Source organism: Zingiber officinale, chromosome 8B (genome assembly GCF_018446385.1).
Source record: "Zingiber officinale cultivar Zhangliang chromosome 8B, Zo_v1.1, whole genome shotgun sequence".
In the NCBI taxonomy this organism is placed as follows: domain Eukaryota; kingdom Viridiplantae; phylum Streptophyta; class Magnoliopsida; order Zingiberales; family Zingiberaceae; genus Zingiber; species Zingiber officinale.
Genome location: NC_056001.1, coordinates 72,923,007 through 72,995,095, shown reverse-complemented (window position 1 = coordinate 72,995,095; position 72,089 = coordinate 72,923,007). Strand labels below are relative to the sequence as shown.

General features: G+C 37.5%; 3 protein-coding genes and 1 pseudogene across 5 annotated transcripts; 2 read left to right on the top strand and 2 right to left on the bottom strand.

Annotated features, from left to right (window-relative positions):
- Positions 1 to 12,945: 12,945 nt before the first annotated feature.
- LOC122015117 (phospho-N-acetylmuramoyl-pentapeptide-transferase homolog) lies at positions 12,946 to 61,862 on the bottom strand. Of its 3 annotated transcripts, none has more exons than XM_042571812.1 (11): positions 61,783 to 61,862; positions 20,794 to 20,895; positions 20,587 to 20,700; positions 19,584 to 19,836; positions 19,424 to 19,504; positions 19,105 to 19,331; positions 17,931 to 18,378; positions 17,745 to 17,809; positions 17,190 to 17,383; positions 15,012 to 15,220; positions 12,946 to 13,648 (listed from the first exon to the last, which is right to left on the bottom strand). In XM_042571812.1, the coding sequence occupies exons 4-11, from the start codon at positions 19,701 to 19,703 to the stop codon at positions 13,460 to 13,462; spliced, it is 1,533 nt and encodes a 510-aa protein (XP_042427746.1). In that variant the 5' UTR covers positions 19,704 to 19,836; positions 20,587 to 20,700; positions 20,794 to 20,895; positions 61,783 to 61,862; the 3' UTR covers positions 12,946 to 13,459. The 3 variants fall into 3 exon arrangements, with proteins under 3 accessions (XP_042427746.1, XP_042427744.1, XP_042427745.1); XM_042571810.1 differs by having other exon boundaries at positions 19,584 to 19,868; positions 61,783 to 61,799; XM_042571811.1 differs by lacking the exon at positions 61,783 to 61,862 and adding an exon at positions 38,804 to 38,971.
- On the top strand, positions 35,387 to 39,948 carry LOC122013965 (annotated as a pseudogene).
- A 285-nt stretch (positions 61,863 to 62,147) lies between the features above and the next one.
- Positions 62,148 to 63,300, top strand: LOC122013964 (gibberellin 2-beta-dioxygenase-like). The gene is made up of 3 exons (XM_042570169.1): positions 62,148 to 62,536; positions 62,610 to 62,958; positions 63,061 to 63,300. Exons 1-3 carry the CDS (start codon positions 62,148 to 62,150, stop codon positions 63,298 to 63,300), a joined length of 978 nt encoding a protein of 325 aa, XP_042426103.1.
- A 2,377-nt stretch (positions 63,301 to 65,677) lies between these two features.
- Positions 65,678 to 70,907, bottom strand: LOC122015675 (ubiquitin-conjugating enzyme E2 36-like). The gene is made up of 8 exons (XM_042572691.1): positions 70,751 to 70,907; positions 70,556 to 70,583; positions 70,307 to 70,393; positions 70,101 to 70,159; positions 66,903 to 66,944; positions 66,757 to 66,830; positions 66,051 to 66,148; positions 65,678 to 65,974 (listed from the first exon to the last, which is right to left on the bottom strand). The coding sequence occupies exons 1-8, from the start codon at positions 70,784 to 70,786 to the stop codon at positions 65,937 to 65,939; spliced, it is 462 nt and encodes a 153-aa protein (XP_042428625.1). The 5' UTR covers positions 70,787 to 70,907; the 3' UTR covers positions 65,678 to 65,936.
- Positions 70,908 to 72,089: the final 1,182 nt, after the last annotated feature.

Here is a 72,089-nt window from a genome sequence, read left to right as displayed (position 1 = left end):
CATACTAATAGCCACATGAGAAAGTATATGACACTCATATAATGATCCATGATACTTTCTCATGGCGGGTCATTCAGTATACATTCTCCAATGTATACCCATGTGTCAGCTTGATATCTCTATATCCATGACTTGTGAGATCAAGTCATCGAGCTGACCTACATGCTAGTCTTATTGCATTAACATTGTTCCTGAATGTTAATACTCGACTAGGAATGATTTAGAGTAGTGTTCCCTATATCATCTCACTATCGATTCAACTAATCGATTGATATAGGTATGAACCTTCTACTCAAGGACGCTATTATACTTAGTCTATTTGGCACTAATACAAACAAGTATAATAACCAAACAAATGTCTTTATTAAAATACAAGAATATGATACAATGAGTCTATACAATCATCAAATGATTGGCTCTAGGGCTCTAACTAACAATCTCCCACTAGCACTAGTGCCAATCAGTATAGGCTCTAAGGCCTAATGATCTAGTGTGACCATCATACTTCCTCTGTGCCAAAGCCTTGGTCAAGGGATCTGCGATGTTAGCCTCTGTGGGTACTCTGTAAATCTTAACATCTCCTCTGTCGATAATCTCTCGAATGAGACGGAAGCGCCGTAGTATGTGCTTGGTCCGCTGGTGTGAGCGAGGTTCCTTCGCATGTGCTATAGCTCCATTGTTGTCACAATAGAGCTCAACTGGATCAGCGATGCTAGGAACCACCCCAAGTTCAGTGATGAACTTGCGGATCCAAACTGCCTCCTTTGCTGCCTCTGATGCAGCAATATACTCGGCCTCTGTTGTAGAATCAACTACTGTGTCCTGCTTCGAACTCTTCCAGCTCACAGCACCACCATTTAAGCAAAACACGAACCCTGACTGCGATCGGTAATCATCCTGATCGGTCTGGAAGCTGGCATCACTGTAACCCTTTACAGTTAGCTCAGCATTGCCTCCATATATCAAGAAATATTCTTTAGTCCTTCGTAAGTACTTAAGAATATTCTTGACCGCTATCCAGTGACTTTCACCTGGATCTGACTGGTATTTGCTCGTCATCAGGACGAGTACATAGCATGGCGTACATGATCGATCCTATGGCCGAGGCATAAGGGATCCGATCCATGTGATCTCTCCTCTCTAGAAGAGGGACCTTGAGTCTTCGAAGACTCACGCCATGTGACATCGGCAAATCCCTTCTTGGAATTCGCATGGCAAACCGAAGGAGTACCTTGTCAATGTATGTACTCCGACTTAGGCCAAGCAATCTCTTAGATCTATCTCTATAGATCTGTATCCCTAGAATGCGGGATGCCTCACTAAGTCCTTCATTGAGAAGCAACTCCCTAGCCAGGTCTTGACAGACTGAAGCATAGGGATGTCCTTCCCAATGAGTAGTATGTCATCCACATACAATATGAGGAAAACAACTATGTCCCCTACAACCTTCTTGTAGACACAAGGCTCATCTTCGTTCTTGATGAAACCAAACTGTTTGATCGCATCATCGAATCGAAGATTCCAGCTCCGAGAAGCTTGCTTTAGTCCATAAATGGACCTATGCAGCTTGCATACTCTACTAGTATGTTGTGGATCTACAAAACCCTCAGGTTGTGTCATGTACACATCCTCGAGTAGGTTTCCATTCAGAAACGCGGTTTTGACATCCATTTGCCATATCTCATAGTCATGGTAGGCTGCAATAGCAAGCATGATCCGAATGGACTTAAACATCGCTACTAGAGAAAAGGTTTCATCATAGTCAATACCATGAATCTGCTTGAAACCTTTAGCTATCAAGCGACCCTTATAGATAAGTCCATCCATGTCAGTCTTTCTCTTAAAGACCCACTTACACCCAATGAGTTTTACCCCTTTAGGTGGATCAACCAAAGTCCATACTTGGTTGGTGTACATGGATTCCATCTCGGATCTCATGGCTTCTAGCCATTTCTCGGAATCTGGTCTCATCACAGCTTCCTGATAGGTGGTAGGCTCATCCTCTATGAGCACAATGTCATCATGGTCAGACAAGAGAAAAGAGTATCTCTCAGGCTGACGACGTACCCTATAAGACCTGCGAAGAGGTATGTCTACTTGAACCGGTTGTTGTTCCTCAACTCCTTGTGGAACAACATCATCCACAACACTTTGTGGTTCCAGTTCAATTTCCATCGTGGCATTAGTGCTATTGTTCGCATCTTGAACTTCTTCAAGATCGAACGCGCTCCGCTCCCACTAGTCTTTCTAGAAACAAAGTCCCTTTCTAGAAAGACCCCAGTCTTTGCCACAACTACCTTGTGCTGACTGAGAATGTAGAAGTAATATCCCTTAGTTTCCTTGGGATATCCGATGAAATAGCACTTGTCAGATTTGGGTCCTAATTTGTCTGAGACTTGACGTTGTACGTAAGCCTCACAGCCCCAAATCCTAATAAAAGACACCTGGGCATCTCTCCCAGTCCATATCCTATATGGTGTCTTTATCACGGCCTTTGATGGAACTCGGTTGAGTATGAAAGCTGCCGTGTCTAGAGCATATCCCCATAGATATGTCGGAAGATCTGTGTGACTCATCATAGATCGTACCATATCTAATAGGGTACGATTCCTCCTTTCGGATACACCATTCCACTGTGGTGTTCCAGGAGGAGTGAGTTGGGATAGAATCCCACACTCAGCTAGGTAGTCACGAAACTCATGGCTAAGGTATTCTCCACCTCGATCTGATCGAAGTATCTTAATACTCTTGCCAAGCTGGTTCTGTACTTCATTCTTGAATTCTTTGAACTTTTCAAAGAATTCAGACTTATGTGTCATCAAGTACACATAACCATATCTACTGAAGTCATCAGTAAATGTGATGAAGTATCTATAACCGCCTCTAGCAGCAACATTGAAAGGGCCACATACATCACTATGTATGAGTCCTAACAAATCAGTTGCTCTCTCGCTATGCCCACTAAAGGGGGTCTTGGTCATCTTGCCTCGTAGGCATGACTCGCATATCTCATATGATTCTAAATCAAATGAGTCCAGCAAACCATCCTTATGGAGCTGGGATAAGCGCTTGTCATTTATATGACCTAAGCGACAGTGCCAGAGGTAGGTTTGGTTCATGTCATTTGACTTGAACCTCTTGGTACTAATGTTATAGATAGGGCTCTCAAGGTCTAGAATATAGAGTCCGTTTATTAGTGGTGCACTACAATAGAACATATCTTTTAAATAAACAGAACAACATTTGTCTTTTATTATAAAAGAGTATCCTTTCTTGTCTAAACAAGAAACTGAAACTATGTTCTTAGTAAGAGCAGACACATAACAACAATCATCTAAATCTAGTACAAGCCCAGAGGGCAGAGATAGCTGATAAGTTCCTACAGCAACAGCAGCAACCCGTGCCGTAGGTCCACCTCGCCCTTTGTCAATGCCCTGCTATTTCTCAGCGCCTGCACATCAGTACAAATGTGAGAAGCACATCCAGTATCTAATACCCATGATGTAGAAATAGATAGATTGACTTCTATAACATATATACCTGAAGTGGAAGTCTCACTTCGCTTCTTCTTAAGATCCTCCAAGTATACCTTGCAGTTCCTCTTCCAGTGCCCGGTCTGACCGCAGTGGAAGCAGGTAGCATCCTTGGCGACCCCTCCTTTAGGCTTCAGTGCCTTGCCTTTGCCCTTGGCTTGGGACTTTCCCTTACCTTTGGGCTTGCCCTTGCCCTTGTGCTTCTGGACCATCAGAATGGGCTTAACCTTCTTAAGGTTAATCTCAGCAGTTCGTAACATACTAAGTAGCTCGGGCAGTGGCTTGTCAATCTCGTTCATGTTATAGTTGAGAACGAATTGACTATAGCTATCCGGCAAGGACTGCAAGATCAAGTCAGTGGCCAGCTCTTGGCCAAGTGGGAACCCCAGTCTTTGTAGGTTCTCTATGTACCCAATCATCTTGAGTACATAAGGACCTACAGGAGCCCCGTCTAACATCTTGCACTGAAACAGTGCCTTAGAGATCTCAAATCTCTCATGCCTCGTTTGTCCCTGGTATAGTTGGCGAAGATGCTCAACCATATCGTAAGCGCCCATCAACTCGTGTTGCTTCTGAAGCTCAGAGTTCATGGTCACAAGCATTAGACAGGACACATCTAATGCGTCGTCTTGATGCTTCTTGTAAGCATCTTTGTCTGCTCGCGGGGCATTGGCAGGAGGAGCCTCCGGAATGGGCTGCTCCAGAACGTACAGTTTACGTTCCTGGGTGAGAACTATTCTCAAGTTCCTGTACCAGTCCAGGAAATTCGCTCTGTTGAGCTTGTCCTTCTCAAGGACAGATCGCAGAGAGAAGGAATTCGTGTTCGACGTCATGGTTATCTACAACAGAAAAAATTGCAGAAATAAATATCATATTCTTTTAAAAATCATTTAATTAGGCCTTTAACTAAATGATGCTCCCACTGAATACTATAATTCATGTGGGACAAGATCCACATCATACTAACCCTTGAGTTAGCTTTGGCTAATACGCCCAAGGCTTAGTATGATCGGTAGGTAACGATTACCAATTACATCTCTATGCAACTCTTGTTTATAGAATCAATATCCGCATTTATATTAAAACTAGAGTTAGCTTTGGCTAATACGCCCGAGAGTTAATATAGATGTGATTTTGACCTATCTTTTCCAACCGTTGGAATAATGCCTATAGTTGACTCGATCCAACCGAGTAACTAGGAATACTCAATCTAATTGAGTTTGAATTCACCCATGCGTTGATAGGCGGGACCAAGATTGTCCCTCCGTACCCTACCAAGATAATATGTATTGCTCTGCTTTGGCAGATTCAACAATACATGTGATCGAGGTAGTGATAGGTATCACGGCACGGTTAGGCATTTAGAGTTGGTTCGATCGAGATCTAATCTAATCGAAAAAGGATGCATCTTGTGCACGACTTAGATCTAATCTAATCGCAAGGGTGCATCATGTGCACGAGTTAGATCTAATCTAATCGTAAGGCACTAATTAATTAACTACTTATTAAATATGCATCACATACACAAGCAATTAATTAATCTATTTGTGATTTAGTCATGGTCCTACTACGATCTTCTCAAGCCAATGAGAAGATCGATTGGTCAACCTAGGGTCAACAGCTTCTCCAAGCTTCTCCCTTTGACCACCTTATGTTGCTCGTGCCCGCCTCGGAACTCCTTCTCGTGTGGACCCTCCACCGCTCCAATTTGTACATTACAATTTGAAACTCGAGTTACATTCGAGTCTAAATCTAATTTACAACCAGAATAAGAGAAAGGCACGACGCGCAGGCCGTGAAAAATAAAAATAAAAATACAGCACACACAATCATATGACTGCACACAGGCCGTATTATAAATTACAACACAAATCCAATCTTATTGGGTATTTTGGGCCATGACTATCACAAATTAATATATAATTCAAAATTATATATTTTTCATAATTTTTCTGTAATTTTAAAATAATTTTTACAATTTTTATGAGTAAAATTTCCCGGCGGTCCCGTTTAGCGGTTTCGGGCGCAATCGCGGAACGGATCCCCTTGCGGGGCCCAGGGGCAGCGCCCCTACCCACGATCTAACCATTGCGAGGGTTCCTTTGCGATCCAACAGCGCCTAAACCCGCTGTTCCAAAACGATTTGGGTCGAGACATTGCCGTTTCGGAAAAATCTTCCCGGCGGGTTCATTTTTAGCGATTTCGGGTGCAATCGCGGAGCAAATTCCCTTGCGGGGTTAGGGGCAATGCCCCTACCCACGAACTAACCATCGTGAGTTGCTCCTTTGCGATCTAATGGCACCCGACCCCACTGTCCCAAACGGATTTGGGGCAAAACGAAGCCGTTTAAAAGAAAACTTTCCGGTAGCCGAAGCCTACAAGTGCCGAGACACTTGTGCTTCGCTTCTACGGAAAAATTACTCATAAAAACTCTAAAAACTCAATTTTTACAGAAAATCACAGAAGGTATATTTTTCATAAAAATACAAACGAACTCGTACAAGTCTTTGCACGTGGCTCTGATACCACTGTTGGGTTCGTCGGGCCGCGAAAACCGCTTTTTCGCGTCGCGGAAACCCCGAGTCACCCAAAGACATGGATCTCGTGCAAAGATTCGTAAACAAAACTTTTTTGAAAAACTTTTTCTTGTACGAATTTGTAAAACTTTAGATCTACACTAAAGTTAAGATCATTACCCTTGTAGCGAAGCCCTTCGCGTTCCCGCTCGTCCAAGAAGTTGCCGGATCTCTAGACCGTCAAGCGTCGGTCCTCTAGAAGTATCCACACGAACAATTCTTGATGGAGAAAACCTAAACAAAGGTGTGCTAGCACCTTGATAGGTCACGGCAAGGAAAAGGAGGGAGAGCAAGGAGAGAACACAAGGAAGAAGAAGGAGTTACACCACTTGAATGAAAAATGAATTCCCACACAAACACAAAGTGGCCGGCCACTCTCAAAAACCTCCCAAATTAATTGCATTAATTGCAATTAATATGAAGTCATTAAAGAGAATGGCTTTATAACTTCCATGAGGTGGCACCCATGATGATGTGGAACATCATTATTGGTCCACCTAATGCCAACTCACCAATGAGGTGGCAAAAGGTCAAGTCAAAATTGACCTTTGGTCTTCCTTCTCAAGTCAAGTCAAACTTGACTCAATCTCTACCATGGTTGATCTAATCTAATCATTTGATTCGAGCCAACTTAATATAATGAATCTAATTCATTAAATTAAATTGATTCAATGACTCAAAATCTAAATTAGACTCATTGAACACATGAATCAACTTGAGTCGAACTCAAGTTAGCCTAATTAGGATTACTCTTAATCCAATTTGATTCATCAAATGAATCTTATCCTCTTGGTTCATCATATGAACCTAATCTCCATCTAATTGTCCTAAGTGTGTGACCCTATAGGTTCTTGTAACGTTGGCAATGCCCTAAACTCATTTAGGAGCATAAGTAATGAGCGGTATCTAGCAACACATCATTACTACCCAAGTTACAAGAATATCGAGATCCGACATCACCTTGTGACTACCAATTGTGACTCCTCACAAAATAATGACAAGTGTCCTTCTATCCTAGACATCTAGATTGATCAATATGAGACATAGACCGTGTCATCCTCTAATCAATCTAAATCTTGAACCCCAAGTAGACTCACTCAATCAAATGAGCTCAACATCTCATGTTGACTCATTTGGGCATGACCATGCACTTAGTGGTCTCACTCTATCAAGAATATTGATGTCGCTCCCGTCATATGGGAGGGATAGATCTCATCTACATCACTCACATCCCTCTGCATAATTTGTTACATACCCGGTAATCGCCTTTATAGTCCACCCAGTTACGGGTGACGTTTGACGAAACCAAAGTACATAACTCCTTATGTAGGGATCCATGGTGACTTCAGGTCTAAGGACTAATAGTCATACTAATAGCCACATGAGAAAGTATATGACACTCATATAACGATCCATGATACTTTCTCATGGCGGGTCATTCAGTATACATTCTCCAATGTATACCCATGTGTCAGCTTGATATCTCTATATCCATGACTTGTGAGATCAAGTCATCGAGCTGACCTACATGCTAGTCTTATTGCATTAACATTGTCCCTGAATGTTAATACTCGACTAGGAATGATTTAGAGTAGTGTTCCCTATATCATCTCACTATCGATTCAACTAATCGATTGATATAGGTATGAACCTTCTACTCAAGGACGCTATTATACTTAGTCTATTTGGCACTAATACAAACAAGTATAATAACCAAACAAATGTCTTTATTAAAATATAAGAATATGATACAATGAGTCCATACAATCATCAAATGATTGGCTCTAGGGCTCTAACTAACAGTCCTTTTGATAAAGAAAATTAATATAGGATGCTCCTTTAACGATTCAACAAAAATTATCAAAAATTAATATAGGATGCTCAATAAAAATTATCAAAAATTAATATAGGATGCTCCTTTGATGATTCAATAAAAAAACAATGATGTCTTCTTTTTTTTTAACTTTTGACCTAAAAAGAAAGACAAAAAGCTTTACTACTTTAGTTCAATAACAAAATTTACTCCATGTGAATGAAAGCCAAGGTATAGCCTTTGTTTCAAAAAATATTTCCTAGACTTTTTTTTTATGCGTAGGTGAAGAAAAGTAAAATATCTTATGTTTAATGCACATGACACTATAAAATTATTTTTGAGAAGAACCTCTCTTTTATGTGTTTTTTAGTCATTCATATTCATAGTCTAACTCACTTAAATTGTATAATCAACTTGGTTCACTAGGTCTATGTGCAGTCCGACTTAAAGACAGATCATTAAAGCCTAAAGCGGTTAGGCCCCAATTCTATTGGAGTTCATGAAATCATACTATATTGTCTATCGTTTTCTAAAAAAAATAAAATAAAATCCTACGTTGCCTATATATAAATTTCTTGAGATAAGATATAAGGTGTCATTTTCAAATATTTTTATTTTAGTCGTAATTCAAGTTAACCTCATTGTGTCATTTTCAAATATTTTTATTTTAGTCGTAATTCAAGTTAACCTCATTGATTAACCTTGAGATGATCAATTTAGTCCAACAAAAGTTTTTTACTGGCCATCAGGATAAATCGGGAAGCACACGCAACGATCAACCCAGAAGTTCAGCATCCTTTGATTACGTCCCTCTCCCCAATTTTGAGGGAAAAATCCTACAAATACGATGTAGCTAGGGTTCAAATTACGGGTGCCTAGGTGATAATCTGGATGTCCTACCGTGGCATCATGGGCCCGGGGACCATTTATAATAAAAGAAAAAAAAATGATAATTTCAGTTAGCCTCATTGACTATATCTGGGGGTGACTGGCTCGGCTCTACGGAAGTTTCCCACCGGTCATCAGGATAAATCGTGAAGCACACGCGGTAGCCAGTCCAGAAACCCAGCATCCTTTGATTATGCTCTCAATTTGGAGAAAAAATTTCTATAAATACATTATACCTGAAATTTGAATCATGGATACCTGGTGATAATTTGAATGTCCATCATGACACCATGAACCCGAGGACCCATTTATAATAAAAGAAGAGTTGACAAGAGGAGGCATAATTAAAGGACTAAATTGAATTTGGGGTCATAATTTTTAACATTTTAAATTTAATTTTATTCATTTTAAAAGAAAACGTTCCGTTTTAATATTAAATGATTTTTATTTCATTTATCATAAATTTTTTGTACTTATTATGTTTAATTAAAAGTGTCGATCATCTTTTTCCACTCTTATCAATATTATGTTCTGTACTGATTATATTGAGTAAATTGGAAAGTGGGTCGATGGATAACTCAGAAGTTAAATATTTTTTAATTATATGTTTCATTTGTAAAAAAGATTTCTACTAATACATCATAATTAGGATTGAATCATAGATACTTAGATGATAATTTGAATATCTTATCATGATATCAAAACTTTGATACCTATCCTTATCAAATCACGAATTGTCTAATAGTTGTAATAACTATGAATTCATATTTATTACATTGTGAATATTAAATCTTAAATTTTGAGAAATTATAATTTTTTACTCAGATTGAATAAAGCGACACATAATATATCAAATTAAAACTCATTCAGATATCTATAACTGGACATGAAATTCATAATGACTCGATTTCAAGCTAAAAATTATCATTTAAATTCTTTTTTAATTCTCCAAATAATTTTAGTCTTTAAAATTTTTTTCTATATTATAACTATAATTTTATTATTGCTACAACTATGTAATGCTACTATAACACATTCTATTTAGGCAAGAGATACAAGTAGATAATAATGAGAACAGTTTGAGAGAGTATAGTCATATTATTTTATCAGAGTGAGACACCCTTTTAATTAAAAAAAAATTAACATAGAGTGTACGTTTGACAATTCGGTAAACAAATAGCATCTTTTGTTTTTTACTTTTAACCTTAAAAAAAAAAGATAAAAGCTTATCTACTGTAATTTCATTAACAAAATTTACTCCATGTGATATGAAAGCCGAGGTATAACCTTTTTTTAGAAAAATATATTCTGGACTCTTTGTTTTTTAAAGTGGTGAAGAAAAGTAAAATATCTTATGTTCAATGCATATGGCACTATAAAATTATTTTTGGAGAAGAGGCTCTCTTTTATGTATTTTTTAGTCATTCATAGTCTAACTCAATAATTTCAACCTACTTAGTTAACTAAGTGCATCTCCATTGGAAGTTGATGGTAGTTTTTCCTAATAATTTTTTTTTTCTTATATCTATAATAATATTCATATATCTCTATAATAATATGATATTATCTATTTTAGACATACGCCCCTCGTAACTTTAAATTTAGGCTCTACCCAAAAGATCACATACTAATAGAGATATCTTATATCTTTTAAACTCATGATCATTTTCAAACCTTTCCAATGTGGGATTTAAATTGAATCCCAATAATCCTCCCCTCAAATGAAGGGTTACTATTACTCTCATGGTTCAGGCCTCCCCTTGAGCATCCGATCATCCTAACATGTTTCGGACCTCCCCGCAAGCATCTGTCCCCGGTTACTCTTGACCTACTTCGAACCTCTTCGTAAACATCCGATCACCCTGACTTGCTCCGAGTCTCCCCATCAACATCCAGTCACCTTGACCTATTCCGAAGTTCTCCGTGAGTATCCAGTCACCCTGACCTACTCTGGGACCTCTCTGTAAGCATCTGGTCAACCTGACTTATTCCGGACCTACTCTTAAATTTATTCAAGATCACTCCATATAACATTTGATTCATTATTCTGATATCATTTATTGTGCCTAAAGGATATTTACATATCTGTACAATGATATGATATTATCCACTTTAATTCTAAATTATTATAACTTTACTTTTAAATTCTATCCAAAATATCTTATACCAATAAAGATAACTTATATCTTTTTAAATATATAATCTTTTCTAAAATGATTTTTTTAATATGGGACTTACCTTACATCCCAACACTAGATTCGATTTTTCGAACCCACTTTCTGGATTATTTTTTTATTTTGATGGGACCCATACGAAAAAACTAAAAGCTCTTTCTAATGCCCTAAGTCTACTTTCCCTTATCAAACGGCAAATTGTCTAACCTAATCAATCTATTTGGCTTAAAATGACCAATTCAACTGGTTAATGTACATGGATCAACCCTATCAATTTAATAAGACACTAGAGACTAAATGAATCCACTTTGCACTATCAATACATATAATATACCATGGCCTCCTCCCTATGGGATATTGGGTTTATATGCCGCACTCCATAAATATTTTTCAATTTATTTTGACAACTAATAAAAGTTTTTATAAAATCAAACTGATAATCTCAAATTTGATGTTACCTGATTATCTTTTTTTTTCATGGAGACATTAATTTGAAAAGGTCACTATAGCCAAACGGACCAAACTAGTCCAATAGGAAAAGAAGACTAAGTGGGTTGGGCAAATGATAGGTTTCGAAGGATATTGATCGAGCCTAATTGGTTGCCAATTGATTTGCAAAACACATTGTTATTAAAACCCAAGTGCATACTTGGGTTTACATAATTTGAAACTCGCAAAATGAAGTCATTTTTTAAGTGAAATAACAAAGACAGAGCTGAATTCCAGAGTAAAACAGAGTATTCAAGCAACAGCATCGTTTCCATTGTTCTTTATATAATCAATCAGTCTTCATTATCTTTTATTGGAAAAAAAATGGATTGATGCTGCCAGCCGGTCACCGGAATCCCTTGAGAAGAGACACACGAGGAGGAGCACTGTTAGTCGGCAGATCAAGCGGCCTTCTCCCTGATGAAACCGCATGGAGGGAGGCGACGGCATTAATCTGAGGCGAGTGGCAGTTTTGGAAGAGGTGAGTGATGTCCTGGAGGGGTCTCCGCTTCCTGGGCAGCCCCCTGCGCTTGCAACCGACCTTGGAGACGGAGAGGCACAAAGCGGAGGGAGTCGCCGGCGAGGGAGGCACGGCGTTCTCCTTGTCGTGGGATCCAAGAGCCATGGTTATCGATTCATGGAGGGGAAGGAGCCGGTATTTGTACGGGAGGAGAATGGAGGGAAAAATTTTAATTTTTTATGAAAATTTTCGACGAGGTCTTGAATTTTGACTCCGAGACGGTGCTGGCGCCCGCGGAATCTGAGGTTGCAAAAGTAAAATTTTTACTGCTTTTGAATTGACGGGGTCAGACGAACTCACTCCCGCCATGACACCAGGCGAGGCGCCAAAAAAGAATTTGGTTTGGCGCAAAGATGAGTAAGAAAGTTTTGATGATTGATTAAGGGATGGATTACAAATAGATACTCGCTAAACTTCTTCCTATTAGTATATGTATATCTGTAGTTATATATTATAAAAAACAAAAGGATAAGGTGATTTCCATTTTATCCATTCATTTTCTTTTGTGTTGTTAAATTTGATAGAGTAATATTAATTTTAGAATTCTAAAAGTAATATACATTGTCTTGCAAAGCTAGCCAAATAAATAACCACCTCCCTTAAATGGAGTATTATACGTGCAGTGGTCTTTAAAGAGTTGTCCAAGTTAAATATGATAAAATAATCTTTAACATGGACAAAAAAAATTTTTTAAAAAAAAACTATGTTATTAGCGCCCCACTAAAAGCCATTTTATCTAAAAAATTTAATATAAAATTTCAAAACATCCATAAATAGTTATCAGAATATTTCTTTGTATTATAATGCAAACAAGGCAAACAGAAGCCAAACAAAACAAGGAGGCCCCTTGCAATGAAACCAAGCACCACTAAACGAAAGCATAAGCAAGCAATTTAAAACTCTTTCGTGAAAATTATTACAAACCTGCAAATGAAAGTATAAAAAAACAGAATTTTATTAAACTGTGGTTTAGTTATACTTTCTCTGGACCCTATAGACAATTTGTATCATGTACTCTTCTCAAAGCATAACGATTGATGTTTTACAATGTTTCTTAACTCTCAAGGATACCGATATACAATTTAGAAGCTGAAACCTCAAAAGCACTGTTGCAAGGCACTTGGCAAAGCAAAGGCAGCAGCAGTTCTCACCAGAAGAATAATGTTTCGGGCATGAATTATATACCCTATGGCTACTTGCAAGAGGTCGCCCTTAATCCATGCATCCGCATCCGGAATAATCTCATTGCAACCGATCTCAATCATTAGCAGATGCCCATCTCATTGTGAAGACAACAGTTACCATTGCCTCCCAAATAACGGTGAGACTTATTGATGCTAGTCAGAGTTTGGTCAGTAAATACAACTTCATGAACTAAATAGCTTTACCCTCAGACCAGCTCAAGGCAAAACAGACTCGGATAAAGGATATTCAGCCACAGGAAGATGCAACAAATGAAGTGCTAGTCAAGCTGAAATTAAACCAACATACCCAGCAACAAGTGCCAAGATGAATGATACTATATAAGCGACACCAACAATTAGAGGTTCTTGCACTCCACACAGTTCAAAGTAATGATAGATTGATGTTGTGCCTACAATACCCCTTCTACTCTTCCTCTTATACAAGAGTTTAGAAGCCCTTTTGTGGAAAACCTGTATTGGACAACCATTCTAGTTAAGGAAGAATTCAGACAACAGATTCAATAGTTTAACTATATATGTGCTTAGAATGATAAGCCAACTAAGATTTGACATAGATATTATTCATAATGTCCAAAGGAAAAAAACAGGCATTTTCCATGATGCAAGCAAGGTATGGTATGTATACATTTTTAAAGATTAGACATCCTATGCTCCAACCATTTTCAAGCTTGTGTTGTGTTAGAGTTTGCAGTTAGCACATGTATCTTAGGGCCAAGCTATGCTCATGAATATGTATGACTAAGTTGTTTCATACATAGACCAGACCTAGAAATACTATATTACTCAAACTCAAGTGTGTGTATTTGATAGTTGTTCTGAATAACTTTTACAAGATGTTTGATTTTCCAAAAAGAAATCAACTTAAAATATGTTAGAAAATAGAAAATCACAAAATGAAAAGGCCTTATTTTCCCAAACTTTGTGCTTCAGATAACAGACTCATGTTATAGCAGCATTAACATGTCCCCTTCAAATGGACATGTTGTATCCTTGTGATAAAGTACAGTAGGGAAAAAAGTATGATGTATCTTTAATTGCAAGCAACACTTGAAACTTGGATGAAAACAAGAATGTCAGGACCAAAAGAAACCATGCCACTATGCTTACCAATACTTCCAATCATAATTCTTAAAAGTATCTAAATACTGCAAATATATGGTCTAGACAAGCCAATATGTGGGTTGAGTATGTAGTTGAGTCCATAAATGAATTTGATTAAATCCACTGAGTCACTCACGATAAAGTAAATGGCAGATCTCTGAAACAAGCATCTAATCCAATATATATAGAAATAATAAGGAAGAATGAGTTGATGATGAGAAGTTTACTAAGAAATGATGATATTTCTGTCAAATAAATTCTCTTCCAGAGATGTACATCCTTTTTCATAAACAATTTATAGTACGACTTGTAAAGAATAATAGTTGCAAAAATTCATGTCTTTTGTTTGATATCATGGAGTAAATATAAAACTTCCTCCTATATGGATGCATGACATTATTAATTAAATATGTTTCATCATTAAAAAAAAATAGTATTTTATATAGATTGCTTATATCAAATAGTTTGATATGCTTTAAGGTAGATGCAAAGTTTTCTTTTATGTGGATATTTAGGTTAATTAATTTGGAGAAGTGATGTTATACATATTAGGTATATTTATTTTATCAATAAAATTAAATTTTAATATTAAGTGCATATGTCCTATAAGAGAGCTCAATCCCAAAAGATTTGCATGCATCTGTTTTTCCGAAACTTTGATTATGGACATGGATAAAAAATCAAAGAAAGTGCAAGACTAACACCACCGTACCTGCATTATGACTGACAAATTTTCCAACATAAAGATACCAGATGATATGAACAATGGGAAGAACATTCCTGACAAAGCGGCCATTGCAGCTAGAGCACCACCCAATGCCAACGCTCCAACATCACCCATAAACACAGAAGCTTTATGTCTATTATGAAAGAGAAACCCGATGCAGGCTCCACACATTGATGATCCAAAAATCGCAAGTTCTAAGTGGTATAAAAACATAGAAAATACATTATTAGAAATAAATGTACATCCATACAAAAAACAACAAATCCTACAAACAAAAATCCAGAAATATGTTCATTACAACATTATAAATCATAGAAACTCTAGACAATCACATTATGCAATCCATCAACTATGTAAGCTATTAAAAAATATTATAACACTTTGTCAAGAAAAGTCTAGCGTATCCATATAGAATCTGGTAGTTACCATGAACTAGAAATCATCATTAGCCAAAGGGAAAAAGAAAGAGGGTGTGCATGCCCATACACAAATGAATTTACTAGCAAATTACAAACTAGAAAGCTGACAAAATGGAAATCATAACAAAACCTATAAACTAGTAAGATGTACATAAGCTACTGAATCCCGATACCTGTTTTCAACAACATATGACTATTATGAAAATAAAAAATAAAAATTCAACAAACAATGGTGCCAAATCTCATAATGAACATCCTACAAAGATTTTCAATTCCAACAGAAATAAAAGAACCTGTTCAGCAAATATTAGGTTAGAGTTCTCATCCTAAGGACGAAACTTTGTCAATTGCTTCAATCAACCAAATTCATCACTATTGTACTAATAATCATCGACAACTTGTTGGGGTTTAATGGATCTTTTCCAACCAAGAAAGCAAACTTAATTTAAAACTCAAATCAGCATTAACTATATTCAGTATCGTTCTTATTGATCTCCCACCTCTTCAACTCTCATCAATCCAATTTGTCAACCTATTGAATCTATCAGTCATCTTTGAAAATATTCATAAAATAATAGAGTATGACTGATTTGTATCATTTCATAACATTTTCATTTTAGTCTAAGGTACACAAGACAATCAGAGAGAATCTAGGAAGTCCTCTTCATTTTAACCACTCCTCAATACCTTGTATAATAGATCCAAGACATGTAGCAATGTTACTTGCAGGGATGTATGTCCATCCCTTTCATGTATTTGTTCATTTCTGTCTTAATGGCTGATACTCAATGTTCTAAATGGCAGCTGAGACGGCCACCTAGGGGGTAGGCGGACATCAACCACACCGCTTTTGTCTAAGGCGGCATTTTAAGCGATCAAAGTCAACATAGATTAAAAAAACCCTTGCGGTGCTCTAGGTGATTTCAAAATAACTCACCTCCTTCCGCATCGAACCGCTACCACTACTTCCATGGCCTGTTGTCGTTATTAGGTTAGGCTTTTATATACTTTGAATTGAAATCTCGTTAAATACAGTCGTTTTGCTCGAACCAACAAGACGCGAGGCGTCAAGGCACCACGATGCATCGCCTAAGCCTGGTGATGAGTCTGGACCCATTCCGCATGCCTGGAGGCGTCGGCGACGAGCCCGGGCGCATCGGCGATTGGCCGGGGCACGTCGGCGATGGGCCCGAATGCTTCGGCGACAGGCCAAGACGGGTCACCCGAGTCCAACGATGCATTCAAACGTGCGACGTGATCCAAAGTCGAAATGGCAAAATAAAAGGTTAGGTTTTTCTTTTTTTAACTTAAGATTTAATCGAATAATAATTTTAATCAACTCCCGGCTATGATTGGAATAATTTAAATAGACTTAATTAATGCCTACTAAAATTATCCTATTATATATATATATATATATATATATATATATAGGCACTTAGATGGCCAAGGCACTGACCGCTTACCGCAATTTACAACACTACTAATACTATATCTTATGCATTCAATTTTACTTTTACTTGAGAGTTATACCATTTATGGTTATTGACCATGATTCCAGCTTTGAGTTCATTACATTTGCACTCTTATCAATTAGCACAATATCAGTTTGCAAATAATTATACCATGAAGATTGTATTGAACATGGCTAATAAGTTCTACTGAATAATAAGGGAAAATGGGTAATGTTCTAAACAAATTCTTAAAGAATATACAGTTATCAATTTCAAAGTAGCATACTTACCAGGATTTATTGGAAGAACAGCTATGGACATTCCCATAAAAGCCAAAGCAGCACACCCACCAGCCAAGCCATCAAGTCCATCAGTCATGTTGACTCCATTACTCATAGAGACAAATAATGATGCTGTCAAGACTAGATAGAATTTCCCCAAATACACAAGTCCCAATGGCGGAGGAAGAGGAACCAAAAATTTCCTTCAATCAAACAGAAGTAAAAAAAAAAAAATCAGGATTTACACTACATTAGAAAAACGAAAAAGAACCAGGATTTACAATCTATCAAGAATTTCAGAATGTGATTCTCATCATTGCAAAGTTACCAAAAAAATATGAATGGAAGAAGGATTGATAGAGAATAAACACAGAAAGACAAGGGGAATTATTTGAACTTCTTGAAAAGGCAAACCTTCATAAGTACAAAAATAATCACTAATCTTATTTCCACTAATCTTATTATCAGTTAATGTTGACTAAAATGATACAGACTAGAAACACAAAAAATTATCAGTTTTTGCCAACTAAACATGATGATCTTACTGGTTATGAGAAACTATACATGTTGTATGGTGTTGATATATGTGCAGAATCCAACCAAAATGAAAACAATGTCCCAGCAACTATCTGCACCAACCACAGAAAAAGAAATAATCAAACAAAAAAGGTGAAGATATCTTTTAGATGGTGCAGGTGATGTGCAAAATTTTGTACATGTCAATATTATGTGTGGAGATAAAAATGCTACCTGCAAACCAAATTTTGCCCAGCCTGGTAAGCCAGAATTCTGACTATTATTACAGCTTAGAAGGTCGTCAAATAACCCAATTGTTGCAAATGAAATGGTTCCTATTACAGCTCCAAATGCAGCACTATTGTTGCCAGCCTTGACAGAAGCAACAGCAATAGCTACAGGGATGAAAAATAGCCCACCCATTATTGGGGTACCCTTTTTAGACCAGTGAGAAGTTGGACCATCCTTCCTAATAATCTGATAAATCCTCATGGTATCAACTATAGGGACAAACAGAAATCCTGCAAATGCTGATATAACTGCTGACAAAGTGAAAGGGTGTGTTAAGAAAAATGGCTCCAAGGGCATCCTGACAATCTGCCATGAACACCAATCAAAGAACAAAAGAAATCCAACAAGGAATGCCACCAAAGTCATGCTGATTAACATGCCCTTGCGCGTTCTGACATAAAGGATCAATACCAAGTCAATGATCAAGGAGAAAAGGTATTCACATATATTTCACAATAAAATGACCAACAATTTAAGTTGAATAAATGGATTTTTTTTCACTGTATTATTTTCTGTGATGCCATATTTCCAATTATTGCAAGATCACTAAAATCTTCAATCTTGTTTGATAGAGGTCACATGACAACTCCCTCCTCCTTTGTATAACTAATCCTAATTAATTCAATTAACCTAACTGCAAGATATAAGGAATTCTGTTTACAATGTCAATCATCTTAGCCTATTTTCTTTTGGTTTAACCACTGTCAGAGCTACATTTACTGAATTACTGCATTTAAACTATATTTACAAAGTAGCTTCTCATCTTATACTCTTATTATTGTTGCATTAACTTCTTGTGCATGTTATTTCTTATGATCAGAAACAAAGAATAAATTGATAGTTGATGCTTTATGAAATTGGAAAAAAAAAATACTTGAAGAAAATACTTGAAGATACAAACTATACATAACAAAAAAAGGAAGATGGTGTGATGAAGAGCGTCTAGAAAGGCCAGCCAAATAAGTAATGTGTTAGAATGGTCAAAATCACTTGAAAGAAAAAGAAACACGAGGTCCACTATGAAATCCAAATAACACCAAGCGACGCAACAAAACATGTTAATGATAACAAAAAATAAATGACCGACAGATAATCTCCGCTATAATATATAAAGCACCTTCTCCTCCTCCGCCCTGTGAGGGTCGCGAACCGATGGGCCGTCACTGTCAAAGAAGGATCAGACGTTTCATAACGGTCCTTATTTGAGGCCAACTCGACATCAGTAACAGTGGAGACAAGAAGGTCTGCATCATAATCTTCATCATCGCTGGAAGACATATACGAGGTATCCTCTCCAGAAACTCCGTAGCCATCATCTACGAGCGTAGGGATACCCATAGAATCCTGCATCGTAGAAGGTCAGTCAAAAAAAAAAAAAACACAGTCCTTCGCTTAAAGACGCAAACGAATATAATCCAATGCTAACAAAAAATTACCTCATCGAAAGAGAAAGAAGCCATTGGGAGTAACAACTGCCGACGCTTGCGCATCTTTCCACCAGATAAGGATCGACAGCGCTACGAGGAAGACAAAGAAGAATCGTATCGCGAAGGCCCAAACAACCTGAACAGGAAAAAAGGAGTGCTGGAAACTAACCTGAGACGCGGATCGGAACCGGGGAGGAGCGATCCAAGTTCGCGCCGACGAAGGCGCAGAGAGGAGCCATTTGGTTGGATGAAACCCTAGGCAGACGGGATGGGGAGCCGCGGAGCACATCGGAAGGAGGGTGCGGCGAAACCGAGAGGCGGGCGGGGGAAGGAGAAGGAAATAATAAATGGAAATGACGTCGGCAGTTGCTAATTCCGCGCAATTTCTGCTTCGTCCTTTTTATGCTCTTGTTGGGCCGACCCTGTGAGGTAGGAACGGCCTGGTTATTCCGGGCTAATCCGGTCCAGGCACCAGGGTGTATTAACAAATAATATTTAAAACTAAAATAATAATAATATTCATTTAATTTTTTCGATTAAAATTATGAATATGAGCATAGGCTTTCGATAGTGAGATTCAATGGAGGTTCAAAATTTGACTCATGATCGTTTAACAGGAGCCAAATTGATTTTCTGAAATTTTGTTTCGACCAGACGCCGGGTCAATTCCAACACAATTCAAGTCAAGAATCAACACAACAGTGTTGCCAGAATCTTTCATCCATTAATTAAGCTTTTCAATTTTATTATTGACTCTTTTAAAAGTTGTTAAATGTTGAACATCATCACAATAAAACACTATAATTTCTTATTTGGAGACAAAAATTACTTATAAAGAGATTTTAGGATTCAAAAAAACAATAATGCTATACTTCATTGATGCTCATGATGTTATCCCCTCGGATGGGTCTAGTGACTAGCGCATGAGGTGTTATCACAATGAAATATGGGATTCGAATCTCGGTAAAGTTGAGATAAATGTCTCCCTTATGTACTAGTCACTATTCCAAAGGCTAATAGTCGTCCGTGATTTACCTCTTCCGTGTTGGCCCTGGGACAAATTGATAGAGACGCTGACAACAAAATCGATCGATGGGCAAAGTGATGCAGTGATGGAGAGGATATGAACCATAAACAAAAGAATAAGGCTCTAGTTATCAGGTTTCACATACCTAAGTGATCTGGGCAAGTGAAGGATCAGCTGTAATTTGAGTTGTGCAAATGGAGAGACGACTTACTGAATGGCCAAGCATCTCACCATCTTGCTACTGAAGCTGAATAACAAACTGAATAATTCCAAAGAGGCATTTTGGCATCAGTACCGAAGAAATATCATGCTTGAGACTAAGAGATATATTTAGGCGTGAAAAATGTTGTACCTTTTTTATCTTCAAGGAGGACGACAACCATCAATAGGACTTGCGGAAAAGCTTCATCAGGACGACGTTCGTTTCTGCATCACCAGTCTTGGCTTACTTTTACTGCAAGATGTAAAGCCCACAATGTATTTAGTGCATTACAAACACCAACAAATTGAAGTTTGAAGGTGGTGTAGGATTAAGTTGATGATGGACTAGATCCAATTGAATCTATGTGGATGAACCTAATCTCTATATGGTGGGCTACATTTGATTAAAATACTCCTAATTATCATTAAAATATCTAAATTCAATTAAATGATCTAACACTTTAATGCATATAAAGAAGGTTTGAATTAAATGAATATGGATTTAATGTGTAGATCCAATAATCCGATTTATTAACATTGATGGACTATTATTGATAAAAGCTAGATCCTGTTATAGATGCATCATTTAGTTCATATATAATATATTGAAAATCTAACAATTAGTATCAAAGCCTAGGATTGACTTATTATTAATTTTTAGGATTGACTTAGTATTAATTTTTAAGGCGTAGGGATTATTTTCCAACGTTTTAACATAAATACATCAATTTTTGTATTTGATTCCATATGGATGAGTAAAATTAATGTATATTCATTGAATGTAGCTTAGATAAATTAGGATTTTAACCCATGAATCGAGTTTTTCACATTATCTATGAAGAACGAGATTGGCAGTGCGATTTTAGGGTTGAAATCACGTTCAGAAATGGGCATTTTCTAATATCAATCAATTGGAAAAGTTCTCAATCGATTGGGAGTTACGAATTTATGAACAGAAGCTTCCCGAATCGATCAGTCAATCGTTCACCAATCGATTGGCATAAGACTCAATCGATTGAGATGCTTAAGTTCACGAACAGAAGGGTTCGGAATCGATTGGGGTCACCAATCGATTGAAGATTGTAAGAAGTCAACAAAAAACTTCTGGATCGATTGGCTAATCGATTGGCTAATCGATTGGGTAACCAATTGATTAGCCAATCGATTGAAGATCGTGAGGAAGTAAACAGAGAGCTTCTAAATCGATCGACGAATCGATTAGGATTCACTAATTGATCAGCTAATTGGTTGTCATTCACTGGGTTGTCCATAGAAGGTTTTTGAATCGATTGGCATTTGTGGGGTGGATAAACGAGCGAACAGAAGTCTTCTGGATCGATTCATGTGTGTTCAATCGATTGATTAATCGATTGGCACACGTGTGAATCGATTCACATCCATTCTCGATCAATTGATAAAGGTGTCAATCGATTGATATTCAATATTAATCGATTGATAACTGAATTTAGCTTAATTTTTAGCAAATTCTACCTGAATTCTTCTTCACTCTTACTGCTTAGTCGAACCTATACTATCGTCAAAGCAAAAACTATAAGGGAGGCTAGGAGACTAGTGTATTGGAACATATGTACATGCTAAGGGTGATTAGCCCAAAGGAAAATCATTCTTATGCCAGATATATATTTAAGGAAGCTCACAAATTAAGCTAAACTTCTTGATTATGCACATGGTGTATCAGCCCAAAGGGGCACTATGTGATCGATTAGAAGCATTGTGAGTGATGTTAGAAAACATAAGCTAACTAAAAAAGCTCATGAATAAAGTATCATGTGCATAATACGTCGCCCCAAAGAAAGGCGAGTTATGTAGCAGATGAAGGTGATCATGAGTTATTTAAAGAGTATCAATAGCAAGTTACAATTTAATCTAAAAATTTAATGTAATGTTGTACTAGATATCTCTATTAATGCTCATATATTTGCATGTTTTATTTGTTGCATTTTGTTAATACACAACTATAAAGATACATGCTTTGTTTGTTAAATTGAGTTATATTCTTTGCTTTTGTTTATATAGTACTCTCAATATCTGCTAATTTGAACAACATCTCCGTGCTTACTGGTACAAACTTTGGACAACGGAAAGAACATATTACAATTTTATTGGTCTGCTGGATCTGTACTATGCATTTAGGCATGATCGCCATGCACCTTTGACTAATGATTCCACTGCGGATTAAAAGATGAACTTTGACAAGTGGGAGCGATCTAATCGCATGAGTCTGATGTTCATGAGAATGTCAATTCCAAAATCACTTAGGGGTTTGATAACTGAGAAGGAGAATGCTAAAACCTTAAGGAATTAGCGAACTGATTCACCTCAAACAAAAAAGTCAAAACTACCACACTTCTCATGAAGTTAGTATCCATGAGGTACACAGGGAAGGGTAATATTAGGGAGTACATCATGGAGATGCCCAACATAGTTACAAGGCTTAAGACACTAAAGTTAGACATGTCTGAAAGTGTCCTTGTGAACCTTATCTTAATTTCTCTGCCTACACAGTTTACTCCTTTTAAGATTAGCTATAATACTCAAAAGGATAAATGGACATTAAATGAACTCATAGCTCAATGTATATAGGAAGAAGAGAGATTAAGAGGTGACACATCTCAAAGTATTCACTATGCATCCTCATCTCAGTACTCGAACAAGAAAAAGAAGGATAATGGTAAGAGTAAGTATAAAAAACTTGTAGTGACTGGGGCTTCAGGGCATAAGGTGCAAAAGCAATAAGATCCAAACTCAACATGTTTCTTTTGTAAAAAGAAATGTCATCTGAAAAAGGATTGTCCTAGATACGCCAACTAGCGTGCCAAGAAAGGTATACTTCTCAACTTTGTTAGTTCAGAAGTCAACATAGCTACTGTACCTAATAACACTTTGTGGATAGATACTAGTGCAACTACTCACATAAGTGTAACAAAAGGTGAATACGCTCACCCCCAGCGCCCCCGCCAGCTCACCCCAAGATCAACACGGAGGAGATAAATCAAGTGACTGAGAAGGTAAGTAGCAAGTGAGTGAGTTTACACAAGTTGCAGGGATTTACGCCCCACCAGCCTCGAAATTCGGCCACAAGAGCAACTACTCATATAAGTGTAACTATATAGGGTTGTCTCATAAGTCGAATGTCAGTTGATATCGAAAGATTCATCTATAGCGAAATGGGTAAGAAGGCAAAAAAATAGGCAATAGATGTCTTTAAAGTTTGTTTGGAGAACAATATACTTTTGAATTTGGAAAGTACATTTGTAGTGTCATCTTTTAAATGGAATTTAATTTCTATTTAATGTTTGGATAAATCCAGATACACTTGTTCATTCGGAAATGAAAAGTTCAGTATTTTTCAAAATTCTATCTTGTATGGTATTGGTTCTTTGATTGACAAACTATATAGATTAGATACTGAAACTCATACGGATAATCTTGTGATGGTATAAGTGTGAAGCGTAGTGTGACAAATGAAAATTCATCCATGTTGTGGCATAGGTGTTTTGAGTATATTTCTAAACAATGCCTAGAAAAATTAATGTCACTAGGAATTCTCGATTCCCTTGATATGTCAGATTTTGGAATCTGTATTGAGTGTATCAAGGGGAAAACAACTAATAAAAGTAACAAGGATTCAAGGCGAAGTAATGGAATCTTAGAACTTATACATACGGATATATGTACATCATTCCCTAAGGCTTCTTGGAATGGTCAAGCATATTTTACAAGCTTTATAAATAATTATTCCTTATACGGATACTTGTACTTTATTCATGAGAAGTCGCAATCCCTGGACATGTTCAAAACCTTCAAAGCCGAAGTTGAAAATTAACTTGGTAAGAAGATTAAGATCGTAAGATCAAACCGTGGTGGTGAATACTATAGTAGATCTTGTTGGAGCAATCCCAATGGTCTGTGCGACCATGTATTTTAGTGTTTGGGCAAAGGGTTTGAGTTAAGTTTACTCTTGTATTTGATATGTGTATTTGAGTTGTGCAAGTTTGCAGGATACACATATGACTTAGGTTGATAGCTTTGGGTCCGGTGAAGGATGGAGCATCTGAGGGACCTTTGGACAATGCAGCAAGGACAAGGGCCGAGGGAAGCGACTTCGAGGTATACGTGAAGGATGACATTGGGACGAGCCGCGAGCTTGGGTGCATCCGAGGGACGAGAGCCGAAGGAAGTAAACTTGAAGGCAAAAGGTCAAGGCTGCAAAGAAACGTCAAGTGAATAATAAGGGTGAAGGTCCAAGTCTAAGAGACTATACTCGGGGTACCAGTTGACTGATGGAAATATCAATCGATTGGTACAGTCAACTGGGCAGTCGATTGGGAGCGAACAGAATGCTTCTGTTCGTTTGGTCAGTGTGGAGCAGTCGACTGGTACTTTCACCAGTCGACTGGTATCGAGCTGTTGGGTTGTAACGGTCGAATCTCCACAGAGGGCAGTCGACTGGCACTTTCACCAGTCGATTGGTAGGCAAGATTTTCCAACCTGTGACTTATATAACCAAGGCTTGGAAACTTGGTTAAGATTTACGAAATTAGTGGTGGTTAACCCTAATTAGTAGTTAACTAGTGCCCTAGCAATCCAATGCTCTTGGTCGAGTTGTGGCGAGGTTTCTCCATCGAGAAGAAGGATTGTGCTAGCCGGAGTTTCTGGGGATTAATCCACTGACAGATTAAGGGATCGTCCACCTTACAGACAATCGTGGAGTAGGAGCAAGTTTTCTCCAAACCACATAAAAAACGTGTTAGCGGTTTGCATTTCTCTTCTTGTCATTAATCTTTAGCTTATTTGTTTTGCATTATTCCGCTATGCTAACAAATACGTAGGAAGCTATCGATTTGGGTGCGTCGTCTATCCAACCTCCCTTCTAGCTGGCCATACAAGATCCCCAACAAGTAGTATCAAAGCGAGGATGCTCTCCATTGGACTAATCGCCAAGGAAGTAAAAGATGGCCGACTTAAAGCACCTCCAAAATTTGAAGGAGGAAGCTTATGGGACATCACGTATTGGATGATGATGTTGGAACCCCAAGGTGTTTTGATGTGATCAAACGAGCTAAGTTAGGTCCTGCGTTTGTTTAACCCTTGTGTCTAAGTGTGCAGGAGCTTAGGAACACAGGAAGTCGAGCGGAAGACGCGGCTAGCGAGAAGGACGGCACGGGAGAGAGCCGACGGGCTCGGTGCGTCTGAGGGACGAGGTGTCCGCGGAAGAGTACACCGGTGGACGAGAAGAGCGTGTGCGGCGTTCGAGGGACGAGAAACCGGGAAGGAAGGCTGCTCGAGGAGAAGGTCGGAACATGGGTTCGGGTGAGCCCTATTCCGGAAGGCCGAGATCACCCAAGCTAGCGGAGCCGGAGCGAACAGACCCGGACCGAGACTGGGACTTGACGGAGAAGTGATCCCGGGCAAAAAGTCAACTGCAGTTGACTTTTTGCTCCGGGGCGCCCGGAACCATTCCGGGCGCCCGGAGCATGATTTTGACCAGGATCGCGATTTTCGCAATCTGATCATTGGGGGATAAAGTTTATCCCCCCGGGGGCGCCCGGACCAAGACTATAAATATAGCCTTGGTCCATAAGCAATAATCAATCAAGAAAAACTACTTGTAATCCAATGCTTTCATTTGTGTTATTTATTTCTGTGCTTTCAACGCTGTAAGAGGCTACTCCGCCCAGAGGAGAATCAATTAGTGCGCCGTCTTTGCCTTGGATTAGCAATCCTCTTATTGCAAACCAAGTAATTCCTCTGTGTCTATTTTCTGTTTTAATTAGTCTCTGCCTTTTTAATTACAAGTTCTATTAAGTTAGTTGAATATCCGAGAAGGGTTTTTGGTTTTATTTTGTAGGGCAATTCACCCCTCCCCTCTTGCCGGCCTCCAAAGGGACCTACAAGTGGTATCAGAGCCGAGTACGCTTCAGGAGGACTAACCGCCGATCGAAGCAACAAGATGGCCGGACCAAGCATCGTCCCACCAAAATTCGAGGGGAACTTCGCAGACTGGAAGCGTCGTATGGAGGTATTCCTAAAAACAGATTTTGAAATTCGATTTATTATGAAATATGGTTTTGTAGCTCCAATAGATAAAGATGGAAAAGAAAAAGAAGAGAGCGATTGGACAAAGAAGGAGCATAATGAGTCGGTAGCAAACAGCCGTGCGGAACATCACCTGCTGAGCGTGTTACCGCCTCAAGAGGTCAACTGCATCGGAAACTATTTATCTGCTAAAGAACTTTGGGAGAAGTTCTTGGAACTCCACGAAGGCACGTCCGAAGCAAAGCTCGCTAGAAGGGACATCCTCCGCAACAAACTGATGAACATCCGTCTAGAGAAAGGTGAGAAAGTAGCTGGTCTACATGCGAAGGTAAAAGAACTAATTACTTGTCTCGAAAACCTTGGTGAAACGGTAACAAACCGGGACACTATACGCTACGCGCTCAACGCGTTTCCAAGAACTCCGGAGTGGACATCAATCGTCGACGCCTACTACATCTCAAAAGACCTGGAGGTAAGTACTTTAGAAGAGTTGTTTTCTACTCTTGAATTGCATGAAACCAGGTGTGCAGGAACGACAAAGGATACAACCCAGACTATGGCGCTGAACGCAACCCAGAAGGATGAACTCGAGTCAGACTCCGAAGACGATCAAGAAGCATACATGGTAAGAAATTTTAAAAAGTTTTTTAGATCTAATAAATTTAAAATGCAGAATAAAAAGAATCAAGGTAGAAGAAAGGTACGGTGCTACCAGTGTCAGAAGGAGGGACACCTAAGGGAAGATTGCCCAGAACTCAAGAAGGTCAAAATGAAGACACCCAAGAAACACAACCTAAAAGCAACTTGGGATGACACTTCTTCATCTGAATCAGAAGCTCAAGAATATGCGGGGATTGCACTGATGGCAAGCCACGAAGGACAAAGCACATCAGAACCCAGCATCGATGAAGGGGGAGCGACGTCAGATGGAAGTAGTGAAGCAGGGGGAGATTCAGGCTTCAAATCCGACATGGTAAGTGAGGTATGCCTCTTACCCCCTGATCAGCTTTACTCTGGTATCAAAGCTATGACTAAATCCATGTATAAATTAGAAAATAAAAATGCCAAATTAGAAAATGAAATTTTAGAAATAAAGAGAATTTTGGCAAAATCATGTCTTATAGAGGATTTTGAAAAATTAAAAATTGAAAATGAAAAACTAAAAGAAGAAATAGAAAGATTGAAAAAATCTAATGGTTCAAATATTCCTACTTTTAGAAATTTAAATTGGTATTATAGATTTTATCAAAGTCAAATTAGAAATATATCAAAAATCTATATACCTAGAAAATATTTGGTTAATCCTGTAGGTAGGAACCTTTACTGGATTCCAAAAACCTGTTTAACTTAAAATTAAAGTCAGACTTAGCATTTTCAGCAAGGAAATTAAAAAACTAATTTCTTTATGAGGCTTTGTCTAAGGAAGTGGTTGTTGCTCCAATAACCAAGAAGGCCTAGTGCCTCGCCACGACCTGGAAGCCAACTATCGAAATGAAAAGTTTAATTGACTAACTGAAAAAGCATTAATTTAAATTACTTAATGCTTTAAAAGAGTTATTCAATTTGTGTTAGAAAATAGTTAAAAACTTTCTAACTTAACTTAGAAATTTTTTATTATCTTAGAAATTTTCATGAAAATTAACTTAGATTTTTTTTTTTAAAGTTAACTTATTTTTTTTAAAATTGCCTTATCATTTTTAAAAAAAAAAATTGACTTAGAATTGTTTCTTATGAATATTCACTTAGAATTTTTTAAAAAAAAAAAAAAATTAGAAAATTTTTTTTGGGAATGCTGAAATAAGTTTTAAACTTAAATTTTTAACACTTATGACTGTTCTTATCTGAAAAATATTTTTTTTCAAACGAAAAATTCTGAAGAGTGTCTTTACTAAATATTTTACACTTAAAAGTTCTTGTTTGAATTTACCTTAGACTTTTTTATAACCCCAATTTTTATGTGATCAAAGGGGGAGAAGTATGTTAAGTCTAGGGGGAGGTACTATATAATTTTTCAATTGAAAAATATTTGGACTTATTTTAATATAAATTGTTTTTATTGCATATGGTTACCCTAACTTAACTTGGGTTGCTCACATCAAAAAGGGGGAGATTGTTGGAACCCCAAGGTGTTTTGATGTGATCAAACAAGCTAAGTTAGGTCCTGCGTTTGTTTAACCCTTGTGTCTAAGTGTGCAGGAGCTTAGGAACACAGGAAGTCGAGCGGAAGACGCGGCTAGCGAGAAGGACGGCACGGGAGAGAGCCGACGGGCTCGGTGCGTCTGAGGGACGAGGTGTCCGCGGAAGAGTACACCGGTGGACGAGAAGAGCGTGCGCGGCGTTCGAGGGACGAGAAACCGGGAAGGAAGGCTGCTCGAGGAGAAGGCCGGAACATGGGTTCGAGTGAGCCCTATTCCGGAAGGCCGAGATCACCCAAGCTAGCGGAGCCGGAGCGAACAGACCCGGACCGAGACTGGGACTTGACGGAGAAGTGATCCCGGACAAAAAGTCAACCGTAGTTGACTTTTTGCTCCGGGGCGCCCGAAACCATTCCGGGCGCCCGGAGCATGATTTTGACCAGGATCACGATTTTCGCAATCTGATCGTTGGGGGATAAAGTTTATCCCCCCGGGGGCGCCCGGAACCCTTCCAGGCGCCCGGACCAAGACTATAAATATAGCCTTGGTCCATAAGCAATAATCAATCAAGAAAAACTACTTGTAATCCAGTGCTTTCATTTGTGTTATTTATTTCTGTGCTTTCAACGCTGTAAGAGGCTACTCCGCCCAGAGGAGAATCAATTAGTGCGCCGTCTTTGCCTTGGATTAGCAATCCTCTTATTGCAAACCAAGTAATTCCTCTGTGTCTATTTTCTGTTTTAATTAGTCTCTGCCTTTTTAATTACAAGTTCTATTAAGTTAGTTGAATATCCGAGAAGGGTTTTTGGTTTTATTTTGTAGGGCAATTCACCTCTCCCCTCTTGTCGGCCTCCAAAGGGACCTACAGATGAAAATGGAGGTCTTCTTCAATACAGATTGGGACACCATGATGGTGATCAAGGAACCGTTCGAAGTCCCAAAAGATAAGAAAGGGAAGAAACTCCGACCGCGATATTAGACAGAGGAGAAAACATCACAATCGAAGGCAAATGATAAGGTAATATCAATCTTAATAGATATGTTGCCTTCTAATGTGATAAGTTGTGAAGGTGAATACAAGAATGCTCATGAATTGTGGAGCAAGATAAAGAAAGTTCCTTGGGAAGAACTTATGTCTACATAAGAAGAAGAAGAGCCCAAGAAAATGAATTCAATTGCTCAAGGAGAGTAGGTGGAGCAACCGAAAGTTGAGTCATGCTTAACATCCGAGGAGGAGAAGGAGGATGAGGAAGTATCATCAACATTCTCAAGGGTTGAAGAAGAATACAAGATGGATGAAGAAGAGGTCTTAGAGGTCAACCTAATGAGCACCTCCACTGAATCAAAGTCAAAAGACCACATTGTGTGCTTCAGGTACAATGAGAATGGACACTACAAGAGTAGATGTCCATTGGGTAAGAAGAAGGTAAATCCTAAACTCATTCAAGTTAATTTAAATACTAACAAGGGTTGTAGGAATGAAGAAGTCCAAAAGAAGAGAATGTGCATCGTATGTTTCACGTGTGGGGAGAAGGGACACTACCACACCAAATGTCCCAAGAAGAGGGAGATTAAGAAACTATCACATCTAAAGAAGTGGAAGAAGAAGAAGAAGAAGAAGAAGAAGAAGAAGAAGAGCTCGAGTTAAGGGGGAGCTTCAAGGGTAAGGGAGGTATACCCTAATTTGAATCGTAATTCAAATTCAAATTCTTATGTTCCCATGCATGCTAGGAAAAATAATTATTATCATTATGTAGCAATGAAAAATTTTGGATTTAGATATCATGATAGAAATAGGGTAAATGTTAGAGATAACCCTAAGAGACTTATGCATGATAAATCTAGAAATGGTAGACCTAAAGAGAATCTAGGCAAAAATCCCAAAAAAGGAAGACATATGCCTAGAAAAATGAGTAGGTCTAGGAATGTCCAAAGTGGACATGTTGACTCTAGGTTTAGGAACCTACAAAGAGAAAATCAAGCTTTGAAAACAAAACTTGATAATTTGGAGAAACCCCTAGATAGATTCAATGTTGGATCTAGAGGGTTAAGTATGGTGTTGGGTAGCCAAAAATCCAACAATGATAGATCGGGTTTGGGATACCGATCTAGTGTCTCCAAAGCTAAGGGAAAGTTTTATACTAGGGTTGCATATGACTATAGCAAGGAGAAGTTAATAAATGACAAGGGAAAGTCATTTAATAGTAAGAAGCAATTAACCAAGGACAACGTGTCCAAGATTAAAAAGATTAGGGTTGTAAGACCAGTGTCACTGGAGATGCACCGATGTGGCCTAGCAATTGTAGATAAGTCACATAGGGAGGTGGCTAAGATTAAGAGGTCTAGGGGGAGCTCTAAGAGTCAATTTGAGACCCATGGCAAATGAATCTCAAGTGGATTTTACTTGGGAGTCTAAATTGGGTTATGAAATGTGTCAAAAGGTTTGTAGACGAATTTGAATCTCAACCTTAGGAAATTGACACAATTAGGTTGTGTTTTATGTAAGAAAATATGACATTAGGGTCATATTGCATAATAATTAGTTTTGGATGTATAGATGTTATATAAACCAATGCTAGGGATGCATTATGGTTTAGTTTGAGCAAATACATTAAGAGGAAGTCAAAATTAGGACTTTAGGTCAAACTTCAATTGAATCATTTAGCTAGTTTTGAGTTTTGTGTTAATCTTGAAATTGGTGATAGATACATTTTTGAATATATTTTTCCCAAGCAGACATGGGCAAAATAGATCTCTCCACAAAATTTGAAGATTTTTTAATGTCTGTGAAAATTCTGGTGCATTTCTGAAGTTGAGTCAGAAATACTGAAATGGACCTAAAAAGTGTGTCAGTCGACTGATACAGTTACCAGTCGACTGGTAACAGTATTTATCGAACACAGAATGGTTCTGTGGGTTTGTTTCGATAAGGGCAGTCGACTGATGTTTTTGACAATCAATTGATACCAACCTAAAACTATTTTTCAGTATTGGTTGTGATCAAGTCAACTCGTTTAGATGTATGAGATCCATGGGGGATAAATACAAGAGTTTAGGGTTAGTTTGGATGATAAATTTCGACAATTGGGATAAAATTCCTAGTTCAATGGGGAGCTTAGGTGTAAGGGAAGCCTTGTGATAGATTCTTAAATAGTCTTGTGGTAAAATTCCTACCTCAATGGGGAGCTTAGGTGTAAGGAGAGTCTTGTGATAGGTTCTTAAATAGTCCTGTGGTAAAATTCCTAACTCAATGGGGATCTTAGGTGTAGGAGGAGCCTTGCGATAGGTTCTTAAATAGCCCTGTGGTAAAATTTCTAACTCAATGGGGAGCTTAGGTGTAGGGGGAGCCTTGGGATAGGTTCCAATGCATGTTTGTATTTTTGTTTTGACGGTGTAAGTCCAAGTGTATAGCCTTGGTAACATAAGTTCATTCGGCGATGTAAGTCCAAGTGTGTAGCCTTGGCAATGTAAGTTCATTCGGCGGTGTAAGTTCAAGTGTGTAGCATTAGCAATGTAAATTCATTTGGCGGTGTAAATCCAAGTGTGTATCCTTAGCAACGTAAGTCCATTGTTTTTAACATGTTTTGCTATTATGTTTTCCTTAACTTAAACGTATTGTCAAACATCAAAAAGGGATAAATTGTTGGAGCAATCCCAATGGTCCGTGCAACCATGTGTTTTGGTGTTTGGGCGAAAGGTTTAAGTTAGATTCACCTTTGTATTTGATATGTGTATTTGAGTTCTGCAGGTTTGCAAGATACACATATGACTCAGGTTAATGACTTCGGGTCCGATAAATGATGGATCATCCGAAGGACCGTGGATAATGCAACAAGGACAAGGGCCAAGGGAAGCGACTTCGAGGCATACACGAAGGATGACATTGGGACGAGCCACGGGCTTGGGTGCATTCGAGAGACGAGAGCCAAAGGAAGTAGGCTTGAAGGCAAGAGGTCAAGGCTGCAAAGAAGCGTCAAGTGAATTGTAAGGGTGAAGGTCCGAGTGCTGAGAGACTGTACTCGGGGTACCAGTCGACTGATGAAAATATCAGTCGACTGGTATAGTCGACTAGGCAGTCGACTGGGAGCGAACAGAATGCTTCTATTCGCTCGGCCAGTGTGGAGCAGTCGACTGGTACTTTCACCAGTCGACTGGTATCAAGCTGTTGGGTTATAACGGTCGAATATCCATAGAGGGCAGTCGACTGACACTTTTACCAGTCGATTGGTAGGCGGGGTTTTCCAACCCGTGGCCTATATAACCAAAGTTTGGAAGCTTGATTAAGATTGACGAAATTAGTGGTGGTTAACCCTAATTAGTAGTCAATTAGTGCACTAGCAATCCGAGTGATCTTGGTCGAGTTGTGACGAGATTTCTCCACTGACAAGGAGGATTATGCTAGCCGAAGTTTCTAGGAATTAATCCACCGACGAATTGAGGGATCGTCCACCTTATGGGCAGTCATGGAGTAGGAGCAAGTTATCTCCGAACCACGTAAACAAACGTGTTAGCAGTTTGTATTTCTCTTCTTGTCTTTAGTCTTTAGCTTGTTTGTTTCGTATTATTCTGCTGTGCTAACAAATACGTAGGAATCTATCGATTTGGCAGCACCGTCTATCCAAACCCTCTTCTAGTCGACTATACAAGATCCCCAAGAGATGTAACAAGTCAGGTGAATAATGTCCTGAGTCATTTGCGGATTACCTTGCTGAGTGTAGTATCGTAGCACAATACACCATGCCTAAGATATCTCAGTAAAATGGTGTAGAAGAATGACAAAACTGAACCCTTAAGAATGTTGGTTCCGGTGCGGTTGGCAAGAGGAGGATGAATTACCTGTAAAATAAAAATAACCCTTTCCCGACCTTTCAACTTTATTAAAAAGTACAATTAAATTCAAGCAGAAATAAACTAAACAAGTTAAAAAGAAATAAGTAAAAATGCCAGAATTTACTTAGTTACAACTTATGTAATTATTAATCCAAAACATATGAAAGCACTAAAATTCTCCTTCGTTAAAGACGGAGAAGCCTCTTACACTCGTTTGAAGCTCAAAAATAAACTAGGAAATGAATACAAAAGTTATTGATTATTTTCTAATTTCAGGGGCCATTTTATAGCCCCTGGAAAACTCTATCAGTAGCTGGAAGGTGCCTTCACTAGCGTTCAAGACGCCTTCAAGTAGAAAACTTTATCTACCGAACATAAAGTTTTATCTTCGGCTAGCATTTAGGGAAGACGCCTCCAACAGGCTAGAAGGCGCCTTCGACATTGTTCATCGAAAGCGCCTTCCAAGCCAGGGAAGACGTCTTCCATGAGGCAGATCAACTCCTTAGCTGATCTCTTCACATGGGTGATGCTCCAGCTAACCGGAGTTGAGCTCATCCAAACCCAACTCCGACCTTCTCCTCAAGCAAGCTTCCTTCCCGACTTCTTGTCCCTCGAATGTCACGCACGTCCTTCTCGTCTACCGGTGTACTCTTTCGCAGCACCTCGTCCATCGGATGCACCGAGCCCATCGGTTCTTTTCCCATGCCATCCTTCTCGGTAATTGCATCTTCTATTCGACTTCTTGTATTCCTAAGCTCTTACATACTTAGATACAAGAATCAAACACAACATGACCTAACTTGATTTGGTTGATCATACCAAAACTACTACAAGGTACTTACAAAGGACATTGTGAGAAGTATGATTGCATTTTCTTATCTATCGGAGTCCTTGTGGGGTGAAGCACTCAAGACTATAATTTACCTACTCAACAAAATTCCTAGTAATGCAGTAACAAAAACCCATACGAGTTGTGAATAGGTAGAGTGCCTAGTTTAAGGCATCTATATGTCTGGAGTTGTCCAGCTGAAGCTAGACCTTATAGACCTAATGAAAGGAAATTGGACTCAAGAACCATTAGTTGTCATTTTGTAAGACACTCTGAAAACTCAAGAGATTTCATGTTCTATAACCCCTTTAGTATATTCTTTTTCGAGACGGATAATATCAAATTCATTGAAAATAGTGAGAGTGATAAAGCTAGGAAAATATCATTTGAGAAAAATATTAGTGATCATAATATGATAACTACTGATACAACTGATAGTGAAATAGTTACCATCCCAGATATAGTTGCTTACAAGCAATTATATGAGTTTGCTGCTATAAATCAAGTCATTTCTATCTGGTGAATTTGAAATAAAGGATTTTGGTGAAGTATCTTTTGTCTTAGACATATAAATAGTTCGTGATCATTCAAGATACAGACTTGGATTATCACAAAAGACATATATAGAAAAGGTGCTCATTCAATATGACATGTAGAATTGTACTTTCGGTGACACTCCAGTGGCAAAGGGTGATAGACTTAGCTTGCAACAATGTCCACCTCATGAACTTAAGATCAAGGAAATGTAGCAATTCCCCTATGCATCCGCAGTAGGGAGTTTGATGTATGCTTAGGTATGTACGCGTCCGGATCTTGCTTACATTGTGGGGATGTTTGACAGATATTTGAGTAACTCTAGATCATAGCATTGGAAAATTATAAAGAGGGCTATGGGGTATATGCAAAAAATGAAGAATTACATGCTCACATATCAGATATCAGGTCATCTAGAGATCATTGGATACTAAAACTCTGATTTTGCTGGATACTTTGATAGCATGAGGTCTACCTCAGGTTATGTCTTTATGTTGATGGAAGGGGTTATATCATGGAAAAATATCAAACAGACACTAATAGTCACTTCCACTATGGAGGCAAAGTTCATAGCCTGCTATGAAACTTCCAACTACAGGATATGGATGCGGAACCTTATCACAGAGTTACAGATCACTGGGGACATTGGCAGGCCATTGAAGACCAACTGTGATAACAAAGTTGCATAATTATATTTCAAGAACAACTGCAGTTCATCGAAGTCAAAACACATCAATATAAAATTTTTGACGGCTAAAGAAAGAGTTCAGAATGGTCAAATAATGATAGAGTATATAAGGACAAATTCCATGTTAGCGGATCCACTCACCAAGGGTTTGCCACCCAAGATGCTTATCAACATGTGTTGAATATGGGGGTTCTTCCTTTTGATGAAGTATCAATTATGTAGGAATCTGTATTTTATGTAATACTCTATGTTCATAAACGTATATTTTGGCTCATTGTATATAATGCAGTTTTTCTATATGTGTACATGATTTTGACTTTCTTTTAACATATGGATATCATATTTACTTGCGATTTTACATTTGGTTATTGTAAATATGATATAAACTTTATTTGGAGTCATAAAATTGAATCATGATTTACCACTACAGTTTAGCATAAAGTTTTGGTAAATATGATTTAGACTCAATTTGGGTCATAAAGAGGACTTATTGAGAATCTAGACTTGTAGATCACATTTTGTGTCATTCTTGTACTACACATCCACATTTGATTTATGTCGTTAATGATATTAGTACTATAATTATGATTGAGTCTTGTTATAGTTCTAGTTGTTATGACTTCTTTAGTCTTGTATTAGTTGATTTAATAGATGAGATTGTTGGGATATCTAACTCATAAAGTTTGGTATATTGAGCTCAACTTAGGGGTTGTGTGGTGTATAGTGGAAGATTGTAGGATTAAGTCCACATGAGTGGACTTAATCCAATTGAGTTCACATGAGTGGACTTAATCCAATTGAGTTCACATGGGTGGACTTAATCTGCATAAGGTGAGCTTACACTTGATTAACATACACATCTAATTGTCATTAAAGTAACTAAACCTAATTAAATGATCTAATGCTTCAATGCATATAAAGAAGATTTGAATTAAATGAATGTGGATTTAATGTGTAGATAATCCAATTCTTTAATATTAATGGACTATATATATATATAATTTTTTTAACGGTCAATCATAAACCATATAGTTCACAGGTTGGAGGCATTTGGTAGAGTGAATGTGAGTAGACAATTTGAAATAGAATAATCCTGTCTGTTTCACCCATTCAACAGCATAAAAGATGAAAAGCAGAGTACTACTTATCGATTTTTATTTTATTTTTTCATTTCAAAAGTAAAATAATGATAACTAGATAAATGATCAGGCAAGCTAGACAGGTATAAAAAATGCAGGCTTAGTAGAGTATCGTAGCAGAAAAGCGAAGTTATGAACTTTTCCTCATACATGGAGCTGCTAAGTTCAGAAGTTATTGCCATTTAACAAATGGTTATTTGGTTATGGCAATGTGTGATGATTGTATAATAATCTTCTGTTTCCACTAAATAGTTCACTGGAAGAAGAGACCATCCAAAATTGTATTCCTGAATGATTAACGAATTGCACTTGTCTACGCTACAACAGCTCCAATTTGATGTTTCACTTAAACACATGATCATTTTCTGAAGCAACAGTTTGGTAAACATTCAAATTGCAACATCTAATTTGCAGTTTAACATGCGTTTTCATTCCTTTTCATCTGATCAGGATTAGCAAGGGAATATAACTAATGCCAAAAAGCTCCAAACAACCCAACTATGAAGCTGATAATCTGCACCGGATCCGTACAGGAAAACAACTTTAATAGTGCATCTTAATGCAATGATGAACACAACAGCCTAAGCAGCAGAAACTTGGAGTCTGCACAATTAGGCATCAATCGCACTACATTCATTGTGCCCACCATGAGTTTGACATCCAATTATTCAACAGAAAATGTCTTTTCGATCACAACTATCTCTAGTCTCTACCTTTATGACCATTCACCAGGATCATCTTTTTTTAACTCAACATAATACATATATTATTCCAAAACAGTAAATTGCAGGGAATGGTAGAGAATCCTATATGGTGCCTTTAGCGTTTGCCAAGGATACTTAATCCTTGAAAAGATAAATTCCCTTCATTCAAATTATCTACAAAGAAATTACGCGTGGTCCTATAAATCCACTCATCTCAGATAACTACAGCACCTCCCACCACACACATCTCTTTTGCAGTCTTACATACGACCTCCTCCACATTCTTTCCAATAAAATTAATGTCCTGACTAATTTAGTTATGCAATCTCAGCATCTCTGGCTCCTAATGATAGAGGAAAGAGAACTCCGTTCTTATGCTCTTTTTTCCCTTCTCATGACTTTTTTCTTATTCAACTTCCGACTTTGAAACACACACATAAACAAGACAGCAATTTCAACCACATTATATATATGATACCATTTTGAGTCCCCTTCCACACAATAGAAGACTACAAAACATCCTAGGACAACCATCTCTTCCACAAACTACTTACAGCATCTCTGCGATAAGGGATTCCACTTGGATTGTGGAGAATTTAACTTGCACAATGATCTTCTTCCCTCACTTGGAGCAACAATAAACCAAACAGTCCAGCTCAGGAAGCACATTATATCTCCAAAATTTTCGGTACAGGTAAACTAACTCAACTCCCCTAGCTGTCTCCTATTTATGTTTTGAAAAACTAGAGTATCAAGTTCTGTTTTTCACTAACTTTTTTTCAGACTATGGGAGATGTTTCTGATACTCCTCGCTCTCTACTCAGCCTGGATCTGCCCATTTGAGTTTGCATTTCTTCGATACTTGCCAAGTACAATTTTCCTTGTGGAAAACATAATCAACAGCATTTTTGCTATTGATATTGTACTCACATTCTTTGTCGCTTATGTTGACCGCAAATCCTATCTCATTATCAATGATCCAAAGAGAATAGCAGTCAAGTTAGCATTGACCCATGCCTCTTATCTCCTCTCCTCACAAACACTAATTTATACAGCATTTCCCTTCCAAACAATCAGATTCTTCTTCAGTAGACATGGCAATAGTCTTGGTTTCGAACTTCTTGCATGCTTAGACTGGCGTTTGCGTCTTGTCAGTTCCATGTTTGCCAGGTTTATATCTTCTCCCATCTCTTAATACAAATAATGACCAATGAAAATAAATTATTTTGTTAATTTTCTTACCTTGAGAAGGGCATTCGCCTCAATTATTTCTGGACACGGTGCACAAAACTCTTAGCAGTAAGCTTTTAAACAGCAATTGATTTACTTGAGGTTTTTGCCAGTTGCACTATTGCATGTTTTGAACCCTTGACACAGCTTCTTTTTTTTTTGTACTACTACAGGTAACACTTTTTGCAGTTCACTGTTCTGGATGCTTCAATTATTTGATCGCTGACAGATACCCAGATCCAAAAAGAACCTGGATAGGCGCAATGATGTCAAATTTCAGGGAAGACAATCTATGGATCAGATATGTAACAGCAATATATTGGTCCATTACAACAATAACAACTACTGGTTATGGTGACTTGCATGCTGAAAACACAAGAGAAATGCTATTTGATATTTGTTACATGTTCTTTAATCTGGGTTTAACAGCTTACCTGATTGGAAATATGACAAACCACATAGTACATGGGAGTGGGACCAGTCGCACAAAGAACTTTGTAAGTCCTATCCTCCCTAAGTTTGTTGCAGCTCGGTCAATTTTCATGTCAGTAACCAATATACTAAAAATCAATTAATTACATATATGTTAACTGAGGATTTGGATCTCACACTGTTTTGCTCTCAGAAGGGCACCATCCAGGCTGCTTCTGAATTTGTATCAAGAAATAAACTCCAACAGCACGTTAAAGACCACATGATAACTCATATTTGCGTAAGGTTCAAGACAGAGGAACTCAAACGGCAAAAGACTCTGAGCAGTCTCCCAAAAGCCATTCGATCAAGCATAGCTGAGTATCTGTTCTTTCCTGCTGTTCAAAGAGTATACCTTTTCCAAGGAATCTCATTTAATCTCGTTTCCCAATTGGTAGGTTCACCATCTAAAGAACATAGTGCTTGATTATATTTCCGAGCAATTTAAGTGAATGTGCTATGCTGATGAGACCAATGTGAGATAATAGGTGACCGAAATGCAAGCTGAGTATTTTCCACCGAATGAAGATGTGATACTTCAGATTTCAGAACGAGACACCAACAGATCTATATATTATAGTATCAGGATCAGTGGTTGGTATTTAGTATAATGTAGTCTCTTTTGCACTATAACACTAAAATGATTGTTTGAAGTCATTCTCAATAATGATTTACTAATTGCAGGAGATGAGAACATATTCAGATGGAACTTCTTAGTCACATGAATTCTAAAATAAACTCACATATAGGAAATACAACAACAACAACAATTAAGCATTTTCCCACTAGATGGGGTCGACTGTATGAATCCTTTTACGCCATTGAGCTCTATCTCCTATTATATCATCATCTATATTTAAATAAATTTTATCTTGTTTTATTGTTGCTAACCAAGTCTTTTTTTGTCTTCCTCTTTCTCGTTTGATATGCATGTTTATCATAATTTCACATCGCCTAACTGGAATATTTATTGATCGTCTAAGTACATGTCCGTACCATCTTAAACGTGTCTCTCGGAGTTTTTCCTCAATAGATGCAACTCCGACTTTCTCTCTAATGCTCTCATTTCTTATTTTGTCCATCTTCGTATGCCCACACATCCACCTTAATATCCTCATCTCTGCAACTCTCATCTTCTGCTCGTGTGCTCGAGTCATAGCCCAACATTCAGCTCCATATAACATAGCAGGTCTAACTGCGATTTTATAGAACTTACCTTTAAGTTTAAGAGGTACTTTACGGTCACATAAAACACTCGACGCCCTCCATTTCACCCATCGTTTATATTTATTGGAAGACATCTCTCAATCCCTCCATCATTTTAAAAATGATCCTAAATATTTAAAGCTCCGGTCAACTCGTCCTCTCCTATCTTAACAATTGTTTCATTACTTCTAATATTGCTAAACTTAAATTCCATATATTCCATCTTTAATCTACTAAGCTTAAAACCTTTCCTTCTAGTGTTTTCCAAGATTCTAGCTTAGCATTTACTCCTTCACATGTCTCATCTACCAAAATAATATCATCTGTAAACAACATGCACATGGTACCGTGTCTTGGATGCGTCCAATGAGTTCGTTCATCATTAGAGTATAAAGATAGGGACTTAGAGCTACTAATTGATGTAATCTTATCTTTATAGGAAACACTTCAGAAAGTCTTCATTCTTATCGTTACATCCTCATACATATCCTTAATTAGTTCAATATATATTACGTTAACACCTATCTTTTTTAGAATTTTTCATATAATTTCGCTGAGACTCTATCATAAGATTTTTTTAGTTCAACGAATACCATGTGTAGATCTTGTTTTTGTTCCTGATACTTTTCAATTAGTTGCCTAAGAAGATGTATAACTTTTATTGTTGACGTATGAATCCAAATTATTTTTCAATCACTGTGGTGTCCTTCCTTAATCTTTTTTCTATTACTTTTTCCCAAAGTTTCATAGTATGACTCATTAGTTAAATACCCCTATAGTTTGCACAATTTTGTACGTCTCCCTTATTCTTATATAAGGGAACTAGAGTACTTATCCTCCATTGATCAAACATTTTTTTCGTTTTCAATATCATGTTAAATAATTTTGTAAGTCATTCAATACCTTATTTCCCTAAACACTTCCATACCTCTATCGGAATATCATCTGGTCCAACGACTTTTCCATTGTGCATCTCATTTAAAGTTTGTTTTACTTCTGAAGTTTGAATTCTACGATAAAAATTAAAATTTCGATGCTTATTTGACCTAATTAAATTACCCAAGTTAAGTTGGTCTCCTAAACCTTCATTAAAAAGTTAATGAAAATACCTCTTCCACCGCTCTTTTATTTCTCCATCGCTTACTGATACCCTATTACATTCATCTTTAATACATTTTATTTGGCTAAGATCTCTTGTTTTTCTTTCTCTCACTTTAGCTATTCTATAAATGTCTCTTTTCCCTTCTTTTGTATCCAATTTTTAATATAACCGTTCAAAAGTTTCATTTTTTGCTTCACTCACCACTTTCTTAGCTTTTTTCTTGGCTATTGTATATTTTTTTAAGTTTTCCTCATTCTTACAAATATATAATTCCTTATAAGCTATTTGTTTTTCCTTCACTTTCTCTTGTACTTTCTCATTCCACCACCAAGATTCTTTACTTAGCGGTGCATGCCCCTTTGACTCACCGATGACACTCTTAGCTACTATTTTCAACTTTGATACCATCTTATCCCATGTCATATTAGAGTCATTGTATATTTCACCTAATGCTTATACTTCTACCTTCTCCTTAAATATATATTGCTTCCCATACTTTAACTTTCACCACTTAATTCTAGGAATTGTATATATTTTCTTTCTATTAATACTATGTTTAAGGCGTATATCCAACACTACTACCCTATGTTGGGTAGTTAAGCTTTTTCCAGGGATGACTTTGCAATCTTTACAAATCTTTCTATCCTTCTTCCTAACCATAAGAAAGTCAATTTACGATTTATTATTCCCACTTTTGAATGTGACTAAGTGTTCTTCTCTTTTCTTAAAAAACGTATTAGCTAATATAAGGTCATATGCTATCGCAAAATCTAATATAGTTTTCCCTTCCTCATTCCTCGTTCCAAACCCATAACTCCCATGTACTCTCTCATATTCCTCATTTTTCACTCCGACATGCCCATTTAGATCACCTCCTATTAAAATCCTTTCATTTGGTGAAATATTTTGTAATATTTAATCTAAGTCCTCCCAAACCCTTGATTTAGTAGCTTCATCTAATCCTACTTGTGGTGCATATACGTTAATTATGTTCATAGTTTCTTTCGCCACTATTATCTTAAGGGCTATAATTCTATCACCTTTTCTAACTACTACAACTTCATCCTTTAACAAACTATCTACAATAATACTCACTCCATTTCTTGCTTTACTCTTTCCAATGTACCATAACTTAAAACCCGAGTTCTCTATTATCTTTGCATTCTCACCTGTCCATTTTGTCTCTTGTACACACAAAATATTAATTTTTCTCCTAATCATCATATCTACTACCTCCATTGATTTACCAGTGAGAGTTCCTATGTTTCATGTTCCAAATCTTTGATTATTAGTTTTCCTATCATATTTGTTTTTATCTAACCTATGGTGTGAGAACTCTTGCCTATTTAACACTACACCCAAGTTCTCATGGAGATGTAGCAGTCTGACCCTGTAACGCGAACTCTTGCATATTTATCACTACACCCGAGTTCTGGAGATGTAGCGGTCCTTGCTGAGACGTTACAGTCGGACCCTGCAATGCGTTCCTTCCGGGGAACAACCTAGCATTAGCACAATAGTTTAATGGATTCATTCATGAAATATTTGCTATAGTTTGACGCTGGCTGGCAACCTAACGCAACCCTCCTCCTTTATTCGGGCTTGGGACCGGCCATGACCGGCCATCATGGGCGGAGTTACATATAGGAAATACAAGAATAAGAAAATTTAGTTTTATCAATTAAACATGGCATAGATCAAAATAACAAGAATTGAAATTAAACAATGGAACAAGAATGCAGAAGAGCCATTTCTCAACCGTCGTCTTCGAATATAAAATCCCTACAGAAGAAGAAAAAGAAGAAGGAGGAGGAGGAGGAGGAGGAGAAGGAGGAGGAAGAGAAGGTTGATCTTCTAGAGGAGTTAGGATTGATGACACTGAAATCTCTCTAATGGGGAACAAGGAGTTTGTCAAGATTATGCTAATCCTCTGAGGACAAACCCATTATATAGTACATATCCATTATTAGCTCATAGATAATAATGAATGCAGATAATTGATTCTACACATATGAGGTTCACATTCAATAACCCAATACCAAATAACCTTAAATTAGATCATTTAACGGGTTTCAGTATCGCAAGTCTTAAATCACATATGAGCCCATCTTAAGGGATATTAAATCCAACAATCTCCCACTTAGGCTATAGTTATTATAGACAACATACAAATATAACTTTAGTTCATAGCATACTTAATGAGTACAAAATACCCTTTAAATAATCTGGTCCATTAACTTCATTAGTATAGGACTAAAGAGGTCATAGCTACCGTATATGATTGTAACAAGCTCCAACAGTAATCACAATACTAATGTCATTAACGACATAAATCAAGATATGGATATGTAGATGGAAATTACATAAAATATGATCAATACATATCAATTTCCAACTAGTCCTAAGTGACCCAAAAGGGTCTAATCATATTTGCAAATACATTATGTTAAACTGCAATAGTAAATCATGATCTAAATCTTATGATTTTTAAATAGAATCTATATCATATTTACAAATACCAAATGTTAAATAGCAGCCGCCAATCATATAAATAAACTCCTATTAATATTTTGAACTTTAAATACATACAATAATCAAAACACAAATATTTATCTTTATTATCAAATACAGGGCAATAAAATAAATACAGACTCCCAGTAGATGAGTTCTTTTTCCATAAGAAAGATTCTCATATCCACAACAAGCGCATGAAATACCTTAGACACCAAGCTTTTGGTGAGTGGATCGACCAATATAGAATTTGTGTTGATGTGTTCTACCATGACCTGATGACTGTGAACTCTTTCTTTAACCGCTAGAAATTTGATGTCAATGTGCTTAGACTTCGACGAACTATGGTTGTTCATGGCATAAAGTTCGCTTTATTATCATAGTAGATCTTCAGTGGCCAATGCCATCAACGATCTGCAATGCTGTGATGAAGTTCCACAGCTAAATCTCCTGATTAGGTGCTTCGTAGTATGCTACCAACTCTTCTTCCATAGTAGAAGTGTCTACTAGCATCTGTTTGACACTTTTCCAAGATATATCCCCTCCAGCAAGCATGAAAATATAGTCCGAAGTGGACCTTCTGCTATCCAAGCATCCAACAAAATCAGAGTCTAAATATTCATCACCTCCGGGTGATATGACCTCCGATACGTGAACATATGTCCTTTAGTTCTTTGCAAATACCACATCACTCTCTTGACTATTTTCTAGTGTGAAGCTCCCGAATTATTAACATATCTGCCTAATATCCCCACTGTAAATGCTATATCTGGTCGAGTATAAACTTGTGCATATATGAGGCTTCCCAACGCATATGGTAATTATTCCATCTCCTTTATTTCAAATTCAATCCATGGATACTGTTGCAAGTTGAACTTGTCACCTCTTGATATAGGTGTGTCACCAGGTGTACAATTTTGCATAGCATATATTATAAGCACCTTATCAATATAGGTTTGTTATGAAAGTTCAAGAATGTCTTTTGAACGATCATGATAGATCTGTATGCCTAAAACAAAAGATGTTTCACCTAGATCTCTCATTTTAAAATTATCAGATAAAAATAACTTGATTTCATGGAGCAAACCATTATTATTGCTCGCAAGCAATATATCATCAACGTACAAAACAAGTATAATAAACTTGCTCCTACTGAATTTGACATATATGCACTGATCAATGGAGTTCTCTTTAAATCTAAGTAAGGTAACCACCTGATCAAATTTCCGATACCATTGATGGAACGGCTATTTTAAATCATGAATGAACTTCTTTAATCTACATATTAGGTGCTTTAAGTCCTTAGACTCAAAGTTCTTTGGTTGAACCATATATATAGACTTCTCTATGTCTCCATTGAGGAATACAGTCCTTATGTCCATTCGATGTAGCTCCAAATTATAATGAGCGATGAGTACCATGATTACCCTAAGGGTGTTTCCGTCGACACATGTAAGAAAATCTCCTTGTAATCAATGTCTTCTTTTTGAGTGAATCCCTTGGCAACAAGACGAGCCTTACACTTTCGATATTGTCCTTTGAATCCCGCTTGGTTTTAAATATTCATTTACAACCAATGGGTTTCTCACCTTCAAGCAATTTGACAAGTTCCCAAACGTCATTGGTTGTCATAGACTTCAACTCTTCTTGTATTGGGTTAATCTACCTTTTAGGGTTAGAGCATTATTTGACCTTTTGGAAAGATATAACATCACTTTTCAATCCTAAGTCAAAATTATGCTCTTGGAGATAAACATAATCACGAGAATTAGTGGTTCTTTGTTCCCTTGTGGATCACCTTAAAGGTACTTGTGTTTGAGGTGGTTGAGGTACTTGCTTATCCTTCATGAGGCAATACCTCAATTTCAGTGGTAGGCTCGTCCAATTGCATTAGAGATGTCATTGTTACCTATTCTCACTGGATGTGTAATATCCATAATATGCGGTATGATAATCATACCACTACTAATCACACCAGTAGTGACCATAGGAGGATCACCAACGCTTTTCTCAAAAGATACTTCCCTAATTTTATCACTTCCACTATCCTCAATGAATTTGGCATTTCCCATTTCGAAGAAGGATCTCTTAGAGGGATCATAAAATTTTTACTCCCCTGATTTTTCAGAGTAACCTACAAAATTACAGCTAACTATTCCTGAGTCTAGTTTCCTTTCGTTAGACCTATAAGGTCTAGCCTCAGTTGGACAACTCCAGACGTGTAAATATCAAATGCTAGGCTATCTAATCGTCCACATCTGGAATGAGGTTTTAGTTACTGCCTTACTTGATACTCTATTGAGTAAGTAAAATGTAGTCTTGAGTGTCTCACCTCATAAAGACTCTGGTAGAGAAATAAAGGTCAACATACTTCGCACCATATCTTTTAGGATACAATTGCGTCGCTCAGCTACACCATTCTGACTGGATATACCATGCATTGTATATTAAGACACAATTCCACACTTGGCAAGGTAGTTCACAAAAGGTCTTAGACGTTGTTCACCTTATCCACCATATCAACTATAATATTCACCTTCACGGTCGGATCGAACGGCTTTAATTTTCTTACCTAGTTAAAGTTCAACTTTGATTTTGAAAATTTTAAACATGTCTAAAGATAACGATTTCTCATGAATAAGGTATAGATAGCCAAATCTGGAATAGTTGTCTATGAAGCTAATAAAATATATGTGTTCATTCCAAGATGTCTTAGAGAATGGTCTACAAATATCCGTATGTATTAACTCCAAAATGTCACTACAACGGCTAGCCCCCTTTTCCTTTTGTTAGTGGTCTTCGCCTTAACATACTCTATGCAGATATCAAAGTTTGGCATGTCAAGGAAATCAAGAATTTCATGTGACATTAACCTTTCTAGACGCTATTTGGATATATGTCTTAAATGCCTATGTCATAACATGGAAGAATTCTCGTCGTTCAATTTGCATTTTATATCTATATTATGCATTATTACGTTGTCAATCGTAGGAGTAAAAGTGTTCAATTTATAAAATGTATTGACCATGGAACCATTGCCAATCAAAATCGAAATTAAAGAAAATACTAAACATTCCATTTCCAAATGAACAAGAATAATCTAATTTGTCCAAACAAAAAATTAAAATTAAGTTCCGTCTAAAACACTGTACAATAAAAGTATTTTCTGAATCCAAATAGATATCAGTTCCTAAATAAAACCTAAAAACACCAATAGACTCGACTGCAATCTTCTTTCCATTCCCCGTATAAATGCATCTTTCATCATCAAGCGAAAGTTGGCTCCTGAAACAACCCTGCATAATGACATTTATGTGAGTAGCAGCACCGGTATCTATCCACCAAGTATCAGTAGATACAATAGCTAAATTGGCTTCCGAACTAACAAAATTGAAAAGTTTACCCTTCTTTACACGTCAATTGGTGTACTTGAGGCAGTCTTTCTTCATATGACCTTTCTTCTTACAAAAGAAGCAAGTGAATTCCTTATCCTACTTCTTGTGCTCCTTATGATCATTGGTTCCAGAATCTGTAGTTTGTTTTCCTTTTCCTTTATTATTAATCCTCTTTCGCTTCTTGCTCGCACTTTGAGAATCAGACGCTAAGTGAACACGAGCACTGTAAGATGTCTCAATCTTCAATCTCCCCTCCTCTTGTACGCATTGAGCAATGAGATCATTCCATGTCCACTTTTCCTTTTGAGTATTATATGATATCTTAAAAGAAGTGAACCATGCAGGCAGAAACATCAATACAAAATGCACTAACATACTCTCAGACATATCGAGTTTCAGTGCTTTCAGACTTGTCGTTATATTTGACGTCTCCATATTGTACTCCCTTATGTTTCCTTTACCATTATACCGCATGGTTACCAACTTTAAAAGAAGTGTGGTAGTCTTAACCTTTTCATTTAAGATAAATCGGTCTGCCAGTTGGTTAAGGAAACTCTTAACATCTCCTCCCTCTGTTATTGAGTCTTTTATTAGTGTTGATATGGAAAACCTCCTGACACTCAGATACATTCGATTTGATTTCTTTCACAGCTGAAATTCAGTCCTCTACTTTATAGTGCTAGCACTGGTCAAAGGTTTAGGACGATCGTTCATTAATGTATAATCTAAATTCATATAGCTTAAGATTACAATCATGTATTCTTTCCATTCAACAAAATTCAAACAAGTTAATATTAGGATGTTATTAATACTGGCAGTTATAGATTGCACTAAAAATAAAAGAGTGTAGATTATATAAGTTCAAGATTTAATTAAAGTCAAGAACATGAATAAAATTATGCAAATAAAATAAAATTTTAAATGCATATAAATGAGCTCTTTATGAGATACTAAATACAACATTGCATTTTCTTTTGTGAATTAAAATATAATTTGTTAGCGGTACTCTCTAATATAACTTAAACTTTAATTTGTCACACAATGTCTTCTTTTGGGCCGATCCATTGTACGCATAATATGATACTTTATACGAGTTATATAATAGTTCATAACTCACAATAACCTTAATCAGTCACATAATGTTTTCCTTTGGGCCGACATATTTTGTGCATTATTTGAATAAAATAATATTTTGTTCTATAGTTGTAAGCTACCTTCAGCATATATCTGACATAAAAGTAATCTTCCATTGATATACGTTTACCAACATAAAATGTACTAAACCTACCTAAGGTGTCTTCCTTTGGGCCGACACAATAGTTCCACTTAGTAGCACGTTGTGCAGATAGATCCAAGAAAACACTAAGAACTTTAACCGAACAGATAATCACTTAATCAACCTTAATAACTCTAAATTTAGCTTATTAATCGATTGATACTACATGGTAATTGATTGATATGATCCAATCAATTATCTCAATCGATCTGAAAGTCTACTATATGCGACTACAGGATCATCAATCAATTATATTAATCGATCAAAATAAAATAAAATAAAATAAAATAAAATAAAACTTCTTTCATTTTAAGTGGGACCGATATGTAAGAGGTTTTTTTTTTGTGTTTTATGTTTTTTGTTTTTTTTAATGTATCTAGAAGTGAATCTATTCAAAATGAATCAAATTTATCAATGATCGATTCTTTAAAACTCTAATTGATTAGAAATAATTCCAATCGATTAGAAACAATTTTAATAGATTAGAAACGGATTCTATTACGAGTTTAAGGCTATTAATCGATTGACATCAATCCTAATCAATTGAAAGTACCTCAAATCGAATTTGTCGCAAGTTTTCTAATTAATCAATTAGGAAAAAGTTTAATCAATTAATAGCAAGATTTTATCGTGACTTAGGCTTTTAATCGATTGAAAAAATTGTCACTCGATTGGTAGCCTAAATCGATTGATCTGATCGATCAAAAATTAATCATTTATTTGATCCCGTCATCCCAATCGATTGATAGCTAAATTGATTAACCAATTGATTACGAATGATTTTGTTCGCTAATCTCGGCTTGTTAATCAATTGACTGACCAAGGCAATCGATTGAACCATCGCAATTCAACCTAAATTAGGTCAAACAACAGTAGTTTCCGACGTTCTTCGTGTTCTTCAAAGAACTACGAAAAATATGGGAAAGCAAGTCTTTCCTAGTTTTTCATATAAAAAATTTTCAATGACCAAACATGGTATATACTAGCAAATCCTAATCTAGCTTCAACACAACAAATCGAAGAAAAAACTCTAACTTTATTGCTATGAAAATGATGAAGTAGAGCCTTGACTCTAATACCACATGTTAGTTCTTCGAAACCTAAGCCACATGAATTCTAAAACACAAAAAACTCACATATCGGAAATACAAGAATAAAAAGATCTAGTTTCATCAATTAAACATGGCGTAGATCAAAATAACAAGAACTGAAATTAGACAATGGAACCTGAATATAGAAAAGTCATTATCTCAAGCGTCGTCTTTGAATTTGGAATCCCTGGAGGAGGAGGAGGAGGAGGAGGAGGAGGAGCAGGAGGTTGGTCTTCCAGAGGAGTTAGGATTGACGGTACCGAAAACTCTACCATAATCATCTGGGGACCAACCCATTATATAGTGCACATCCATTATCAACTCATAGATGATAATGGATGCGGATAATGGGTTCTACACATATGAGGTTCATATCCAATAACCCGACACTCAATAACCTTAAGTTAGATTACTTAACGGGTTTCGGTATCGCAAGTCTTAAATCACATGTGAGCCTATTAAATCCAACATCTTTACCAATAATGCATTAGCATGTCAACCATTGATAATCAGTATGATTGGTTGTTATTTCAGGTTCATGGGAAGGTAACTGAAGGGGAAGTATTTGGGTAGATAAGAGTTCTAGGTAACATACCACCACCATTCACTATAAGAACCAGTGTGTAAGATCGTAAAGTCGCTAGAGGGGGGTGAATACTATTCATTGAAAATTGAAAGTTAAAAATAATTACGCAGCGGAATAACGAAAACAAAAAACAACGCTAATACGGATGGTTTTACTTAGTTCGGAGAATATGACAACTCCTACTCCAAGGTTCGCGATTGTCAATCGCTTTCGTTACACAATCACTACCGGTTCGAATAATTAGTTATAAATATTAAGTACAAGAACTGAAATTAGTTGTTACCGACAAACATAAAGAAAATTGAAATCTTCCATTCTTCGAACTTCAGAGCAGCCTTTCGGTGTCGTCGGAGCTTTTTTGGAGTAGCACGCAAGAATGAAACTTATAGTAGTTGATATTCTGAAGCTGTTGGTCGAAGGCCCTTATATAGGCTTATTCCGGGCACTTGGAACCCCTCCAGGCGCATAGACCATTACTGTTGTGGTGATCTCTCGTCGAAACTTCATCCGTGAAGTTCATCCACTTCCTGGCACCTAGAACTCTTTCGAACGCTTGGACTGTTGACGTGGGTTCGGCCAGTCATCGTGCTCTAACTCAGCTTCGGGATAACTTTTTTAGTCCGAGCGCCTGGACCAACTCCGAGTGCCCAGACTGTCCGGGTGCATGTGGCACCCACTCGGGCGACACTAGTCCGAGTGCCCAGACCAGCTCCGGGCGCTCGGACTCCCTTTTTGAACCTTTGAATTCCTGCAAAAAGAAGTTAATCCAAGCAAATAAATATATATTTATCTTGCAAAACAGAGTTAACACAATATTAATAAATAAGAGTAGTAATTAGTGTTGGTGCGGTTAGCACTAACGATTTAACCCAGGTTTTGATGAATGACAAATAGGTTAAGTTAGTTTTGTTGTTGTCTGACACTTTGATCGAGTGTGCAGGAGAAGTCCAGACAGGTCGACAGGCTGACCGGATGTCTTGCACGAAGTCCAGCTAGGTCGACGGGCTGACCGGATAGCTGGCGAGAAGTCCAAGCGGGTCGACGGGCTGACCAGACGCTTGGCACGAAGTCCAGCTAGGTCGACGGGCTGACCGGATAGCTGGCGAGAAGTCCAAGCAGGTGGCCGGACGCTGACAAGTCCAACCCAGTCGACCGGTGGAAGAAGTCCAGACGGGTCAAGGGCTGACCGGGCGGTAAGTGAGGTAAGTCACCGAGGAGAGTGATGCGAGGCGTTCCCGGAAGGAACATTAGGCGTCGATCCGGCTTAGATCTATTTCGGATGTCTAAGTCGAGATCGTGACTAGATTCCGGTCTCGGAAAGACAGAATCTAAGTCATACTATTTGTGCTAATTCATACTATTATAAAATGTGCTAACAATTTATGTTGTAGGATATATATTGCCTCGGACTAACTTTATTTTGCAGGAAAAGGGAGTTTTCTGGAACAAGGTGGTCCGGGCGCCCGGAGGTCCGGGCGCCCGGAAGGCAAATTATATCTAGCCAAGTCGTCGCCACGTGGAGCATCTCGGTTTGAGCAACTACGTCACATTCCAGGCGCCCGGAAGGAATCCAGGCGCCCGGAGCAACATATAAAAGATCAATCTGAGAACTCTTCTACTGCTGGTCCTGCTGCTCTGCTGCAACGCCAACAAAGCTCCGACAAAGTGCTCCTTCGGTTTTTAGTTAATTTCCTTGTCGGTATTACTTTGTTTAACTAGCATTCCCTGTATTCATTTTGTAATTATATTCGAATTGTTAGTGATTGCCCAACGAAAGTGGTCAAGGACCACGGGCCTTCGAGTAGGAGTCGTCACAGGCTCCGAACGAAGTAAAAACAACTGTGTTCATTTACTTTTCCGCTGCGTATTTTTACTCGACTTTTCGAATCGATATTCATCCCCCCCCCTCTATCAAATCTAGCGGTCCTACAATTAGATCCTATCTCCCCAAGACCGGGATTTAGTTAAGGTCTCAACTTAGATTTCCCAAATGGACCTAAGTTGGATCGACGCCTATAGTTCCCTCAACTAGGAACGTGTCCTCACTAGATCTCTCCTCCATTTGCTTACCTTCACCTACCACTTGCAATCGCTTGACTTGCCTTTGACCCACCAAGTCTTTCTGCCAGTTGTTAGGTCCCGTGGACTTAACTGGACTTCGACAGATTGTCAGGTCCCGCGGACCCAGCCGGACTTCCCGTCAGATATAGGGCCCCGCATACCTATCTCGACTTTCCACTAACTATCAAGTCTCATGGACCTAGCTAGATTTCAGTCTAGTGTCAGGTCCTTCGGACCCATCAACTCCTACACACTTGGTAAAGCAATTTGATTACAAAACACTCTAACTTTAATTCCTTTGTCATTCATCAGAACATGAGTTAAATCATTAGTGCAAATTACACCAACAATATCCTCTTTTTGATGCAATGACAACCTGGATTAAAGTTAGAGAGAAAAAATAATATTGAAATTTGAAAGACAATATTAAAAATGCAACCAATATTAAAAACCCTTTCAAGGAAAATTTCTTCACAATTCTTCATGAAATGTTTCTAAGTCCACCTGGTCAAAGTTAGGAAAAAAAAATCTTAATTGAATTTTTTTTTAAAGGCCTATAAATAAACCTTTTAAAAAAAACTTAAGTAAATATTTGTAAAGAAAAATTATTCTTAGTGAATATTTTCCAATGATTTTCTAACAAGGATTTTCAAATAGTTTTAAGGAGAAATTTTTCTAAGTAAGATTTTCAAAACAGTGTAACGAAAAAATGCCAAGTAAGATTAAAAAAAATTAAGGAAAAATTTTCTAAATAAGTTTTTCAAAAGATATTTTAAAGAAAAATTTGTTAAGGAATAATTTCATAAGAAATTTTAGAGAAAACATTACATAAGGAATATTAAAAAATATTTAAGTAAACAATTTTCTAAGAAAAAAATTTAAGGAATTTTTAAGAAAAATTTCTCAAGTAATTATTTTTTAAAATTAGATACTCCCCTGAACCTAATATTGATATTGAATACAATACATACAAACAAACAGAGGTAAATGATAGCAAGTATATGGTGATAAAAATATAATCAAGTCACGCATACTAGCTGAACTAACAGAAAATATCTAGTAACCAAAGTGAAGATCAAATAACATCAAGTCAGGAAAATATAGTAGAAAAATAACTACTGAGAACGACGAAGAAGAGGGATCGAGCTCTACGATCGTAACATGTCCATCAACTCAGTATGATGAGTCTACCCCTCCTCTCAAAGACTAGAGACGTCCTGTCAAAGGTCGGAGATCTCCTGTCGAAGACCGTAGACCTCTTGTTGAAGACTCGTCGTGAATGCCTCAAGTCCAGTAACTCTGTCATCTAAAGTACGAGGGACTGGAGGCACAGGCAGCCTAAAAAGTTCAGCCATGAACTCATGTAGGCCTCCTCTCCTAGAGCTAGGTCAGGCTAAGCCTAGGTCGCGAGGTCAGGTTGGGGCTGAGCTACCGGGTCATGTGGCGGCTGGGCTACAGGGTCAGGTTGGTGCTGAGCCTCTATCCTCCATAATAAGATACCCTGATCATCTATGTGGACACCAGCTAAAGACAGGTTCTTAGCACCTACTATGTTAAACTCATTTAGGACTCTAACATCACCTGTGATGACATCAATACCTAATGATGCTAAGTAGGCGGCCAGAATATGACAATAAGGCATATGGACCTACCGACTAGTGGTAATGTCTGTCGAATAAATGATGGTATGAAAGATATGCAAACTGATATCTATATCTAACCTCTGACATAATGCATAGAGAAGGAATGAATGAAATGGACGCATCATGGCTATGTCGCGAATAATCAAAGGCAGAATGCATGTGACTAAGATCCTATAGAGGACATAGTTTTGGACTCTAAGAGTTACAAATCTGAACTGGGTCACAATCGGTACACGTTGATCCCCCAAAAAATACGAATAAATTGTATCAAGCGTGATGTACAAATAGGGATCACCAAATGATGGATCCCTAGGCGTAGCACTGGAAAGGACATGCCGAGAGTCGTAATCCTAAAAAGTCTCTAATGATAGTCGAAGATAACGTAATATCCATATTAGCGACCCTAGTGGAGTAGGTAACATCATCAACTCTAACTAAGTTGTTATATAGTTCAGTACATAAACATATGTTGACGGAACTAGAACAATATACTAAACGTTGTAAATTATAATAGTCAATAACCTCTACAGAGGGAATGCATGAACAACTGAAGAAATGTCTATCTAAATATCTAGAAAGCAATGGAATATATATAGTGGAGGAAAATTTAATCCTAAGTTCATCGATTGGAAACCTAGGGTCTGTACTAGCAGTCAAGGGACCAACACAAGTATTTTGCCTTTTCCTAATTAACAAGATAATTCTAAAATAAAATTTTAAATTAAACAAACAAAAGAAAAGTTTAAGTTTAAGGTATTATTGACACATCGTGAATATTTATAAAGAAATTGACGACCTCAATTGATCCGCAGCAACACGGCTTAGAGAACCAAAGGAGAAGAAAGTTTGGAGGTTGTGGGAAAAATATTTAAATTGTTGCTCCCTTTCTTACAAGGTTCGATTACAAACCTTTGAGAAGGAGAGTTGGGCGAGTGAAGAGGGCGCCCCTACTACCCCTTTTATAGGGTTGTCTGGGAGCCTGGAGAGGGCGGCGGAGCAAGGCACCTGGACCCTTTATACCGGGGGCGCCTGGACCCTTTATACCGAGAGCGCCTCTACGAAACCAGGGGCTAGTTTCGTAGGGGGACCTGGACACCGTCCAAGCGCCCAGGTTAGTTTTTTTTAGGCTATAATTTAAGTTAAGATTTTAATTAAGTTGTTAAAAAAATATTTAAGTAATTAATTTTAGTTAAAAGTTAATTAAGTTGCTTAAAATTTAATTTAAGTTAAAAATTAATTAAGTTAAATTAAAGCTTAATTTAAGTTAAGAATTAAAAAATGATTAAATTAAGAAATTAATTAAGTTAAAAATTGATTAAATTAAAAAAAATAATTATGTTAAATTAAAACTTAATTTAAGTTAAGAATTAATTAAAAAAATTGATTAATAAATTAATTTAAGTTAAGAATTAATTAAGTTAAAAATTGATTAAATTAAGAAATTAATTGAAGTTAAGAATTAATACTTAATAAAAGCTAAAATTGGTCCTTAAATTTCTAACCTTTAGTTACTAACTAACTATCAGAAGAAAGCAGTGTTCATTTGGTTAGTCAAGTTAAATATTAATGTCCAGTTAGAGTTTACTAAAAAAAGGACTGCTTAACTTGATCAATAGATTGTTATATTTTTCGCCCAAACTTATGTTGATGCACTGATACAAGCATCTGAAGTCCAAGAAAAAGGCCTACGCATCTCACGCCATTCTATGTTCTTGAATACACAATCAAGGTAAACCTAGTGTCTATGAGATGCTTGATTCCTAGATCTATAGGATCCTGCTTTCTATAGGTACGATCTAGACTAAGGCCAAAAAACTTTTTGAACACTAGAGAAGTAGGAAATTTTTAGAAAACATAGGTGAATAATTTTTCTAGAATTTAAAAATTATTCGAATAAATATCCTCCCCCTTAACCTAAGGTCTTAGTTTTCAAGTAAAAGCATATACTTATAATTATTAATAAGTTTGAAGGAGTTAATATTGAATTTCAGAATGATTAATTATAATTAACCATGCTTTAATTTAATTTACATTAGTTTAATTTAACCTTGTGCATCTCACCAGTCTAAATTTTCAAATAAAAATGATTCTATGATTTTGTTAAGTTAAATTTAAATTTATATTAAATTTCAGGGTTTGGTTTAATTTATGTTAAATTTAAAATTTTCTTTGCATTTAACAAACAAGCATTCTTTGGATAAACTTCTAAGCTGTGGTGAGTCACCTGAACATCATTAGAGTAACAACATCTTCGAAATTTTTCAAATAGTCCTATCCACTAAACTTAATATCAAAACTTTTGTCTAACTAGCTAGGATTGATAAAGGTTAGCTTCAGTTAGTTCCACTAAGCCAAATGCACCATGTCAAAGTCATATCCTCCTAGACATGCATAGATATAGTTTTCCTAACCTACTATCATCCAAAATTTCTCCAGTGTTATTTTTCAAGTTAAACTTTTATCTCTTTTTAACCTAATCCTAATTACTAGCCAGGTAAATTATTATTTTTGAAGGTGCCAACTAATTTGGAGTCTCCCCTTGAATTATTGATCTTTTAGATTTAAGTTTTAGATTTATGTCGATTAATTTTACAGTTATAATAAACTTAATGGTAATTTGAATTTAAATTAGCTTTGTAGTTATTTGATTTAAATTTTTTTTTATTTGAATTTGATTTGTTTTTACGTTTTAGGTTTGGATTAATAGGCTTAGATGGATTTAGTTTTAGGTAATGAATTTTATTTTTGGGTACATAAGAAGTTTTATTTGTAGAGCTGAATTTATATCCGAGCCCGGACTTATTGTATACGGCTTTTTGTGTTTTAAGATTCCAAATTTTTTGATCTTGTGGTAAAAGTTTCTAACAATCCTTTGAGCTTGTTAATTTCACTTTTTAAGATTGTATTTTCCTACTCAAGTTTTATTTCTTGATTTGGATTTCTATTTTTAATTTATTCCTTGAGGTGTTGATTTCCCTCAAGAAGTGTTTCAATTTATTTTTCATATTTAATTAATTTTTTATTCAAACATATAATTATTCTAAAAAATTTAGAGGTTAAGATAGAAGATACCTTGTTTGAACTTTTGGAAACGAGTGTGGACTCATGGCTTGATTCATATTCGAACTCATCGTCTTGTTCCATCTCGCTTTCTGATTTTGGTCCGGATGCTATTAGTGTGAGGTAGTTGTTATGCTTCTGATTTTCGACGTCCGATTCTTCTGAAGACGATTTGTCCCATGTTGCCTTGAGTATCTTCTTTCTTCTGGTTGTTTTGGGTTTGTCCTCTTTCATCTTTGGACACTCGTGCTTGTAGTGTCCTTTCTTGTTACATTAGTAGCACGTGACCTTCGCCTTTACGTCATTTAATTTGATTGCCTTTTATAGGTCCTTCTTCGTGAAGTTATTCTTCCTTCTTATAAACATTTTTCTGACTATGTTCACGAGTTGTTCTTCTGTGTCTTCTGAGTCAAATTTGTCTTTGGTTTGTTCTTGTTTTTGACTTCTTTCGAGAAACCTATAAAAAGTGCAATACCTTTCTCGATCTGCTTTGATTTAGTCTGTTCGTAGAGTTCAAGTTCACAAAATAACTCATCTAATTTTAATTTATTTAAGTTCCTCAAAACTTTATAGGCATCTACTATAGATGGTCATAGTGCATTTCGAGGAAAAGAGTTCAAGGCATACCTGATTACATCCCTGTTCTCCAGTTGGTGACCAATTAGGTGGAACCCGTTCAGAATGTCTTTGATTCTAGTGTGTAGCTAAGTAGTCGTTTCTTCATCCTACATTTTAATGTTAAACAAGTTATTCAATAGTAAGTCACGCTTCATTACCTTTGCATCGCTTGTGCCCTCATACAGTTCGATCAGTTTGTCCCAGAGCTCCTTGGCGTTCTCGAATGGGCTGACGTGGTTCAGTTCTTCCTTGTAAGTCCGCATTGAATTGTATTTGTTGCCTTTGAGTCAATCTGAGCATTTTTCTTGTCTTCCGGATTTCATCTTTCTGGGTCAATCGGTACTTTCGTTGCTTCATCTACCGGCGCCCTGTAACCTCATCAAATGGTGAATCATTGATCAATGTAGGTCTTTAGGTTCACCTCTATCCACTTCTTCCAATATGGGAAGTCCTCCCCGTTGAAGAGCGGGGACGAACAATGTTGTATCCTTCGATTTGGGCCATTTAGAGAAATAGAACCTTGCACACAGGGAAGAGGAGAGAAATCTCAAGACTAGGTCTTGGATTAGCGATATGTGAGATAATAATAAAAATAAAACTCGATTGGTGTTACACCAATTCAAAGTATTTTGCAACGAAAGAACTTGTCCAAAGAGGTAATTGCACCGATTTGAACTATGTCAAAAAAGCTTGAGAGCCAAAAAGAAATATTGAAAGAGATTTTGAAAATCACCCCTTGCCTGATTGGTGGTTGCACCAATGCAGAACGGTACTAACTCTGATACCACTTGTAGGATCGTAAAGTCACTAGAAGAGGGTGAATAGCGTTCGTTGAAAATCGAGAGTTAAAAACAGTTACGCAGCAGAATAATGAAAATAGAAAACAATGCTAACACAAATGGTTTTACTTGGTTCGGAGCGTATGATGACTCATATTCCAAGGCCCGCGATCGTCAATCGCTTTCATTGGGCAATTGCTATCAATTCGAATAATTAGTTACAAATATTGAGTACAAGAACTGAAATTAGTTGTTATCGACAAATAGAAAGGAAATTGGAATCTCTCGTTCTTAGAACTTCAGAGCAGTCTTTCGGTGTCGTCGGAGCCTTTTCGGAGCAGCATGCAAGAATGAAATTTATAGTAGTTGATGTTCTGAAGCTGCTGGTCGAAGGCCCTTATATAGGCTCATTTCGGGCGCCTATAACCCCTTCAGATACCTAGATCGTTGCTGACGTGGCGATCTCTCGTCAAAACGTCATCCGCCAAGTTTATCCACTTCCAGGTGCCTGGACTGTTGACGTAGGTTCGGCCAGCCGTCGGGCTCCAACTTAGCTTCGGTATAACTTGTTTAGTCCAGGTGCCTGGTCCAACTCCGAGCGCTCGGACCACCTAGGTGCTTGTGACACCCACCCGGTCGACACTTTTCAGAGCGCTCGGACCAGCTCCGGGCGCCCGGATCCCTTCTGGGTGTCCGGACTCCCTTTTTTCAGCCTTTGAATTCCTGCAAAAAGGAGTTAGTACAAAAAGAGCAGCCCGGTGCACGAAGCTCCCGCCATGCGGGGTCCCGAGGAAGGATCTATTGTACGCAGCCTTACCCTGCTTTTTGCATGAGACTATTTCCAGGATTCGAACCCGCGACCTTTTGGTCACATGACAATAACTTTACCGTTGCGTCAAGGCTCCCCTTCAGTTGGCACAAGCAAATAAAAATATATTTATCTGCAAAACAGAGTTAGCACAATATTAATAAAATAGGAGTAGTAATTAGATCCTGTCTCCCCGAGACCAGTCTGGTAAAGGTCTCAACTTAGATTTCCCAAATAGACCTAAGTTGAACCAACGCCTATAGTTCTCTCAACCAGGAACGCGTGCTCACTGGATCTCTCCTCCAGTTGCTTACCTTCATTTACCACTTATAGTCGCTTGAATTGTCTTTGACCCACCAGGTCTTCCTGCCAATTGTCAAGTCCCACGGACCCAACTGGAGTTCGGCCGGTTGTCAAGTCCCGCGAATCCAACCGGACTTCCCGCTAGATATCAGGCCCCGCGGACCTATCTAGACTTCCCACTAATTATCAGGTCCTACGGACCTAGTTGGATTTCAGCTTGGTGTCAGGTCCTTCTGATCCGTCAACTCCTACACACTTGGTAAAACAATTAGATCACAAAACGCTCTAACTTTAATCCCCTTATCATTCATAAGAACATGAGTTAGATTATTAGTGTAAATTGCACCAACATAGTGAACTAGCACAAATTCTCAAACTTAACAGGTCTTCACTTTTCGACATTATTAGAGAAAACAAAGATGATGTAACTATTATCATGAGAAATCTTTACCAAGCATGTCTAAATACTTAAGAACACGATCTAACAAAATATTGAAAATGATATCTCAGTATAGAAATAGTAGCTGATAGTGGCAATCTTAAATCTTATAGAATTTGAAACTTTATGAAGTATATCCTTGCAAACGTTAAAAAAGACCAAGAAGAGTTCCTAAAAGAATGGTTGGAAACAACAAATCATGAACGAGATGGGCATAACAAACCAGTTTGGAAGGCAGATAGGCCAGAAAAGATGTGAGGATACCTACTATGTGAGGCAGAAAATAACAAGAATATTGGCATAGTTAAGCAGCTTTCAACAGGTCAGGTCAATATAGAAGTAGGCTATGCAGATAACAGCACTAGATTCCATGGAGCTGCACAGAAAACGCACAATGAGACTGCTAAGATTCTGATGAAACAGAAAGCAACTACAGACCAAGTTGATGGTACCATGTCAAGACACCAACATACAAACAAGAAACATGACAATAACAAAACTCTTGAAATATTATCAAGTGACGCTGATAGGATGAATCTCACCAGAATTGATAAACTAAAATAGCTCAAGTGAAATTGCCTGACCATGAAGATATCTTTAAGAAACATGGGAGAAGGGAGCCGATATTTTGACATGGATATTCAAATATCATTGAAATGTCAATGAACTCTTGCCCACAAAGTGGAAGCTATTATTGTCCTAACACTGTCATGTAGCTAACAAGAAGACAAGTGACCATTCACATGCATTCTCTGAAGGAAAGATCCGCAAGACAACCAAAAGCAAAGGTGATAAACTTACCTGGCATTGTAGAGGAACTCAGAATCGGTGGCAAGTAACGTTTGATCTTATTAAAGACATAGCATATGCTAACCAATAAACTTGCATATGCTAGTACTGCTTAGCTCACTAGCATTAATGTTGAGGTTATTACAACTAGCACGATAGGCAATTTTCCATCTTTCTGGCCTCTCAAATAAAACTCATAGATGAAGAGAAATAGAGAAACAGGACTGCGAGAGAAGCGTAGATTATAATTAGCAACAAGTAATCTGTCATGTATTTTCCATTGTATTTAATCATGGCTTTTAAAAGTTGCAGAAGATAAGTTTCTGGGGCATCATCCTACCAAAGTGATCAACCAAGAGAATGGAGAAATTGATGATATAAGCATAATGCGTGACGGGGACCATCTATATCTCACAGAGGCACAGTAGAAATAGTGACGATGAAAGGTAACAAAAGTAAAATGGCAATGGCCGTCGTTTCCATGCTGAAAAATGAATTAAGACTTTGAAGGTTTATGATCACAATGAGATCATAGTTAGATGTGTGCTCTCATTATTTTCCAATGTTCAACATGCTTTGCGTATAATCCATGGAAAGAGGGCTCTTTTGCAGCAAGATTGGACCTTTCAATTGAAGTATTGCGAGTGTAATAGTGTTCTAAGATCTAATCGTCAAGCAAACAACGTCGATGGATATCGATCGAAATACTATGTGCGAGTTCGTGCAACAAGAGTAACTCAGATTCAGCTGGAGAACTTCAACAATCAACTACAAACACAACAGCTCGCTGTGAAGCCCAAATCAGCGGCAAAGAAGGCCTACGAATAAGGGGAAGAGTAAGAAGATTATTGACCTTTCAGTCGCCATCGCATTCGCCGTCGCCGTCCAGCTTCAGGTAGTTGAAGACGAAGTAGGACCAGAAAGCCCTCTCAATCTCCCATGGGCTTGACAATGAAGCTTTATATTAAAAAAATGAATTATATAAATTAAAAATTTTTATTTTCTTTCAAATGCCAGCGAAGCGCAGCGCATTTTTGTTAGTTAAATTAAAAATTAAAGTTTTAATTTATTTACTTGTTATTTTTAGCCGTAAAAAATAATTTTAAATATAAGATATCCAGAAAAATAATAAAATATCAATAATAATAATAATAATAATAATAATAATAATAATACTAATAATAATAACACAATTGCACCTTCTTCTACACATTTGCCATGGTAGCCTCGACCAGCCCCGCTCTGGAGCCGATCCCCCTCCTCCCGCCTCCCGAGGCCGGAACTCACTTTCCCGGCGTCCCCGTCGTGGACCTCTCACATCCCGGCGCCGGGGAATCCATCGTGGCCGCGTGCCAAGACTTCGGCTTCTTCAAGCTCACCGGCCATGGCATTCCTTTGCATCTCATGCAACGTCTGGAGTCTGCTACGCTCGAGTTCTTCCACTCCCCGCAGGCTGAAAAGGAGAAGGCCAACACCGCCGACCCCTTCGGCTATGGCAACAAGCGAATTGGGCCCAACGGCGACGTCGGTTGGCTGGAGTACCTCCTCTTCCCCGTCGCCGGAGACGACCCCTTCTCTCGCGCTCCCATGGCCGCCTCCTCTTTCCGGTGGGGACACATCATCAACCGTAAAGCAGTACTTAATCTTACAGTTAACTTCTTCATGGCTACTCTGTTTCAGCTCTGCTTTGGCGGAGTACTTGCGGAGAGTGAAAGAACTAGCTCGCGAGGTGCTGGAATTAATGGCGGAGGGACTAAATTGCAAAGAAAGGAAGATTTTCAGTAACCTGGTGATGGGCGAGCAAAGCGAAGGAATCATCAGGCTCAATCACTACCCGGAGTTTCCACAACCGGAGAAGCAGCTCGATCGTAGCTTGACAGGGTTCGGAGAACACACGGACCCGCAAGTGATCTCTGTTCTTCGGTCCAACGACAGCGCAGGGCTACAGATCGCCCTCAAGGACGGGAGCTGGGTCTCCGTCCCGCCGGACCACCAGTCCTTCTTCATTATCGTCGGCGACTCTCTTCAGGTAAACCACCATATATCACTCTGCATGCATCCATATATGTATGCATGCGCGAAAGCAACATGATCAGTACAATTCATTCCCATTAACTCGATCCGTTCTCAGGTGCTGACGAACGGGAGGCTACGGAGCGTGAGGCACAGGGTGATGGCCAACGGCGTGAAGTGTCGAGTGTCGATGATCTACTTCTTGGGGGTTGCTCCGGGAGAGAAGATTGCGCCATTGGGGGAGGTGATGGAGGAGGGGGAGCAGAGCAAGTACAGGGAGTTCACGTGGAACCAGTATAAGAAGGCTGCATGCAGAACGAGGCTGGGGGACGACAGGCTAGGCCAGTTCGAGAAGTAGCTAGCTAGGTTAAGTCCTTGCTCATTCAATGAACCACTCATGCATGATCCACATGGATGATATATCATGATCATGATCATGAAACTAATGTATAATGTACATGAAGGTCCTTTCTATGATTTAAGGGTAATTAATCTTAATCTTAATCTTAACTCTTTATTTGATTTTAAGTCTATCACCTGTATATCTATGTCCTTCCTAGCTAGATACCGTAGAGAGCTAGAGCTCTTCACATCACCACCTCACAAACTGTTAACCAACACTTGCATAGCTTAGAACATGATTGCTACAATGAGCCCAAGTAAAAAAATTCAAGGATCTCAATAGAGCTGATGCTGCTGCTTCTTCGTTCTTCCAATGATTGGAGACAAGCATAAACAAACACGAATAGAATATGTTTGATGTTTGACCTAAAACAGTGTTAGAAATGGACTGATAACTGATTCTCCTTTCTGATATTAATTTTGTATGTATCAAATAGGGACGAACATTCAATTAATTTAATCCCTAAATTAATCGAATTAATCAAAAATCGATTTAATATTGACTAACTGAATCAAATTAAAATTTTATTAAAATTAAATTAATCAAATTAATTATTTCGATTAACATCGAATTAACTAAATTTATTTAAAATAATAATAATATAAAATTATATAAAAGTAATATCAAATTAATTAAATTAATCGAAATAGTTTCGAAGCAAACTGAAGTCATCAAATATTTTGGCTATTAAATGAAAAGGTGGCATGGGACACTATGATTGGCATTAAAGGCGCTGTGACCGGGTGGTTCGGCCTCGAGGTGGTTGTGGAAGTTGGATTTCGAGCACCTGCTTCATTCATTGTGGATTGACTACTGAGCATGAGTATTGAGCATGCATGCTTTTCCTCTCCTTGAGTAGATTGACTGGGACAGTCGAGCTCGATTACAAATAGGACCCATCACGTGGATGGAAGGGTACCTTTCTGTTCTCCATCTTGAAAGTCCAAATCCCTACTCTTGGAATTGTCCAGTCCAGTCAAATTACTGCTGCGAAGTGCTCGCCAGCAATAAATACAATGAAGACACAGAGAGACAGTGAGAGAGAGAGAGAGAGTTAGTACAAGAAGCACAAGGCAGCAGAAACATTCAATCTGTTGCAGTTCGTGAAATTGAATTTTGTAGATAGAAAGAAAGAAACAGGTGGCTCGGTCCCTGCAGTCCACATGGTGATTGTGGGAAAGGGGACAAGAGGGCGTGGGAGTTGCCATGACGGCGACGGGAATGCGGTTGGGTGGATGTGACCGTTTAGTTCTCTTGGCCGATTGCGGTAGGAGTCCGTCGACGAGGTCGATGTCGCGCCCATGCCCACGGTTGCCGTCGCTCGCTCGCCCTGGCTTGCGGTTTTGTCGCCGGGCGCGGGATTTTTATGCGGAGCTCTCTCTCACTGATTGCGTGCGCTATTTAATTTGCTTGCTTGCTTGCGATACGCATTAATTAAAGCGTCGTGATGGTTCAAGAAACCGGTCGCTGTAGCCGGCTAGCTAGCCCCTGGCGGCAATCGGCGACAGGGACGATGGCGAGTCTGTACATCTATGGAATATATATATATACTCTTTGAAAATTTGATGTTAATTAATTATGATTCTTTATGAGAATTAGTACGACTAATCACTTCTTATCGATTTTTCACATGCCCATTTGAATTAGGTGGGTTTGGTTTGGTTGGACTAGAAGATATAAATTAATGAAGTCGATTGAGTTGAATGGACTGACAGAATTGATTGAGTTAGACAACTAAAAGGACAAGTAAGTCAAACGAGTCCGCCAAGACATCTCCATTCAGTTTGTTTGGCCTACCTAGCCGAATCACATTGATCATGTTAAGCAAGCAAAGGGGACTAAATAAACTGAGCTACCAATTAAGTTGCTTGGAGAGCTGATTGGGCAAGTCAAGTCGTTCACCCTAATCTGACTAGCCGAGCTAGTTATGTTGATTGAATTGATCAAGGCAAACAAATGAAATAGATTGAGTGAAGCAGTAGGCAAGTCTAATGCACTAAGTGAGAATTGACCAGGATAAACGAACCAAGTAGGTAAATTATATAGGCTAGTTGAGTTGGACTATTCTTTATCTATTCCTAATAATATTTCGACAAACTGAACATAAAAACAATTATTTCATTTGTACAAGAATACATAAAAAACTATCTCTAGAAATAGTTGTTCTATTCGTTGTTTATTCCATTTATGAACCAAACGAACTAGAATCGTTGTTGAAGTTAGCATTGTAACTGACAAGGAGAGCATGCTCTCTTTCCTTTGCAATTAATGGGTTTTGTTAGATCTTAATCTAATGATCTGAACTGAGCAAGTAGGCTGCACTACACAAGGATAAATTCAAACATCTTATTTGACATCGGTTCCTACCCAAACAAACTTCTTCTACAAAAGAATCTTTAAGAACTCCAATGGCACGGAAGAAAGAAAAACTGTGGCTTTTGCAAGCACATGAAGAGGTACCTTCCAACCCAAGATAATGATACAATACCTTGCAGTATAAGAAAGACATTTTCTTGACTGCACCTAGTTCAACATGTATGGATTAATAAACTTTTAGTATAGATAGCTTACTCAACTGTTTGCAACAATGTTTATGCGCTGGTGGCATATAGATGCGTCCACTCTTTTGCTGCATCACCAAATGGAAACCATAAGAATTAAAGCGAGAAGCTTAAGATTGATAATATTCATGGCCAAGATCTTACCTGTCTCCACAGCTTCTGATTCATTCGATTTCCAATGCTTCGCAATGTTCTCAGAAAGAGGGTCATCTGGATTTGGAGCACTAAGAAGTGCTTGGATACTGAAATCATAATAAATAACGACTATTACTCCCCAAGCTCACAAATACAATCGAGAGAGATTCATGAAATGGATTTCTGAAAGAGTTATCAGGGATCAGAATACTATGGGACCAAGTAATAAGTAGGCAAAATTAGATCAATAAGAAAAATTAGAAATGCTTATATTCCTAAGCCCAAAAGATATGACTCTAAACATTGTTTTCACAATGAAGAATCAAAAATACTACAATTTTAAAGTTAAGCATGTAGTAATGCACTAGTCATCAATCCATTCTGGTCAAACAAGACCACGCAGGCTGGGACAAAGGAATTAGGAACATGTTTATATAACTTCAATTTCCATATGAGCCTGCATCAGCCAACATGAAAAAAAGGTCCTATTTATGGGGCAAGAAAGGTCGACTAAGCATCAACCATGACAAAATATCATAAGAGAGGTGTTGCCTGTGCACCGCCACATCAATATTGATTGTCCCCTCTCTTGCTAATGAGGGAATAAACTGGTGCCTTTGCTACCCTAGCAGATTGAGTACCTTAACATCCCAGTGTAAAATTGCATATCAACTTTTGATGATTACAAACAAAATAATAACTAGAACTATGTCACCTGAGTAATACTGTTCTAATTTGGAGAGCTGGACTCCATTTGTCCTTCAGGATGTCAAGGCATATTCTTCCAAGCTGAATATCAAATCCATGAAATTAGAATGTATTTCTTGCAAATCGATAAGAGTCGAAAGTAGAACTTCTTGCCTTGTCAATGTTAGGATGGTAGATTTTGGTGAGAAACCGGACCTGTTCCAGATATATTTCATAAAACAAAAAAGATAAATGAATAGCATAAACAAGTAAATATTGTTCCCATTCCCAATGATGAAGAGAAATAAAACCCCAATGACAAAGAAGAGTGACTACAAGAAAATACTTGCATTTTGCAAGTAAAATGAAAGGGTACAAGAAACAATGATGCATAGTGGAGTAGGTTCTGCTCTAATCAGTGACATTGCTAGGCAGTTACTGAAGGGGTGAGCATATTATTTTATGGTTCATCATTCCTAACTGACAGATGCTCATTGGCATTGTGATCAAGTCCAGAGTCAGAGGCAGACTGTGGCTGACTCATTAAATAATATCACATATGATAGTTTTGTTTTTAAGGAAGAAAAAAAGGTTTAATGAGGGTTAAGAAGTAGCAGTAACGCGAGATAACTAATTTGGGTATTTGAATTACACTGTCATGTTGGCTCCTAACCCTCTCCCGTCACCAAACTTCAGTGTTGTAAATGTCGATAGATGGTGGCAGAGCGGTCAGACCACCTACCGCCTCGGCCGCTTGAGCACCTCGGTGCCTAGGCGGTTGAATATTTTTTTACTATTTTTATACATAATTAAATAATATATTAAGCAACGAATCAAAAATTAAATAAAGGATCATAAATTAAATAAAGGATCAAAAATTAGAAAAAAAAAATACTATAAAATATATTAACGAAAAATAAAAAAGTTAATCTAATATTTTTTAAAAAATAATAATTTATATATATATATATATATGATAATTTTATTAGGCTTAAATTAAGCCTATTTAAATTATCTCAATCATAGGTAGAAGTTAAAAATATATCTATTTTTTTTATAGGTAGAAGTTGATTAAAATTATTAATATAAAGTATCGATTAAATCCAAAGTTAAAAAAAAAACGGTGTTTTAGCTTCGGCCTCTAGACGCATCGCCCGGTCCAGCGACGCGTCCAAAGCTAAAGGTTTTTCGTTTGACCGCCGCCTAAACCACCGCCTTTCACAAATGTAGTGTGGTTAAGGTCCGCCTCCCGCCTAGGCGGTCGCTTCAACCGCCATTTAGAATATTGTCAATCCTATATTCTTCACAAGGGCCAAAATCCACTAATATCATCCTTTACAACACCACCATTCCCTTAAACCCTCTCCATCAGTAAATTCTATCAATGAACAATGTTCCCTCCCTCAACTCATCACCTCGGCACCCAATCCCTTCCCAACAAGCGACTACTAACTCCATTTACAACCCTCCCTTTCCATCCCATTCATGTTAAAAATATAAAATTTTGAATGACATAAATTCTAATATTTGGACTAGGAATAATGACTGATTTTTTTCTAAAACTATTTTATATATATGTGTGTATAATTGCTTTTTATATCACCCAAGAAAATCTAGGTTTGCACTGACTGTGTTTTTTAATTAAAGTCTGCAGCTTTCTAGGCGCACAAAAAGCACAGGAAAAGTACCAAGTTATAAGACTGAACAACCCAAAATGACAAATTCTCCATAGCCCAGAGTTCAAATGGAGATTAGTTAGAGAACTCCATTGGCACGGTTCAGATAAAAGTGACATTGTACAAGAAATTTTAAAAAATAGTCATTAAAAAGAATAATTTGTCACAGAGAGGATCAATTCATACAATCCACTTAAGAATTTCAGGACAAAAATAGTTGAGTTGAGTTCCCAAAACAAACTATGGATACTGAATTGAATAAACAAAAAGTAATGGAAGGAATTATGGATAAGGATAATAGGAAAAGGCACTTGCTAGTCTTACTTGCCAATACCTATATTCAATAAAGGAGGTTTTTCCATAGGCAATCTAACAATCAAAGTGAATGGTATCCTTCTAATCACAACCGAGTGTAGGAGGACACAAATTACTCAAGAATTCTGAGCCTTCATTCAAAAGCTTGGTGAAGGCAGAATGATATAGCCAGTGACGAAATAGATAGATCGGTGTTGTCAAAGATGAGAAACAAACAAAACTTTCCCAACTTCCGGCTAATCCTACTTACATTTTTGCATGTGAAAAGGTTTCATCTTCTACCACTGTAAAATTGCAGCAATTTCAATCTACAGGAAGACAATGTCATTATACATAAAAAAATGATTCACACATTCATGGCCCATACCTAAAAGTAAGATGCAGAACATTCTAAATTACAGTAGATTAGCAATCATTGCATATCATGTAACCACTAAGCATTGTTAATGTGAGAACAGATTGCATACCTTGCTAACCACTGAGCATTGTGAATGTAGGAACATGGCTTATTGGTTCCTTTGCATATTGTATAGCACACACCAAATAATTTAGTTGAATATCTAACCAATTTAAGCATAAGTCTTATTGATTCAATTGCTGATCATAAACACTGGTATATCTTCCCAGAATGATTTAGAGATAAAATTCATAGTTTATCTCGGCTCAGTTTAAGAGGCAAATTAATAAAATACTCAAACAAACACGCTGAACATCATTAGGTCCAGTCTCCCTGCCAAGTGTAATGACCCTTTGCCAATGATAAATAAGCTGAAATTCTTAGTTTTATGATTCTGGCTGCTTATGTAGTCGTGCAGTCTCATAAAGGCTCCAATAAGTAGTACTAAGTTGATAAGCTCTTCAATAACCTATTCAAGAGGAAGCCACATGGCCCATAACTTTAAAAAGAGTTCCTTCAACCTCTGGCACACCCAATGAAACACTCTAGCCACAAACACCTCCTCAACTTATTATTTAATTTTAAAGTAGTAATTATTTTAAATATTAGAATATTGAATTAGCCTGCCTCGAACAGGCCCGACGAGTCATCGAGCCAGTATTAAATGGGCTCGAGATTAGCTCGAATATTAAACGAACCGGCTCTAGCTCAAGTCGAGCTTTGACCGAGCCGCTCATGAGCGGCTTGACTCATTTGCACCCCTAGTCCCAACTATTGCCGACCATAATGCATGAAAAAGTCATTAGTGAACCAAAAAAGAAGCAAAATGTTCTAATTAATACATATGTAAAGCTATCCATATCTGTATATTCTAGCTCTACTGAATGCTTTGATGCTACTACAGAACAAGTGGAAACTGAAAAACATTCACAACAATTTCCATCCAATCAATATTGGCAAGAGGGTAACTAGTGGGCGTCTAACCTTTGGGGCAGCCATGGGATATTCTTCAGGCAAAAATAACTCCAGCTTGAAAACTCCTCCTGATAGTAAGCAAAACGCAATAATGAAATATTGAACAAACCTCAGAGTTCAGATCGACAGTAACACGATAAATTGATCAATGTGGAACAATGAAGATTGACAAATTAAGGTACTCAAGGAATTTGTATTTTATCAAAAGTCGTCACCTTCATATGGAGATTGAGTTGGTCCGAGGATCATCACGTTGAAATACCGCATGTTGTCCTCGGACGGAGATGCACTGATGCCAGGAGCTGCAACAAAGAAAAAAAAAAATTGTCGCATTAACCAAATGGGATAAAAAAAATGCCACCGCAAAACCCTATAAGACACACTATCTTATTTCTTAGTTCTCAACGAAACAAGATCAACTCAAAATTTGAACTCTGATAGAACAAAAACAAGATAAATCATACCTGGTTCGCTAAGGAGTCGCTGCGTTTCCTGCTCGACAAACAAGATAAAATTGTATCATATCAAGTTAAATACCTAGTTAAACAACAAAAAACTCCGATGCTCTTTTCCTGAATCACAAAATCGGCGAGACTGGAAAGGAAAGCCCGAGAGAACTACGAAAAATTGGGCCACAAACGCCTCGTCCGAGAGCTTACCTTGATGATCCGGCGAGGGAGATTGCTGTTGGCCATCGAGATGATTCTATGAGTCGGATCCCTTGCTGCTGACTCAAGGCGTCTCTCGCCGATCGATCGGGAGACGCGGAAATCGAAAACAAGCAAAAGGGCAAGTCGAGGGAGGTTCCTTATTTCAGTTCAACCCTTGGTTTATCGACTTTTCTAAAATGATACCTAAACCTTTTTTAATCAATAAAACATTCCTAAATTTGAGCGCCCTCGCCATTTTACATTTTCACTCCCCAAATATTCACAGCTATATGATGACATAATGACGTCACAGTTTCAAATCAAGTGAAATAATGACATAGGTTGCTTATGTCATCAATCTATTAAACACTTTGTCATGCCCATGCCCCCAGGGCGTAGCACAGACGATGGGCGCATGATATCTCTGACATAATGGTCAGGGGTCGATTCTCAGGAACTGACGACCTGGGATTTACCCCGTCATGCGCCTATGACCTGTGTACCTACATGAACCTCCCTCCATATCCGTAGGGCCGACACTAGGGGGCCGCTAAGGTAGTGGATCTACCTTTTTTTTTTTTATTAAACACTTTGTCACACCCCAAGATTATGGTACAGCAACACGGTATTTAGATTGTCATCTAAATACTCATGATTCAAGCCTTAGTTATGACGAATTTATAAAAAAAATTTCTTTAAATGAGGCACGCAGCTAAAAAGATACTGGACTCCTGAACTACCCATGGAAAATTTTCATGGGATCGAATCGATCATCCAGACTCAACATTATCCAATTTGATTAATCATTTTTATTAAACACTTTGACACCATATATTTGTCATCGTTTCATTTCAAAAATATTAATTTATTAATTAAGATGGCATTTTAACTAACCTAAAATTGTAAGAAAGTTTAAAAAAAACAGGAGTCAAATTAGATAGTTATTTAAACTAAGGGTAGGATTAGAAGTTGAATGATGATGTAAAGGGAGATGATTTAATTGTAATTGTAATATATTCAGATGTATAATTAGGAATGATAATGGATTCAATTTTATATCTTTTGTATTCATCTATATTTATTATATTCATCTATCGAGTATTTAACTTTTATTCTCATCCTCGTATTTGTCGGAGGGTATTTATATCCTATCCATCATATTATACTACTTACAATTTTTTTTTTAAAAAAAAAAGTATTTCAAAGAGCTTATCAATTTTATTAAACTCTTAAAAAATTAACAATAAGTGAGGATAATAGAAAAAGAAGTTTTCTCGGGAGTTAAGTTACTAGATCTCTTATTGAATACAGATGCATTCAAGCAGTGGTTTAAAAGGTAAACAAGCTA

Coding starts and splice junctions, on each gene's coding strand:
- LOC122015117 (XM_042571812.1), bottom strand. CDS start 19,703: ATGTGCTCCGCGGCTCCCCATCCCGTCTGCCTAGGGTTTCATCCAACC. Junction 19,332..19,423: donor CTTCTTTCTCTTTCGATGAG/GTAATTTTTTGT, acceptor TCTACGATGCAG/GATTCTATGGGTATCCCTAC. Junction 17,384..17,744: donor ATATCAACACCATACAACAT/GTATAGTTTCTC, acceptor GTTTGATTGAAG/GAAATTTTTGGTTCCTCTTC.
- LOC122013964 (XM_042570169.1), top strand. CDS start 62,148: ATGGTAGCCTCGACCAGCCCCGCTCTGGAGCCGATCCCCCTCCTCCCG. Junction 62,537..62,609: donor ATGGCCGCCTCCTCTTTCCG/GTGGGGACACAT, acceptor ACTCTGTTTCAG/CTCTGCTTTGGCGGAGTACT. Junction 62,959..63,060: donor TCGTCGGCGACTCTCTTCAG/GTAAACCACCAT, acceptor ATCCGTTCTCAG/GTGCTGACGAACGGGAGGCT.
- LOC122015675 (XM_042572691.1), bottom strand. CDS start 70,786: ATGGCCAACAGCAATCTCCCTCGCCGGATCATCAAG. Junction 70,160..70,306: donor AACTCAATCTCCATATGAAG/GTGACGACTTTT, acceptor GCTTACTATCAG/GAGGAGTTTTCAAGCTGGAG. Junction 66,831..66,902: donor ACCATCCTAACATTGACAAG/GCAAGAAGTTCT, acceptor TTTGATATTCAG/CTTGGAAGAATATGCCTTGA.